The sequence below is a fragment of the Lactuca serriola genome, chromosome 8 (assembly GCF_051521515.1).
Source record: "Lactuca serriola cultivar US96UC23 chromosome 8, Lser_US96UC23_V15, whole genome shotgun sequence".
NCBI classification, from domain to species: domain Eukaryota; kingdom Viridiplantae; phylum Streptophyta; class Magnoliopsida; order Asterales; family Asteraceae; genus Lactuca; species Lactuca serriola.
In genome coordinates, this window is record NC_136415.1 from 237,691,017 (window position 1) to 237,763,105 (window position 72,089).

General features: G+C 39.2%; 3 protein-coding genes and 1 long non-coding RNA gene across 6 annotated transcripts; 1 reads left to right on the forward strand and 3 right to left on the reverse strand.

Moving 5' to 3' along the window:
- The first annotated feature begins 27,344 nt into the window (after positions 1 to 27,344).
- Positions 27,345 to 28,501, forward strand: LOC145065914 (proteophosphoglycan-like protein). The gene is made up of 2 exons (XM_079013023.1): positions 27,345 to 28,202; positions 28,276 to 28,501. Exon 1 carries the CDS (start codon positions 27,608 to 27,610, stop codon positions 28,196 to 28,198), a length of 591 nt encoding a protein of 196 aa, XP_078869149.1. The 5' UTR covers positions 27,345 to 27,607; the 3' UTR covers positions 28,199 to 28,202; positions 28,276 to 28,501.
- Positions 28,502 to 28,837: 336 nt separating this feature from the next.
- On the reverse strand, positions 28,838 to 31,591 carry POR (C-CAP/cofactor C-like domain-containing protein). Its single transcript, XM_079013022.1, has 3 exons — positions 31,469 to 31,591; positions 30,472 to 30,566; positions 28,838 to 30,009 (listed from the first exon to the last, which is right to left on the reverse strand). The coding sequence occupies exon 3, from the start codon at positions 29,954 to 29,956 to the stop codon at positions 28,955 to 28,957; it is 1,002 nt and encodes a 333-aa protein (XP_078869148.1). The 5' UTR covers positions 29,957 to 30,009; positions 30,472 to 30,566; positions 31,469 to 31,591; the 3' UTR covers positions 28,838 to 28,954.
- Positions 31,592 to 32,886: 1,295 nt separating this feature from the next.
- LOC145069780 (uncharacterized) lies at positions 32,887 to 35,433 on the reverse strand. 2 transcript variants are annotated; one of them, XM_079016723.1, is made up of 5 exons: positions 35,242 to 35,433; positions 34,239 to 34,735; positions 34,042 to 34,164; positions 33,793 to 33,936; positions 32,887 to 33,698 (listed from the first exon to the last, which is right to left on the reverse strand). In XM_079016723.1, the coding sequence occupies exons 2-5, from the start codon at positions 34,731 to 34,733 to the stop codon at positions 33,042 to 33,044; spliced, it is 1,419 nt and encodes a 472-aa protein (XP_078872849.1). In that variant the 5' UTR covers positions 34,734 to 34,735; positions 35,242 to 35,433; the 3' UTR covers positions 32,887 to 33,041. The 2 variants fall into 2 exon arrangements, with proteins under 2 accessions (XP_078872849.1, XP_078872850.1); XM_079016724.1 differs by having other exon boundaries at positions 35,173 to 35,433.
- Positions 35,434 to 52,813: 17,380 nt separating this feature from the next.
- On the reverse strand, positions 52,814 to 55,290 carry LOC145068900 (uncharacterized). 2 transcript variants are annotated; one of them, XR_013689173.1, is made up of 5 exons: positions 54,917 to 55,290; positions 54,776 to 54,844; positions 54,595 to 54,680; positions 54,345 to 54,492; positions 52,814 to 53,170 (listed from the first exon to the last, which is right to left on the reverse strand). It is a non-coding gene; the product is annotated as an uncharacterized LOC145068900 (long non-coding RNA). The 2 variants fall into 2 exon arrangements; XR_013689172.1 differs by having other exon boundaries at positions 52,815 to 53,170; positions 54,776 to 55,287.
- Between the last annotated feature and the right edge of the window lie 16,799 nt (positions 55,291 to 72,089).

The window sequence follows — 72,089 nt, forward strand, 5'->3', positions numbered from 1 at the left end:
GAAGGGTTGACTTTTGTTGACTTTTAGGGTGTGGTCAACTTTAGGGTCCGTGAGCCATGAGAGGGGTAAAATGGTCTTTTACCCTTCTTAGAGTGCTAAGAGAGGGAGTAGTCTAGCCTTGAGAGTTGTATTGATTAAGAGTGTTTATTCCATGTGATTAGGCGGACGCTAGACCATATTTTTACCGAGTTCGAGATCACCGAGTTACCCGAGGTGAGTCTTCTCACTATACTTTACCAGAGAGTAGTAATTAGAGTTATGTGACAAAGTATATTGTATGTTTTGTATGGTGTGATTTCTATGTGATTTGTGCTATGTATGATTCAGAGTTTACAAAGTTAGGACCGAAAGGTTCACAGAGTTAGGACCAGAAGGTCCACAGAGATATGGGACTGGAGGGTCCCACTGAGACACACTGACCAGAGGGTCATACAGATTTATAGCCTCGAGTGGCTAATGTGTGTTGCATGTAGTATTTTGAGGAACTTACTAAGCATTTATGCTTACAGTGTTGTGTTATGTGTTTCAGGTACCAGTGAGGATCGCGGATGATCAGTACACACAAGAGGAGTTTTTACACATTATGATCTTGGGTTGTGTTTCTATGAATTGAGATGTGATACAATGACATTTTTATAATATTTATGAATGAAAGTGTGTTTTTAAATTGTGAAAAATTATTTGAAAATTTGGGAGTTACACAAAACCCTGAAATTAGGGTTTCATTCTAGAAGCCCTACTCGTCGAGTCGAGACTCTCAACTTTTCGAGTAGGATTCAAATCCTACATCCCAAATTTCTATTCCTACTCGATGAGTTTGGGGCATCTAACTCATCGAGTTCCTGAACAAAATGAATAAATCTCATTTAAAATACATACTAGGAACCTAGCATTACAAATCTCCCTCACATATGTTAGACTTCGCCCTCGAAGTCTGTTGCATATGGGAATAGCTCTGGGTAGTGCTCCCTCATCTCATCCTCCGGCTCCCAAGTCCATTCCAATCCCTTGTGGTACCGCCATTTCACCTTTACTAACTCTACCCTCTTGTTACTCAGATCCTTCATCTTCCTGTCGAGGATGCTACTGGTCGCTCAATGTAGTTCAGGTTGTCCTCCACCTGACTATCCTCGAGGGGCACCACCCGCGGAGTAATCTACCAAGCACTTCCAAATTTGGGAGACATGAAAGGGGTTGTGGATCTGACTAAGCACGGTTGGCAGATCCATCCTATACACCACCTTGCCTACCCGAGCTATAACCCTGAAACGACCGATATACCTGGGGCCCAACTTGCCCCAAACTTTGAAGCGATGACACCTTTCCAAGGTGACACCTTCAAAAGGACCATATCCCTGACCTGTAATTCCAGGTTCGATCGGTGTCTGTCGACGTAACTCTTTTGTCGACTCTGGGCCATCTGGAGTCTACTCCGGACCTGCTGGATCCTCTCCATCATCTTTAGTACCACTTTGGTACTCCCTATGACCCTCTCCAACCTTACCCCAGCATATCGGGGTTCTGCACTTCCTCCCGTAGAGCATCTCGATGGGAGGTCGGTCGATACTGGCGTAGTAGCTATTATTATAGCAAAACTCTGCCAATGGAAGGTAGGTATCCTAGCTACCACCAAAGTCTAAGACACATGCCCGCAGCATATCCTCCAAAGTCTGGATGGTCTGCTCACTCTACCATCCGTCTGCGGGTGAAAAGTCATGCTAAAGTGCAGACGAGTACCCAACTCATCATGAAATTTCTTCCAGAATCTGGAAGTGAATCGCACATCTCGGTCAGAAAATCACAGAACCTGGCACTCCATGTCAAGCTACTACCTTTCTGATGTAGACGTCGGCCAACTTCTCGGCCGAAATGCTCTCCTAGATCGGAATAAAATAGGCACTCTTCGTCAACCGATCCACGATGACCCAAATAGAATCCATTCCCCATGCGGTCATGGGAAGCTTTGTGATGAAATCCATAGTAATATCCTCCTATTTCCACAAAGGGATATCTAACGGATGCGTCTTTCCATGATGCAACTGGTGCTCAGCCTTAACCTTCCTGTAGGTCAAGCACCGCTCCACGTACCAAGATATGTCCCGCTTTATGCAGGGCCACTGATAATCAGGGTGAAGATCTCTATACATCTTCATTGCCCCGGGATGGATGGAAAATCTGGACTTGTGGGCCTCTTCCATCAGTACCCGGCGTACTCTGGCCCAGTAAGGAACCCAGACCCTCAGATGCAGGGTCAGCAGCCCATGGTCTTCATAGTCAAATGAGGCCACCTGGACTCTCGGATCCACTCCAAAAGTGGATTCACTACTGTCATCGTCAAGAAGATGTCTCTGATCAGGGCTACCTTGTGGCTAAGTGCATCAGCTACAACGTTGGCCTTCCCCGGGTGATAAGGGATCTCACAGTCGTAATCCTTTACCACATCTAACCACTGACGCTACCTCATGTTTAGATTCGGCTGGTCCATGAGGTACCTCAAGCTCTTGTGGTCCGTGTAAATGGTACAACGAACCCCATAGAGGTAATGCCGCCAAATCTTGAAGGCGAAAACAATTGCCCCTAACTCTATATCGTGTGTCGAGTAGTTCGCCTTGTGAGGCTTCATCTGCCTCAAGGCGTAGGCAATGACGTGCCCCCTCTGCAACAACACTGCGGCCAATCCCGAAATGGATGCATCATAGTACACTACAAAGTCCTCAATGCCCTCTAGCAAGGCTAAGATCGACGCCTCGCACAACCTCTGTCTCAAGGTGTCAAATGTTACATTCTGCTTAGGCCCCCAACAAAATACGACAACCTTCTTCGTCATTCGGTTCAGTGGTACCGCTATCTTGGAGAAATCTTGTATGAATATCCGGTAATAGCTTGCTAACCCGAGGAAACTCCGAATCTTGGATGGAGACTTCGGAACCTCCCATCTCATCACGGCCTCCACCTTGGCTGGGTCGACCAAAATATCATTCTGGTTGACAAGGTGTCCCAAGAACTGCACCTCACGCAACTAGAACTCACACTTGGAGAGCTTAGCATACAAGCTCTCCATCCTCAGGGTACCCAACACCTCTCGCAAGTGCTCCTCGTGCTTCTCCTGTATCTTGGAGTAAACAAATATGTCATCAACAAAAACTATCACAGACCGATCCAACATCGGTCTGCAGACGCAGTTCATGAGATCCATTAACACGGCAGGAGCATTGGTGAGCCCAAAGGGCATCACCACGAACTCGTAATGATCATAGCGAGTCTGGAAAGTAGTCTTATGCACATCCTTGTCTCTGACCCTCATCTGATGGTAGACTGAATGCAAATCGATCTTAGAAAACCAAGATGCACCCTGTAGCTGGACGAAGAGGTCATCAATCCTTGGTTGTAGGTAACAGTTCTTCACCGTTACCTTATTCAACTCCTGATAGTCTGTACACATTTGGTGAGATCCGTCCTTCTTCTTCACAAATAAAATCGCGGCTCCCCATGGTGAACTACTCGGTGTAATAACTCCCTTGTCTAAAAGATCCTGCAGTTGTGTAGACAACTCCTGCATCTCGGGAAGAGCCAACCGATATGGGGCTTTGGCTATCGGAGCCGCACCCAGAGTCAGATCAATCCTAAACTCCACCTATCTCTCTGGAGGTGACCCAGGCAAATCCTTCGGGAATACATCTGGATACTCCCGCACCACTGGTACATCATCGACGGTCGCCTTACCCTTCTCCTGGGTAGTCATATCTTAGGCGACATAACTTGCGCTTCCCTTCTAGAGGTAGCGTCTAGCCCTCGCTGCTGAACACATTGTTGGCCCATGTTGCGGCCTCTCGCCCTGAATCACTAACTCTCCCCCACTTGGGGTCCTAACAAGTACCAGTTGTTGTGCACAGTCGATCACCGCTAATAAGGGCTCAACCAATCCATGCCTATGATAACCTTGTTCCCCCTCAAAGGGATGGGAACCAATTCCACGAGATACCGCTCGTCATACATCCTCAAGACACAATCTCTATAAACCTCTGACTCCCAGACGGAACGGTCGTCATCAATCTCGACCTCTAAAGGGAAATTCAACATGCCCAAAGACTCAGCAAACCTTTTCCTGAGTGCAAGAGATACAAATGATCGGGTAGCTCCTAATTCAAATAACACCTGAACTGGGATACCGTTCACATGGACTGATCCTGTCACTACATCCGGTGTGGCACGCGCCTCCTCGTCAATCAACTGGAAGGCTCAGCTCCTCACCACTGGAGCATTTGTCTTGCCCTATCGGCCGTAACACCTGTTCCAGGTATTTCTTGAGTTATTAAGTTTTAGAGTTTTGTTGCAAGGACTCAGCGAGTTGGGGGTTCAACTCGTCGACTAGAGGCTTTATTTATGGAGGGAAGCGGGATCGGGACCTACTTGACGAGTCATAAGGCATGACTCGGCGAATAGGAGCTGTTAAGAGAAAACCTAATTTTTAAGGGTTTGCACCCTATTTAAAGAACATAACCTGCCCTTGTGACCTCCCTTAGCACCTTACTACCCATAGAAATGTGTTTCCGGGCGTAAACCCTCCTTGAGTGAGAAAAAGATCTTGTTTGAGCAAACTTGGCGTGTTGGAGAAGAAAGTTGGAAGAAGGAATTGATGGGTTTTAGCCATAAGAACATCCTATGTGCTCATGCAAACCCTAATGCTTGGATCTAGGTTGCTCTATTGTACATGCAATTCATCCAAGACTTTAAACCCTAGTTCCAGCATACAATTAATCATATTAACATGTGAAAGGGTTTTTAGATCTTACCTTGATTGTTATGTAGCAATAACAGTCTCAAATCCTCCTTGTAATGACTTTAGAAAGCTTAGAGTCACAAGTGTCACTCCTCTAATGGCTCACAAACACCAAAAGCAAGAGGATGAAGAATAAGGAGAGAGGAGGCTGCCCAAAACGTCCAGAAACCCTAGTGGAACTCTTAGCCACGTTTTTGGGGCTTAAGGGTACTATATATACATGTAGGCTATTAGGGTTTTCAACTAGGAAACCCTAATTTTACTGCTTAAGCCCTAAGCAGCCCATGGACCCTTTTAGAATATCCCTTGGATGATTTCTAATGGGTTTCCCCATAGAATTCGTCCAACCTATTATTCCAAGGTAATCCATAGCCCAAATGCAATTATCTTATAATTACAGTTCCAGTCCCTTAAGTTTAATTAATCTCTTTTAGCCACAAAATTAATTATCAATTAATTCTTGACTAATATTAATTAAACAATATGGTTTCTCCTTTAATATATTATTCTCATAATATATTAATAAATCATAATTAATCCTTTCTCTTCATAATTCATCCTATCAAGTTGCTTTGGTGAAGGCAACCCAAAAGGACCATGCACCATCGGGTCAAGTACATACCAAAATAGTTATGGACTTAGACACTAATCCAATAGGAACAAGAAGAGAAGCAGTAGATCTGGTATCTACTCTGCATTGGCCATCATTTCAAGTTAAAAATTCGTCACCTTGAGCTGTAGGTTCTTAGATCTCTTATCTTCCAAGAAGTGACCATCTTTGGGGCAAAATGGAAGAAAACTTGGATCTGGACCTATCACAAGGATATGGTTCTAGATCTAGACCCCTTTAGGTCCCTAATGACATAAATTTGTTTGCTTTATGTAGTCTTGTCACTCCCCATGCACAAAAACCTTGAAAGAAGCCTAGTTTTGAAGATATAGCCTTGGGAGACCTTGCATGCACGTAAAGTTTGCAACTTTATGTGGCATCTGCACTAAGGGAGCTTGGATCTAGAATTTGGGACCTTAGACCCCACGGAGAAGGACTGAAAATGAGAAGACTAAAGGAACTCGTCGATTTCCTTATCTGACTCGGTGAATCAAGGGGGTTTGTCCCGTTTTCGGGATCCAGGGTGTTTTCGGTGGAAAACAGGGTTTTCGGCCATATTGGTTTTCGGCCTGAGGAGGGTTTTCGACTGGATGGGTTTTCAGTTCAGGGTTCATGAGTTTTCGGGGACTCGACGAGTTACATAGGTAACTAGGCGAGTGGAAGAATTACTCAGGGAACTCGATGAGTTGCTGGATGAACTCGACGAGTAGAGATCAACATGGACTGTGGACCTTGACTTTGACCAGGGTTAACATGAGGTTATTTATGGGATTGTGTTAAGTTAATCACTTGATGATTATAAGCAGTTGAGAAGGAGCAGCGTGCGGGATATATCTAACTTCAACTTATCAGTTCATCATTCGATAGGTGAGTTTTCTCACAATACCAATGGGTTTAAGGCACCAAGGCCGGCCAATTATGTGATTATGGTATATGTGTTAGATATACTTTGTACATTTCTAGCTATAATTGTTATGCGCAAGGAAAAGACCATGGGATGGGCCCATGGCACATGGATGTAAGACCATGGGGGTGCCTATGGCCTTCCGGCAGGGAAAAGACCATGGGGTGGGCCCATGACACATGGGTGTAAGACGATCGGGCGCCCATGGCATCCTTATGCAAGATTATGTGGTAGATATAGCTTTTTAGATAATGTATGTGGTAGAGATAACTCTTATAGCTAGCATGATATGTATGTAACACCCAGAATCAGAAAGACCAAGAAAGGAAAGGAAACCCCTTAGTCAAGGGGGGTCAACTCGTCGAGTCCATAGGTGAACTCAACGAGTCCGAGCGGGATCCGGGTCGAAGAGTAAGTGACCGACTCGACGAGTCGGAGAGTGGACTCGGCGAGTCCGGTCTGAAGAGGAAAACCCTAAATCCGGGACTTTGTGCACTAAATAAACATCTCATTCTCTCCCTTAGGGTTCTCTATAGCCTCTCTTATCCAAAACACGAAACCCTAAGCCTCCATTTTAGCACATTCAAGCTTTCTTGCCATTTTGGGTGATTTGAAGGAAGAAGGAGGAAGGGAACCTTTGGTGATTCAAGTATTGTCTTTAGATCCAGAATTGGTGGGGCTTTTCAGAGCATTAGGAGCTCGGGGAGCTAGTGGAGCAGCGGTTCAGAGAATTGTCGATCAGCATTCAGAGGGTTATCAGCAAGTTCAGCAGTGCAGGTGAGTTTCCCTTTGTGTGAATGGGTCTAAGGCCATAATACCGGCCCATGTAGTTATGAGTAGGAAGACCCGGGGGTTAGCCCTAGGCACTGTTTGCTAGTATGATATTCAGGACCAAGGTCCGATGCCGGGCGGGTGCCCAAGGAATGGTTTGCTTGATAGAGTATACTTGTTGTCTGTGTGATGCATATATATGCCTGGTAGGAAGGCGAGTGTGGGCTAGGTCCCGTATCTCACCAATAGCAGAGTATGGACGGTGTTCCATATCTCATTAGTAGCATAGCATGGGCGAGGCCCAAGATAGGTATGGAGTGAGTGTGGGTGGGGGCCCGTATCTCACATATAGTAGGAGCCTGGACGAGGTTCCACGGCTCACTAGTGACAGGAAAGGGGCGAGGCCCAAGGCAGGCGAGGCCTAAGGACAGGATTACAGTAGGGTATGTTCAGTTATGTGTTATATGCTATTTGTATTATGTGGTTAGCAGGCGGGGCCTAAAAGAAAAATATTTGTATCCAAGCGGGGCTCGAAGCCAGGCGGGGCCTGGAGCGGCGGGGCCGTTATAACGGGCGAGGCCCGAAGTAGTGGGCGTGGCCCAGTATGTGCAGTATGTGTTTATGTAGGGTATGTGGTAGGTTGGGGGAACTCACTAAGCTTCATGCTTACAGTTTTCAGTTTTGGTTTCAGGTACTTCCGGTAGCGAAGGGAAGAGCTCGGGGTGATCGCATGGCACACACCGTTGATTAGTCAGACTGGGATGTTTTACTCTGATAATGAAATATGTTTTGGAATTAATACTCTGAATTTATGTTATGACTTATGATATGTTTTTATGAATATGGCTTTAGTAATGATTTAAAGAGAAATTTTTGGTACGGATTTTTGGGATGTTACAATGTATGATGTGGATTGTGTGTGGGGTATGCTCTGGGGGACTCACTAAGCATTGGCTTACATTTTATGGATTTGTTTTAGGTACATCTGATCCCAAGGGCAAAGGCAAGGTTTGATGGCGCAACGTGCACTCTCTCATACAATTGTAATTAGATTTCATGGTTTATGGAAAAGTGTTTTTACTATTTAAAAATGAAAATTTTTACCCTTGAATTTTGGGTTGTTACAAGTTGGTATCAGAGCTTTGGTTTAAGGGATTCAGGCACATTCTCGGGGGTGTCAGGACTCAAACTAAGGAAATGGTAAAATTGCTTTCAAAAATAAAATAAAAAGCTTTTAAAGAAAGGAAAAGACGAGAGTGCAACGCGCGTGATCAGTTGAGCCAAGTAAGTAGTTCCCCAATGTGTTAGCCATGTTATACTGATATTTGAGCTTTGATGATCGTATGGAACTTGCTATGTGTATGCTTTTAAAATTATATACGGTTAGGAGCTTATAGACTTAGAATGATTGATTTGGCCTTATTCCTGTTCCTTGTCTGGTTTTGGTCCTAGGGTAGAATCCTTTATTCGAAAGTCTGTTTGATCCTTTTCTATATATAATTTGCATGCATATGGCAACCTATTATGATTGGTGGTATTGATATGGGTACAGAAAATCTTAGGATCACCTAGGATTTGAGGCACGTGGTAGTTTGTGGTACATGATTGGCTTGGGACGAATTGGAGTTGTCAGCTGGAGCCTTGGAGAAGGTACAGGTGGGTGTGGAAGGTAGTATTGGGCCCCTACTACTGAAAGCATAAGACATGTACCCGAACCAATGTGAGACCTTGGAGCTCTGAGGAGGACTGGAGCGGAGAGATCCCCATATATGGGTATCCTAGTCATTATGATTTATGGCATTGCAGTCCAGTATGGTGGTGACACGATTTGGAGAAGGGGAGCCAGAGTTTTTCGGGCTCAGGGACCCCATTGTTAGTCGATGATGGGTGGCGGATATCGAGAATGGCCAGTGCACGATTTCTTGCCCGAATGCGGCAGAGGTTGGATTTACTTCTTGCATGCTGAGAGACAGGGCCCGAGATTGGTGGGGGGAGGTTACTAGCCAGGTAGGAGCATTCGGTGTGGCTGAGATGACATGGTCTGAGTTTTTCCAGCGATTTGATTTGGAATTTGCACCAGCCATTGAGGTGCAGAGGATGGTGGGGGAGTTCCAGGAACTCCAGCAGACATCCGAGACTATGGCAGAGATCACCGCCAAGTTTCATGAGCGAGCATTATTGATTCCACAGTGTGCTACCGATGAGGATATACAGAGGATGAGGTATCATTCCATGTTGAGGGATGATATCCAGGAGTTTGTGAGCTTTACTAGGTGCAAAACCCTGAATGAGATGGTGGAGAAGGCCCGGGAACGGGAGATGGAGTTAGACTTCTGCACTAAGCAAAAGTCGGAGCAGGCGCAGGCAGCGGCAGCGGTGGGTCAGGTTAAAAAGCCTAAGACCTCGGATTCATCTACTAGGGACCAGCAGGGGCGGGGCCAGTTTTCCAAGTGCGGCAATCCGCACAGTGGAGCTTGTCGAATGATAGGATCAAGATGTTACGCATGTGGCCAGCAGGGCCACTTGAGGAAGGTTTGCCCGAAGAAAGCTTTCATTTGCTTTTATTGCAACTAGATCGGCCATAAACGGGCCGATTGCCTGAGGTTACAGGGAGGGGGAGGAGCAGTGGCAGCTCCTGCGCCTGCCACAATGAGGATTACCGATGGCCGCCCTACTAAGGCAGAAGCTCCAACGGTGAAGAGTCGTGCTTTCTAGTTGACTACAATGGAAGCTCCTGCAGCACCGGATGTTGTGGCTGGTACGTATTTTAATCTCCTGCTCTAGATTTACTGTGTTGTTTATGTATGTTATGTGCTCATGTATAGGGACCTTTTTGGTCAATGGTATGTCTGCTCACGTTTTGTTCGATTCGGGGGGCTACCCGATCATTTGTGTCTCTTACGCTAAGCAAGAAGTTTCAGGATGCATCGAGAACTTTAGATTCCCAGGTTGAGGTAGAGATTACGGATAATCACACCGTGAGTGCGAAAAGGGTGTATCAGGATTGTGTACTGAATGCTCTTGGAGAGAGGTTTCACGCTGATTTAGTCCCGATACCGTTGCAAGGGTTAAAGGTGATTTTCGGAATGGACTGGTTGGGGGCCAATGGGGCCATCATCGATTGCGAGCGCTAGTTGGTAAGGATTCGAACCCCAAGTGGGGGAGAAGTAGTTATTCATGGTGAAAGGGCCTCGTAGGGACCGACCCTTTGTTCAGTTGCGAGAGCTAGGAGATTTTTGCAGTAGGGTTGTACGGGATATCTGGCATATATCTTGGATACAAGGATTAAGACCACGATGGATGTGGGTAGTGTGCCAGTTGTATTGGAATTTCGGGATGACTTTCCCAAAGAGTTACCAGGAGTACCTCCGGAGAGGCAGGTGGAGTATCGTATTGATTTGGCACCGGGTGCCGCTCCGATAGCAAAGGCACCATACCTATGGCACCGCTCGACACGCAGGAGTTATCTATGCAACTTCAGGAGCTGCTAGACCGAGGGTTCATCCATCCGAGCAGTTCCTCATGGGGAGCTCCGATCCTTTTCCTGAAAAAGAAGGATGGACCACACAGGATGTGCATTGATTACTGGGAGATGAACAACTTAACGGTGAAGAACCGTTATCCGTTATCGAGGATCGACGATTTCTTTGATCAGCTACAGGGTGCATCTTGGTTCTCCAAGATTGACCTCCAGGCAGGTTATCATCAGATGAGGATTCGAGAGGAGGACATACCGAAGACAGCTTTCAAGACTCAGTATGGGCATTAAGAATTTGTGGTGATGCTGTTTGGGCTCACCAATGCCCCAGCAACGTTCATGGATCTCATGAACAGGGTGTGTAGACCGATGCTGGATCGGTCAATGATCGTCTTTATTGATGATATCCTGGTCTATTCTAAGACCACGGAGCTGCATGAGCAGCATCTGAGAGAGGTATTGGAGACCCTGCAGACGGAGAGGCTGTATGCCAAATTCTCCAAGTGTGATTTTTGGCTGAGAGAGGTACAATTTTTAGGGCACGTCATCAACCAGGAGGGAAGTTTGGTTGACCCAGCCAAGGTTGAGGCACTGATGCGGTGGGAAGTACCAAAGAATGAGTCTGAGGTTCGTAGCTTTTGGATTTAGCGGGCTATTATCGGAGATTTATCTAGGATTTCTCCAAGATTGTTGTGCCACTGACCCGCTTCACCAAGAAGAATGTGACATTTCGGTGGGGAGCAGATTAATAGTTGTCCTTTGAGACCCTGAGACGGAGATTATGCGAGGCTCCGATCCTAGTACTACTTGAGGGGTTAAACGATTTGGTAGTGTACTGTGACGCATCGATTTCAGGGTTAGGTACAGTACTGATGCAGAGGGGGCATGTGATAGCCTACGTCTCGAGGCAGTTGAAGCCTCATGAGGCGAATTACCCCACTCACGACCTGGAATTGGGGGGGGGGGGGGGGATTTGGTGTTTGCCCTAAAGATTTGGAGGCACTACTTGTACGGAGTGAGGTGCACCATCTATACTGATCACAAGAGCTTGAAATATTTGATGGACCAACAGAGCCTCAACATGCAACAGAGAAGGTGGTTGGATATATTGAAGGATTATGATTGTGAGATCCTATATCATCCATGGAAGGCCAACGTGGTGACCGATGCCTTGAGCCGCAAGGCGGCAGGTTCTCCGGTTGGGAACATTTATATGAGAATGACGGTGATCTGTCCATTGTTGGATATGATCAAGGAATCCCAAGTCGAGGGAGTGAAACGTGCGTGATCAACCTGAGAACAAGATTCTCGGTTCAAGTGCGTTTTCGGTCGGAAACTGTTTTCAGCCGAGAACTGGCTTTCGGCCGAAATTAGGTGTTCAGTTATGCTGGTGTTTTCGGCTCCTTGAGGATATGAAGGCTGTTCTTGGTGTTCTTGGTGTTCTTGAGGAAAAATATGAAGATTTGAAGGTTCCTTCTTGAAGATGAGAGTGTTCTTGGATGATCATTGGGAGAGAAATGGTGGAGTTTTCGGATGAAAATAGTGAAAAATAAAGGTTTTTCGGAGGAAAAACCTTTACACCGGTTGGGTTTTCAACTGGAGAGGGGTTCTTGGCCAAGAGTCGTTTTCGGCCCGAGGGTTTTCAGCTGAAAACGCACACCTAAACGAGTTTTGTAGTTTTTCGAGGGAAAACTGAATTTTTTGAGTGTTTTTGGTTCCGAAACTTATATAAATTTTATTTATATATTTTAAATGGTTTTCTAACCCTTACGAACTTAACGAAAAAATATAAAATTCAAAATTTTATTTAACAGGATTGAATTTTGTTGACTTGGAAAGTATCGGGTTGTCATATCATCCCCCCGATAGAGGGAATTTCGTCCTGAAATTCTTTCTCAATCGGGCCGGGTAATTACCCTGAATGGAGGAGCAGTGGCTTGGAAACGTTTTCAGACCGACAGATATAACTTCCACTCTCAGTTGGGCTGGGTAATTACACTGAGTGCAGAAGCAGTGACTTAGAAGAGTTCCAAGCAGGAGATTGTAGCTGATTCAATGTGCGAATCAGAGTACATAGCAGCGATCAAAGCATCGAAGGAGGCGCTATGGTTGAAGAAGTTCATCGGAGACCTTGGAGTTGTACCATCCATAAAGGAGCCTATGGAGATTTTCTATGATAACGAAGGAGCGGTTGCATTGACCAAGGAATCGAGGGATCATGGGAGATCCAGACATATCAACAGAAAATACCACTTCATCATACATCCGGTAGAAGAGGGACTCCTCGTAGTAAAGAGAGTATCGTCAGAAGAGAACCCAACAGATCCCATCACAAAGGGTCTGAGCAGGGTTAAGCACTTACAGCATGCAAGGAGAATTGGTCTGAAGGACGATATTAGTTTTAGTGATTAGATAGTTATTTAAAAACTTGTAATAGTTATTTAGACTGTCATGAATTGTTTTGTAGATTGTCTAAGATTTAGACATAGCAAAGGTTTGCTGCAATGTTCATGAGTGCTCTTGAAATAAGATTTAAGTATTAGATTAAACCCACGCTCATATGAATCACTTCATGGAATTTATCACGGGTGATTGTGAGACAATTATATCGTATAGTCTTTAAACCGAGATATATGAGTTGTTGTTTACAAATTGGTTGTGCATTGATAGTGCGTAAACGCATCAGTAACTTGATGTTATAAAGTGTATTGTTGTGTACAATTTAATAAGTAAATAGTACGAGCATATAAGTCAAATTTTATCTGTTCCTTTTATCCTAAGAGGATTAAAAGAGTATTAAAAGTGATATCTTGGGCCACTCGACGATTTTGTGTTGACTTATGTGTCGGGCCCGGACAGGGCTGAACTGATGTGTTCAATTAGTTCTATGTCAAACAAATCAGAAATCGGGAAACAAACTGTTGGACAATGAGTGACTTTAGTCCATGTCTTTGTCCACATGATATCTTGAAAATGGAGGACTACATTATCCCTTATCTAAAGGGCACGTTATTGAGTAGGTCAGAGTTCAACTGCGGCTTTTAAGAGCTACGATTGCTAATCGGATTTTGAAGTCGTAGTTGTAATTATAGTTATTAGACTTAATAGTTATTAGACTTATCCAAGTGGGAGACTGTTGGATTAGGTGTCTAAGCCCATAACTATAATTGGTATGTACTTGACGCGATAGTGACATGGTCTTTTTGGGTTCCCTTCACCATAGCAACTTGATTGGAAGAATAATGGAGAAAGAGGTTAATTATGATTTATTAATATATTATAAGAATAATATATTAATTGAGAAATCATATTATTTAATTAGTACTGATCAGAAATTAATTTAGAATTAATCAGGTGATCAAAAGAGATTAATTGAATTAAGGGGACTGGTATTGCAATTATCTAATAGTTGCAAGTTGGGCTTGTGGCTCCTTGTGGAAGGAAGACGAATTCTATGTGTAACCCACATAGATTTCGTCCATATGATAGCTTCTGGAAGGATCTACTGGGCTTCTTAAGGCTTAAGTAGTCATATTAGGGTTTTAACTGAAACCCTAGAAGCTCAGCTATATAAGGAACCCCTAGGACTCAAAAAATCGGCCACTTGCTTCCAAGAGAATACCATAGCCAATTTTTTGAGCCTCCTAACCTCTCTCATATTCTTCCAATTTGCTACTTGGTGTTTGTGATCCATTTGAGGTGCAACATTTGAGGCACTAGGCTCTTGAAGGTCAAGATCTACAAGCTACAAAAAAAGGTATTCTTCTAACTTAGTTTTATGTTACGAATTCCAAAAAATTGTATGCTAGTTAGGTTTCATGCTTTGGATAATTTGATTTTCATGTATAACATGAGAAAAACATAGATCCGAAGCATTAGGGTTGCATGTACACCATAGGAATGTTGTAGTGCTTAAAACCCATCACTAGCATGGTTATATGATATTTTTTGTATGTGTAAAGCGGGCATGGCCCAGTAACAAGCGGGGCCTAATTCTGGATATTGTCCGATGTCAGGTGGGGCCCGATACAGGGGCGGGAGCCTAGTATATGTGATTATGTGTATGGTATGTGGTAGTATTGGGAGCTCACTAAGCTTCGTGCTTACGGTTTTCAGTTTTGGTTTCAGGTACTTCCAGTTGCAAAGAGAAGAGCTCGGGATAACTGCATTGTACACACCATGATGTTTAGTCTGGGATGTTTACTCGAATGTTTTGATATGATACTCTGATTTGATGTATATGTTTATATGATTTCTTGAAATTGCTTGACATGAATTTGTCTTCTTATGAGTTTTTAGAAGATCATAGGAATTATGTGTAACCTCCATGTGTGTTTAATTCATGATCTTAATGGCAATGATGGTGTCCATAACTTGTCCTCAAGTTATGGATAACCAAAAGTCACTTCTTTAAATTGTGATTAAAGAACTAAAGAGGTTTCATAAAATGGAGAGTCTTCATTTTTTATGAACCATAAGAACCCATAAGTTACAAATTTGAAGAGTCTTAAAATGGTTTCAAAACTTTCCCTCAAGTTTTGGAATTTGAAAAGTCTTACACTTTAATACTTTAATTCCAAAATTAAACCTTAGATTTTTAAAAAGTTTAAAAATCAACACTTATAGTATTATTATAATTATATTATATAGATATGTATCAGAATATGTCATTCTTACCGTTAGTAGGCCCCATTCACGAAGCCGGTCTATAAGGGGGTATAAGGTTGTTGCCTATAAAATGGTGACTTAATGGGTGTCCACTCTCACCCACCGCTTCCTTGATCGGTGGAGGGTCGTTAGCCGAACGGGTAGGATACAACTTTAAATACTCATTAAAAGTATAATGAATTATAAAGTAACTATACATTATAAATTCCCAATCTTAGTTACTATAGGAAAATGTGAAATTGGTGCTAGCCCATAAAATTACACTTTGTACCTTACCAAGTCGTTAGTGGAGCGTGTGTGGTTAACCGGCACACTAACATGGACTAGTAAGAGTGGCAAAGGGTAACTTGACTTTATTATAGATCGGCGGAGCGTGTGTGGTTAACCGGCACATCGATTAGGTAATATTGTTGAGGGTACCAAGTCAATTTGTATGGTTATTCACACCTTGTTTGTGATCCTCGGCATCCCAGTCACAAACTTGAGAGGGCAAAATCGAGATTCAAACATGCCATTGAAAGTTCAATGTATCTAAAAATATCTAGGAGTTTCAAATCCAATTAAAACTTAATTATATTTCGTTTTTCATGGTGGAAATTGGTAAATCGTCATTTACCTACCTTCAACTCTTTTATAACTTGGATTACAGCATCCCTCTTCCAGTTATAAATAGGTTGTTAGATCCTAGCCTTAATATTTCATATTGGGTGTTATATTAAGGACTTTAAATCAGCTAACTTGAATTTCTCCCATTATAGATGTCTAGTTTAGACAGCTATGGTCTTCCCAAATCTTTAGGAAGAAGCTTCCTAATGAAAATGATATCCCGAATGGCAATCAAGGTGAAAGATCAATCCCTTTGTTGTGCATTAGTGGGACTGAAAATCACACTTCACTTCCTTCACCTACTCCAATAAATCTCCCTATCCCACAAGTTTCAAGAGATGATAAGTTCTAAGTCACTCAATCCTTATTGACAAACAAAGTCTATATGTTCTTAGGTCTTGGAGATTAAGTCACATATTGACAAGCTAGGAGAGTCGGGTGTCGAAGTCTCAAGGTAGCTGGTTGTTGACTTGGTCACTCCCTAATGACAGATCATAACATGAACCTTAATGATCTTGCCTATTTGCTTGATGATGCTGAATCAGCAATGATTTGGTGCATTGGTAAAGCAAAATTTGATTGGAATATCAACTTCCCAAACTTCCATGGACATTGACAAGGGTAACATTGGAAGTCCAGAAGAACTTTCTCTTCCCAATTGAAAGGGATTGGCCATAGTCAACTCAGTTGACCAAATGGTAGAGAGAAAGGCTAAGTCTGTGATAGTCCCGTGTACCGTTTCCAAAGAGTCCATATGTTTCTGTTGCCAAAGGAAGGGCATTGTTGCAAAGCTGCCTAATTTACCTAAAAGTCCATAAGGATAGTAAAGTCAAAGGTTTGACTCTGCTTTAGGTAAAGCCCATTATCTAACTTTATTAAGTTTCTATTCTGAGATTCTTATTGCATGATGTGACTGGGTCACATATTGATGTTTAAGAATCAAAGAAGAGTGAAGAAACTTAAAGGAAGTATATGCTGATTCTGATCGTGAAGATGGATTTCGATCGCATGGTTCGGTGATTAGAATTTTGAGTTGTTACTTAAGAGTTAGATATATTGCTTAGGAATAGATAACAACAAGTTTTCCATATGGATTGTAAGGATAAGTTTTCCACAAAGTTTTAAAATAAAAGAAAATGGTTTTGATTTTATTTATTTTAAGTATCCTTACAATGACATTTTTGAAAAGGGTTGTTGCTTATATGTTTCCATTGATAAGCAATATGGGTAAATGGATTTGATTCTTTAATTAGTGGTAGTGTCATAATTTACCAAATAAGGAAAGATTCTCATCACCCAAGTTTCAGTTGGATAGAAAATTGGAATCATGCAAGTTGTATTGTGTGATGAATGAGAATTTTTCATCTTTGGTAAATTAAGACTAGTTCCTTGTTCACATTCTCATGTGAGTCAAGCGAAGGACTACAAGATCGGGTACATTAAGTTGTGCACTAGTCAGGTCCACCACAAAGGTAGATAAGAAGAATCAAATAAGGCAGAGAGATAAAAGTTTCTCCAATCTGAAGAGATGGAGAGTACTTGTGTATTTTGTTTTATGATTATCTTAGTGATTATGGAACCATATCACATTTGATTCTCTAAGGACACCTTAGTGTGTATGTTGGCTGAGGAGACGAATCGTGAATTGTTGAAATGGTTAAATCAAAAGATAATTCATACTTCGTTCCAAAAACAAATCCTGGAGTTATACTCCAAGATTGTAACTTGAGTGACATAGTCTTTAGAAAGTTCATAACACTTGTCAAATGTAGAGTAAGATGTTTCCTACTTTTGTACATTTGAGGTTGGTTAGTTGTGATGTTTTGGATAAAACAAAGACCAACTAAGTCCAATTATGGGAAGTGTTTAACTTGATAAGAATCCACACTAGCTCTTGAATATTTGTATTGTCAAGGAATAGTTCTTGACAAAGAGAAGTCTTATATGTCAAGAGGACAGTGGGAGTCTAAATGATTTTGAAATAGTTTCAAGAACTAAATCAAGAATTTTGTTAATCACTATCCTACGACTTGAGGTTTGTAACCTATCATGTTGACATATTATGTGCTCATCCCAGTTAAGGTTGGCTTTGAATTGGAGTTCTGAGAGTTCTCGACTGTTTGCATAACAACTTGGAAGCAATGGTAGGCCCCTGTGCTGCCGGGTGGCAAGAAATTAAGATTGCACAAGTTCAGTCCATATGAATTTGGAAGTGTCACTAACCTAGTCCTGTGATTATGGTTTTGATAAAATTCACATAAAAAAACACATACACCATAAAATCTAAATGTCATAAGGTTTCTATTCGATTCATGAAAATGATGGTAAGGAAACGCTTCCACTAAGAAGATTTTAAGTAGATAGCGGTTGTGATATTTGCATTCTCATATAGTTAGTGGAGCGTGTGTGGTTAACCGGCACACTAACTAGTGAGAATTGCAAAAGGTCTAGACAAACATTTGAGCTATCTAAGGAAAGGTGTATGTTTTTGATAAAGTCTTATCAAAGCAATCTATTATCAGAAATATGAACTTTGGTAAGAAAGTCAATAAAGTATTGATTTCTAGAAGTCCAGTTGATTTCTGAGTACATGTCAAAGCTAGTGGGAGCATAAAGTGTTATGCTGGTAATCATTATGCTAGTGGGAGCATGATGATTATGTTAAGTATTGCAAGTTAGCAATGTTAATTATAGAAAACAAAAGTTTCAATTTGCTTTGAAAAGTTGTTTTTCTATAATTAAGGGAGAGGATTTTATACTTCACTCCAATTCTACAAGCTTAGATTGATATTTTAATCTACTTTAGTCAAGAATATATATGAATATTATGCTGGAATGGTTCAACATAAGGAAATTCTATATATGTTAGCTTAGATTGAGAATTTAATCTACTTTAGTCAAGAATATATATGAATGTTATGTTGGAATGGTTCAACATAAGGAAATTCTATATATGTTGTGTTCTCAAAATTCGATTATGATTACGACATCCCTCTTCATAGTTTGAATTTTGAGAACATGGAAAATAAAAATTTTATAGCATGAATCATGTCCCATATGCTTCAGATATAGGATCGATTGCATGTACTATAATATTCATCCATTCTAAATTTTCCTAATGCTTAGGGCATTAAGAAGGGGAAAAGGAATAGAACTGGAAATGACTAAAATGATTAAGCAAATTGTCGAGGACAATCTGAGGTTTACCAAAGATTGGTTGCTCATGGAAAATTAGAAGTATAGAGTAAGGACCATATTGACATATTTTGAAAAGAGGCAACTCTTGTTCAGAAGTCATTGTCAAAATGGTAATATGGAATTGTCTCCATAGGTGGAAGTTATTCTTTGAATCTGTGTAAGATTAAAGAACTTAATCCTAAGAAGGGTGTTCAAAGGAATGTACTTTGAATTTGAGACTTCATTTCCATGGAATTGTTTTCCATTGGAATGCTTTGTAATGTCTGTTGCCAAGTCTTTGTGACTTCTATGCATAATCATTACAAGGGGATCATTGCATATAAGTTTAGAATCTAACATATTACAATAAATGGCAAGAGTTTAGTATTCTTGCATTTACAAACAAGGATTTGAATTGTGAAATGAGCGTCATTGGAATATTGTCAATTGATCTATTTCACAAAGAGAGGACCATATGTAAACATAATATGCATACTTGGAGTATGGCATAATTGTTGTTTGGAAAACCATAGTGTACATGCTTGGAGCATGGGACAACTAATGTTTTAATTCAAGCATAAAGTTGATTAATCGAAACATAAATAATGAGTAATCAATATGGTGCTTAAATAAATGGTGTTTTATTTACACTCAAAGTGTTGGGGCCATATAAGATTAGTATTATTCTTGTGTTTCACTTTGCATGTTTTGACTTCCAGAATAACTATGTTATGGTATATATCATATTATTCAAACCATCCACAGTCAGTCATATGTTGGAAGTAGATATGAATCTAGACTGTCATGAATTTGGCTTGTATGATTTGTCTAAAGTGCTTTAGACAATGCAATGGTTGCTACAATATTCATGAGTACTCATAAGGGTTGAGTATTGGATACAACCCACGCTCACTTGCATCACTTCATGGAATTTATCTCGAGTGATCGTGAGACGGTAATATCATATAAATCTTCAAACCTAGAGATATGAGTTGTTGACTATGAGTTGATTATTCATTGATTGTACGAAAACGCACTCGTAACTCGATGTTATAAAATGTGCCTTTGTGAATAATTCAACAAGTAGTTAGTACAAGCATATCAATCGAAGTTTATCTGTTCCTTCTAGAAATAGAAGCGATATTTGGGACCCTCGATGATTTGGTTTTGACCTATGTACCGGGCCGGGTCAGAACCTAATTGATGTGTTCAATTTAGTTCTATTTTGAAACAAATCGGAGATCGAGAAACTAATGTTGGACAATAAGTAAGACCATGTTCCATGTGTTTGTCTGGCTAATATCATGAGAACAGAGGATTATATGATCACTTATCTTAAATGGCATATCATCATCATCTCAGTTCCGAGAGACTTTGAAAGAGCTACGATTGCTAGTCAGATTTTGAAGTCATATTTGCAAATATAGTTATTAGACTTATCCAAGTGGGAGACTGTTGGATATAGTGTCTAAGCCCATAACTTTATTTGGTATGTACATGACCCGACCTGGCATGGTCCATTTGGGTTGCATGGCATTGCAATACTTGGATAGACTAAATGAGAGAATAAGGCACTTATGATTATTAATATATTATAAGTTCTAATATATTAATAATAGTATTATTTAATTAGTATTGATCAAGTATTAATCTAGTGTTAATTTGGTGATCAAAGTGAGACTAATTAAATATATAGGGTTGATTATGACAATCATCAATTCTTTTATGGTGGATTAATGATCCATGGTTTATGGGTTATGGATGTAACCATTTGGAGATCCATGGATAGTCCATGGGAGTTACAAACCCATGGGTCATGAGAAATGAAGAGTCATGACAGTTATGGGTCTTCTTAATGAAACCCTAATTGTGACACCACTATAAAAGGGACCCTTTGTCTAGCAAAATCGGGACCTAGTGTTACTAGAGAGGGCATAACCGATTTTGAGTGCTAGAAGTGTTCTCTCAAGTTATTCCAAGTTTTGTGGTGTTGTGTGAAGCATTTGACGCACAACATTTGGGGTGCTAGGTTAACAAAGTCTTGAAGGAATCCAAGCAACAACAAGGTATGTATTTCTACTAGTTTTTATATTTTATTTATTCCCCATGCAATGCTAGTTAGGAAATAACCTTGAAAAAGAAATTTGCATGTATATAGAGAAAACATAGATTCAAGGTTATTAGGGTTGCATGTACACTTAGGAAGTGTTAGAATGCTCAAAACCCATCATAAAGTTGGATTAAATAATCTCAGAGTAATTGGTTTGACCATGTTGCACAGCTCTCTTCTGAGTCTAACCGTTGCAGGGATGAATCTTCTACTCGAAGGATTATCCGAGCCTTCCATCAAGTATAATTATTCTACAGTCGTTGCGGTCAGTGATTTTGTTCCTGATGGTAGCATCAAGATAATCAGGATTGGAAGTGTGCTTTGGTCAGTCATTCTAGAAGGATTAAGCATGGTAAGGCTCAACGTGGGTGGTCTATCAAGAAGTTAGACCAATGCGGATTTCTAGTTTCGGGGAGGTAAAAGTGGTTTCTTTCGGAGACTAAAGGTTGTATGTCTCCAGATTGTGGTTTTTAGTTTGGGTTGTTAGTAAGGAGCGATTTCGATGACGAAATCTAATTTAAGCGGGGGAGAGTTGTAACACCCAGTTTTCGAAGTGCTTTGTTGCTAGGGGTTGCATCCCAATCATCAGTTGTCATAAGGGTTAGGGCCTTGGAAGGGAAGGATTTATCCTATTTCAGATGAGGGTGTTAGGGTATACATGATCAAAGTGTTGATTGTGTCTTCAGAGGTCAAGGGGTATAGTCGTAATTTGACATCTAGATCTTTTATGAGTTTTGGGTCTTATTTGGATGGTTTTAAGGCTTGGGCGTGTTGTTAGGAATGTAGGGCTTCTTGCCACCTTTTCGTGGATATAAGTTTCATTGGAAACGGACCTCGGATGAGGAAGATATGAAACTTTGAAGTTATTGACAATTTTAGTCCCTAATGAAGATTTATGGCAAGGTAATCCCATGCATGCATGGAACGCATGCACGTGTTTGGATGGGTATGCCCAATGTAGGCTGGGTTATGCCCAGCGTACAAGGTCATTTGGTCGCTGGTGGTTTGTGAGTACGCCGGGCATACTCCATTCAGACCAAAACCCTAATTTTAGGGTTTGGCACTATATAAGGAACATTATGCCTCAATGGCCAGCCTCCCTTTCACCCTAAAGCAGCTACTACAAAACCCTAATCCCTTGTTGGTGTGTTTTGAGCTTAAAAGATCATTTTGGAGTGCATTTTGGTGTTTTGAAGGAAGATGGCCATTGTTGAAGCATCATCAAAGGAGCAAAGGATTATAGATCCAGAACTTTATCAACATTTGCGATTCATATAAGGTATAAAGTTCTGAACTTGATTATTTTTCTCTTAGATCTCTTGTATTGGGTTTTTGGACCTTTTAGGTTCCTGGAATGGAGCTTTATGGTTCCAAATTCGTTTCTAGGCTTATGTATGTAACCCTTGGTGCTATTTGAGTCCACAAGACAGAAAGTTGTCATCTTGAAGGTCTTAATGGGTTCATGCAAGAGTTAAGACCATTTTCATGGAAGTAGAATGCTATTTTTGGAGTTTGGGCTTATGTGGGGGATGCAAAGTCACCAAGTCAGTGACTTTATGGGTTTAGACGATAAGTAGAGCTCAGATCTGTGATTTGGTCCCTTGGTTTGAAGCATTAAGTGCTTAATAGAAAAAGAGCTTAACAGGGAGTACGTCGGGCGTACGACCTGATACACGTAGCCAATAGGTCACATACCTTTGTACGCACTGCGTACATCTGAGTACACTTCGCATACTCAGTCAGTGGACTAGCTTTGTGTTGGGCCATTCATTGGAATTTGCTACTTTTATGGAATTGAACCTTTGGACTAGAGAAACGTTATTGGGCCTTAGGTTGAGGCCCATGTGAAGGGATTGGGCCCAATTGAAAATCGGGCCATATATTGGGCCCTGTAGGAATGTTTATCTTTTTATGCCAAGAGTTGAGTAGAGTTCATTTTGGGACAAGGGTATGTGAGGGGTATAATGGTCTTTTACCCCAGTAAGGACTTATGGTTAAGTTATGAGAATCCCTAACTTAACTAGTTTATATGATGATTAGTAGCTCGGGGAGTAGAGAGATCAACAGTTCAAGAATCTACCAACTAGTAGCCAGAGGATTATCCGTGAGATCCAGCTTCGCGAGGTAAGTTTCCTCCTGTTTGAATGGGTTGAAGGCATTAATATCGGCCCATATTTATGTTTATGTGTTTCCGGATTACGATCCGATGGCGGGCGGTATCCGAGGAATGTTGGTATGCTTGATGTCTTTGTGATTCTTGCATGTGTCTGTATTTGTATGTCTCTGAATTACGGCCCAATGTCAGGCGATGCATGAGGAAAATTTGTATGCTTTCCAGATTACGATCCGATGTCGGGCGAGGCCCAAGGAAAGTTTATATGTATGTTTCCGGACGACGGTTCGATGTCGGGAGGTACTCGATGAATATGTGCATGTTTAGTTATACTTGTCTATGTGATATGTAGCACCTGGTTCTTGGTACGTATTCTTTGTAAGTAACTCTTTAACTCGGCGAGTTGAAGGACCAACTCGCCGAGTAGAAGCGGGATAAGACGCGGGGTCTAAGCTGTGGACTTGGCGAGTAGACCCTGTTTGGGCAAAAACCCTAACCCGGGTGTTTGCACCCTATTTAAACGCTCTAACTTGGCCTCCCTTGTCCCTAACACTTCCAGAGAGCTGTAGAGCGAAACCCTAGCCCCCATATTGTTCTTGTGAGTGATCTTGGCTTTATAAAGGAGTTTGGAGGTTAGAAGAAGAAGGAGGAGGTTGAAGAGTGCAAGGAGGGGAAGTAGATCCGAAATCTACACTATGAGAAGCTTCCATTCAGGTAGAAAAGTTCCTACCTTGATCACTAATTCATTATATCCCCTTTTTGTCCCTAATTGATGGTTTTCAAGCCCTAAAACCTCAAACTCCATGTGGTTATGCTCTATGTTCTGAAAGGACTTCAGATCTGGACATTATGGACATCTTAGAAGTGTAAAGTCTCTGTGGTTGAAGTGATTGAGGTCCCTATTGAGTGTATGACCTCATAAAGAGCTTGGAATTGCCTTTTGGAGCTCATAGGGCCATGCATGCACGTAAAGTTTGCAACATTACGTGATAACCATGCCCTAGGAGCCTAGATCTATGGTTTGGAACCGTTGCATGTCTAAGATTTGGTCTGTATGGGAGGAGGGCTGAAGGCACTCGGCGAGTTCCAAAGTGGACTCGGCGAGTTCTATGAAGATGGTCTTAGACTCGACGAGTTGGATGAACAACTCGGCGAGTCCTTTGAAGATTGCCTGGAACTCGACGAGTTGTTCTTCAAACTCGGCGAGTCGTATGAACTGTTACTGAGTTAAGAGGGGTTTAAGTGTAGAAGGTACAACCCTTCGTAGCTGCACGCTGGATTAGCAATTTAACGTGTAGCAATAGTCCCCGAAACCCAAATCCTCAAGAAGGATGCTCTGGTGAGGATTTGGAAGCGAGTAGGAGATCTACTCGTGGGACTCAGCGAGTTGTTCTCGGACTCGGCGAGTCGGATCACGAGTCGATCTAATCGTCCCAAGTAGTGACTTAAGGGTGACTCAGTGAGTGGGAAGAGGGACTTGATGAGTTAGTGCTGGGATAGTAGGAGAGGGACTCGGCCAGTCTGCGCCATGACTCGGCGAGTCCAGTCAACTGGAAGTTGGCTTTGACCAAGGGGTTGACCTTGGACCAAGGGTAGGTCAGTCATTTGACCTAAGGGTATTTAGGAGTGACTAATCTATGTTTATGGATTTATAGCCGGAGGATTGCCGGTGCAGCAGTCAGTCGTCTAGCAAGCAGACTTTCAGCAGCTACTTTTCGAGGTGAGTTACCTTCCAGTAGCGGTGGTTCTACGGCCACAATGCCGGCCCACCAGTAGAAGTTGTATGTTAGATGATTGTTTTTGTGATATTCATCTAGGTTTGCTACTACTAGATATGTTTATGTGCTAGTATGTTATGATGTTATGTGATAGTGGTAGTAGGGGTGAAATAGTCCCCGGTTACCGGTTGATAGGACCGAAGGGGTAGTTTAGTACCCAGCCATGCTAGCCAGATTATGATATGTGTGATATGATATTATGTGGTAGTAGTAGGGGTGAAATAGTCCCCGGGTATCCGGTCGAAAGGACCGAAGGGGAGGCCAGCTCCCAGATATACTAGGCAGTATCCAGTCGAAAGGACCGAAGGGGAGGCCAGCACCCAGATATGCTAGGCAGTATCCGGTCGAAAGGACCGAAGGGGAGGCCAACACCCAGATATACTAGGCAGTATTCGGTCGAAAGGACCGAAAGGGTAGGTCGGGCACCCAGATATGTCTGACAGTATGTGTATGTTATGTGATTGTATGGTATGTGGTACGATGGGGGAACTCACTAAGCTTCGTGTTTATAATTTACAGTTTTGTTTTCAGGTACCTCTTCTTCGAAGGGGTAGGAGCTGGTGCGATAGCGGCACATCATAGACCCACATTGTTTTCCGCACCATGAGTTATTCTGGGATTTTGTACTCTAACATTATGGTTGTTTTTATGTTTTGGTTTTCAGACACGAAATATGTTTATGAAATGATAGGATCAAACGTTGTTTATTCACAAATGTTTTCCAAAGTATTGATTTAAAAATGAAATTTTTGGACGTGAAAATTGGGTCGTTACATGATACTTATATGTGCCTGGTAGGAAGGTGAGTGTGGGCGGGGTCCCGTATCCCATCACTAACTGAGTGTGGACGGGGTTCCATATCTCATCATTAGCAGAGTAGGGGCGTGGCCCATGATAGGCGAGACCTTAGGATTGGAACATGTAGTATTGTCTATGATTCTTTATATGCTAGCATGATTATATGATATTGTTTGTATGTATATAGCAGATAGAGCCCAATAATAGGCAGGGCCTGGAGAAACATATGTGTATACAGAGCGAGGCTCAATGCCAGGCAGGGCCTGATGTCGGACACTGTCCGATGTCGGGTGGGGGCCCAATATGTGTGATTATATGTATGGTAGGTAGTAGTATGGGGAGCTCACTAAGCTTTGTGCTTACGGTTTTCAGTTTTGGTTTAAGGTATTTCCAGTTGCAAAGAGAAGTGCTCAAGATGACTGCATTGCACACACCATAATGTTTAGCCTGGGATGTTTACTCTAATGTTTTTATATGATACTCTGATTTGATGTTTGGAATACTATGACTTATGTTTTTGTTGGAATGATTTTAATAACTATGGTTTATTTAATGGTTTAAAAATGAATTTTCTGGTCATGAATTTTTGGGATGTTACACTAGCTGTCTTTGTGACTCTTGCATGTTTGTATTATTGGGTTGAAATAAACCCCATGGTTGGGCCCATTGTTGTATGTTCGGTTTGAAATAAACCCTAGGATTGGGCCCATGAGTATATGATGGGTTGAAAGAAACCCTATGGTTGGGCCCATAATGGTATGTTGGGTTGGAATATACCCTAGGGCTAGGCCCAATGATATTTATGGTATGTGGTATTTTGGGGAACTCACTAAGCTTTGTGCTTACGGTTTTATGTTTATTGTTTCAGGTACTTCTGATACAAAAGGGAATGACTCGTTATGCCTGTAGCGCATCCCACATAGTTTTCACATTGGCTATTTGTGATTTATACTCTGATGTTTAAATAATATATATTCTCTTTGACCAGTTTTGAACAACTCGTTTGTATGGTTTATTGTTATTTTTTTTTTTTTTGGGGGGGGGGGGGGGGGGGGGTGATTCAGAGGGTGAGAGCGAGTAAGTGATGATGAGATGCAGATGCAGATATGTTTCTAGTAAATATCGTTGTAGTTTGTAAAATAATGAAGTAATGTACGAGATAAAATTATGGGTATTTTGGTCATTTTTCTTATACTTAGCATCCTATTTATGTCAAAGTTAGACAAGATGATCAGCTGGACAATGTTTTGAAAGCATAGGTGCCAATGGCGTAATATTTTCGATAGTTATCCTTAAAGTAAAACCTTTTCAAAACCACATGGATCAATTTTAAAATTTAGTCTAAAACTACATTATAACTATAAGTTATCATCTTTTATGTTAATGCATTGTTAAGTACCCAAAAAGTGATCTCATGATCGGTTTTGGGGACTTGAAAAAACGAATTTCATTCAATTTTGAATCGAAATCGAGCCAAACGAACTAGTATTAAAAGACCTTCATAGTTACATGGGCAAACAACAAATTTCAGAAACTTCCGTGCCCATACTACAACTTTGAGATCATTGTGTCACTAATTGAAATATTTAACAAACTTTAGTGGAAAGGAATCAAATGTGTGGGTCCCACATTAGCAAACGACCTATGTCTATTCCACCACGCGACCACCGCCGGTCCCCACTCCACGTCTCCTGATCTAAAAAAAACCTTCCCGGCGATTAGAACTCCGTCCGGCACGCTTTATCATAAGAAATCGTCTTTCTTCTCTCTCTTCTAATCCACGGTTGTTCTGCGGCGGAGTACGGTGGTTGTGGATGGCAAGAGCCAATAAGTACACCGCTATTAACTTCAACGACATCTATGAAAACAAAACAACCTCCACCGTCAACAACCATCGCCGGTCTTCATCATCGACAACCACCGCCACTCCAGGTAACAAAACCATTCTCTCAAATTCACGCATCCATGGCAACATGCTTGTCCTGAACCTCCCTTCTCCCAAATCCGTCATTCCACATCCGCAACCTTCCCCCGCAGCTGCCGTTCAGCAACCGGATCCGGAGGATTCCATTTCCCTCCGACCCCTCGGCCGAACCGGGACCGGTCCACCACTTTCTCCCTTGGCCTCTCCCGGCGGACAGAATAAGAACTTGCCGGTGTCGCCGAAAACGAATAAATTTGTTCCGCCGCATCTTCGTCCTGGTTTTGTCGGACGGGAGGATAAGCAAAACGGATCTGGTTCCCGGTTGAATCTCCGTCAAGTGTCATTTGAATCTCCGAAGGAAGAAGAAAGACCAAAATCCGGCGGTGGGTATGAGAGATTAAGGAGGGGATCTGAGGTTGATCCGGTGGGAATAAATCGGTCCAGATCTATCGGGTCACCACGACCCAATTCGAGTGGCTAACTTGGTAAACATTCATTCTCTAATTTTTCCCCCAATTCAATGATCTTTTGCATTATAATTTGAAGATTTTGCTGCAGATTTCATATTAAAAGGCGTTGTAATTTTTCACTTGGGCAATTCATGAAATTTGAGAAGTTTATGGTGTTTATGGAGGTTCATTTCACCTACAATACGCACAAGAAATCAAGAATCGTTTTCTGCTTTTTGTTGTTTTTGTTGTTTATATGCTGCAATGTCAATTATTATGGTTTGTATTACAATAGTTTTATGGAGATATATATATATCCTACAAGTTACAATCAATTTTATGTCGTCTTCATAGCAACTGCATGGATTCGGATAGAATTATTAGTGATTCGTCTACTTACAACACCATTTGCTACATAGATCAAGACAGGAAAAAACTAGATGTAGTGCATTTGCTATATATTGGATAGATAAAAATTGCAAAGTTTTGGACAACTTATAAAAGTGTCAAATGTACAAAGGTTGTTTAATCTGTCTTGTTTCATGTGACAAATGCAGTATTAATGTCGTTTTCCATGATTCATAGCTTGAAGATGCTCTGTTTTTCTTGATTGATCAGTGTTTTGAAAGTTTGGTCGCACATACCCCGTAAATTTTTATTTGAAGAATATATTCTTAAACTCAACATTGAACAACCTTATTATAACAAAAGAAAAAAAAACGTTTATCAACAAAACAGAATTCAAATCCAACACAAATAATGAAATAAAAGTATGCAAACAACAAAATTCAAATCTTAACCATATCAATCCGTTGACTTTCGGGCAAAATCGACCAATTTGGAGACTGAAGAGCTCTCAACCACTGAAAATCATCCACATTTGCCCAATTCCCTGTATCCTCATACAAATTCGACTCCTTGAGATCAGTTTCAATCCCATCATAACATAACCTGTAAGGTCCAAATCGGACCCCACAACTCCGTTCGATTATCGGACGACTTCTACACTGAAGATAAAAATCAGTCAATTTAGCCTCATGAACCCTAATTTGATGTGATGCCAACACAAACAAACACCCCTCCGCCTCCTCAATCAATATTGAACCCGACACCGGGCCCACGTAAATTTTACAATTCCGGACCCGGTTTATAAACAATGTCCGGAAACGACCCTTTAACTTCACCTCACAATTGGTCAAATCCGAAAGCACAAATTCCCGGATCTCGGAACCGGTAAATTCCTTTGTTAGAATCGCGTTTTCCGTGCCACGAAACCCCGGTGAATCGTTGATCGTGTAGCTTGTCTTCTGTTCTGGTTCTGATTCCGATTCCGGTTTTGGTTTCGGTTCCGGTTCCGATTCCGGTTTCTTGGTGGGTTTGTTTTTGAAGGAGAATTTTTTTCTTGGTTTCACTTTGGAGGTGACGGAATCGAGGGTTTGTTTGAGGTCGGAGATGGTTTTGAGAGATGAGCGGACTTCGTATGGGGGTAAAAAGTAGGAGTTTTCCGCGACTAGTTTTTCGAGGTCGGAAATGGAATTGGAGATTCTTTCGAGGTCGGAATTGGGATCTTGGTTTGGGGTTTGTTGGATTTGAGTGAGGGAGGATTGGATTGATTGTTTGGAGTTTGTGAAGGTGGTGAGAAATGATTGGGTGGATTCAAAAGTCGGGTCTTTTGAGTTGGTTTTGGTGGAAATACGGGCCTGGTGGAGGTTCGATAGGCGGTCGATCATGGCGGCATGTTTCCGTTGGGTGGTTTCATCGGTTGAGATGTCATCGGTGTGTTCATTCATTGCTTTTTGATAGGTAAAAACCGCGTGGCGTTTCTTCAAATGTCACCAAAAAACTGCAACAAGTTTATCGAAGCTTCATCTTAGATTCAGTGGAAAATAAAGAAGAAACCAATGACACTGTTTATCAATTAACTATTGGGTTATGTAAGGAGCAACTACTGAAAGACGCTAAATATCTAGATTTGAAGATGTTACACATAAAACAAGGTAAATAGGTAATATATTTTGGTTCAAGCATTTTATCAAACAGTTGATATGCACAAATCAGAAGACATACATACAATCCGGTTAAACATTGAAACCCATGGGTCTAATATGATAAATAAAATAATAGTCCAAGAAAATTCACGGTTTCATAACATCAATAGCAAAATAATCAAATCAAACTAAATAAAACAAAACAAAACCCAACCGCTTCATACAGTAGACACCTAGGGTTTCACATTACCTTTCAAAAAACTTGCTATGAATGAAGGATCGAGCATTGCTTAAGAATTTTGAGGAGAATAAGTTACCTGATTGAGGATCGACGATTTTCTTTTCCGAATTAAGACGAAGATGACTTCTTCTCCCAATTTCTCCCGTTCCACATGTCCTCGATTTGCTAACACTGCAGTGGAAATTAATTTTATACAAAGATACGTTTGATGGAAATTTTACAAAGGTCATTATGCAAAAATAATTTAGAAAAATGGTCCCTGTGACAGAATATTACACTAGAAATTGTCGCTATGTAATATAATTTTGCGTAAAATGTCCATAAACAGAAAACAATTACAGAACAGGTCCTTAAATAATTGTGGCATAAAAATGGTCCCTGAACAATTGTGGAAATGGTTCCTAAGGTAGAAAATTGCAACAAAAATGGTCCCTATCTAATAAAATTTTGTAGAAAAAGTCCTTGTCCAAAAAACAATTACATAAATGGTCCAAGGCAAATGTAAAAATGATCCATATGGCAGAAAATTGCAACAAAAGTGCATCTTATGTAACAGAATTTTACAGAAAAAGGTCATATGCAGAGAAAATTAGAGAAATTATCCTCGTGGCAGAAAATTGCAACATAAATGGTCCATGTATAATAGAATTTTACAGAAGATTGCAACAGAAAATTATAATTGAACCTTTGATTTACGGCTAAGTATTTACAACCAAATTTGAACTTGTATTAACCCAAACAAATTTAATCTCACACCAATGAATTAGTTGCAGGAATTGAAGGAATCAAACATCAAGCATTTATCATAATCTAGGGTCCAATTTTTGAATCAGCGGAGAAAAACATCAACGAACACCCAAAAATTAAAAATAGAATCGAACTATAGAACATTAGCATAAGCAACACTGACTTTAAATATCGATCAAGTGATATAGATCCCACAAAAGATAATCAACACCGATTAACATTACACCCACTATACAGTTTCAACAATCAGTACTACACGTTAGAATATTGTATGCTTTCTTATCGTTTTCAACTTCGAAGAACCCAAGAGGAACTGGGGAACATACCAGCGGGCAGCGGTGGTGAGAGGTGGAGCGCTGATTCCAGCGGTGGTGAGATTGCCGTGAGCGAACGAAGATGGGGAGGAAGGTTTAGAAGTTAGGGGCGATCCAGAATTTCACATTATTAGGCCTATGTTATAAAATTAGAGGTATTTTGCTTAGTTTTTCTTTATTGGGCCAAAGTCTTTTTTGTAAAAATTATTTTTTAAAATGTGTTTGGATTAGCTTTTAAAAGGAAACAGTCAAAAGTTAAAGTGTTTGGTTTAACTTTTACATGTAAAATGACTAAAAAATACTAAAAAGGACATGGTTTAACTTTTAGATGGGTTATAAATGTAATTTAACGTGTTAGTTGGGGAAAAGTTAGGAAAAGCCATTATTTTGTGACTTTTCAAAAAGCTTGAATTTACTCTATACAAAAGTTGATTAAAAAATCATTTTCATTTTATCCAAACATCTTTTTGACTTTTTCTAAAAGATAAAGTAAAAATCAGTTTAAAAGCCAATACAAATTTTTAATAAAATTTTATAGAAAAGATCTCAATTCTAGGCCCTGAAAAAATAGTCTTTTTGTAATAAAATTTTATAGAAAAGATCTCTGTGAATGAAAAAAGTCCTAAACAATTCCAGAAATGGTTCCTATACCAGAAAATTGCAACAATAATGGTCCATCTAAAATAGAAATTTAAAACGATACAGAAATGTGTCCATGTAAAATAGCAAAATTACATAAATAGAGCCAAATTACAGAAACTTGCCGCAATGCACGAGCCTCATTATGATTTTGTAAAATAATTCATAGAATAGGACAAATCTCTATTTTAATAATAGAATAGTTTTAATCTCCTTGTGATATGTGTCATCATATTAGGCCTCCTAATTAATACATATTTTATTCTTTTTTTGTCATGTGTCACCCTATTAAACCTATTAATTAATGCATGTCACTTGTCAACCTATTAATTCTCTATTTTAAATTTTAAAATTTTCACTTTAATTACAATTAATAACAATTGAATAAAAATTAAAATAAAATTAATACAAATTATAAGGTGATATAATTTCACATATTTATTTAAATTAACGATTATAATTGATTAATAGTTTTGTGTTCTAATTATTAAAGTTTAATTAATTTTGTAGTCGTGGTTTCACGGGTTATAAACTAGTTTTTGAATAAAGAAAAATATAAGGGAACAAATTGTTTTTTTGTAGAGAATCAATTATAAAACAATTTTCGCAAGCGATTTTATAGTGTTGAGTTATTTTCAAATATGCAAGTTAAAGACTTTGTGATTCAAATATTAAACGGTTTTTTATTTTTAACTCTTAGGTGATGATTACTAGATCACTTTGATCATGGGTTTATAAGATCCAACTTAGGATTATTTTGTACCAGATAATAATATGAAAACAAATGAACATGTGTTAAAAGTGACTTCGATTGATTCAATATCAATGAATCAAAAGAGGTATTCTTGATATAATTAACACTAGACATGCTCTCAACAACCTAACAACAAACTAAACAAGCAATAACTCTAGAATAACAAACAAATAACCAATTCAAACTTTAAATTCATTTAAACAAGAAATTTTCCCGAATTCGTTCCCATTTGGTATTAAGATCTTTAATGTTATCAACCGCAACATCACTCCGCACCTTCACAGAAACCATCTCTTGAAGAATCTTCTTCGCCTCACCAATCGAAATCTTAGTTTTATTAAACAAATCAAATTTCCGTTTGACCAAACTCTCTCGGGTCAACTCCTTTTCCCGCAACTCCGCTTTCAACCTCTCGATATCCGCATCCACTTTCAATATCTTCGATTCAACTTCCAAATCTTTCTCTTGCCATTCTTCCAAAACCACAAGATTACCACCTTCCTTCATCTCAAACGCGATACTTTCTTCGATAACTTTATTCCACGTGGACCAATTTTCGCACGCGGATTCGAATTGTGAGTTGAGAGTTTCGATGACTCGCGCTTGGAACTTTGGAAGCTTGTGGAGGCTTTTGATTAAGATTTTGATGCAAGATTTTAGGGTTTGTTCATCGGGAGATCCGACTAGGGTTCTTAAGTCTTTTTCGAGGAGTTGGATGAGGGATTGTTTGGCTTGTTCGGTTTTTTCATCGAGGGGGTTGTTTTGAGGAATGTAGGAACTATTTGGTGAAGTTAGTAAAGAGAGCACAGATGAAACTTTTCTTAATTCCGTGTGTTGTTGTTCGGATGCCTGTGAAAAAAAATAGAGAAAAGAAAAGAAAAAATAACAATGGAACGAAAGTTCACAATCATAAACTAGTCTAATATAAATAAACTCAAAATACCTGATTCTCATCTCCATTTATAGCTACAATTTGAAGCTTTTCTTCAGTTGTGTTCCCATCAAAAATCCCATTTTCAGGAACAGATTGATCATCAGCTACAACTTTTGAAGGTATTTTTCCATTTTCCAAATGTGGACTTGTTCTCTGATGGAGGAAAGTCAAAATTATGATGCGGATAAGGAGAGGGTATTAACGTCTTTTGCGCAGACGAGATGTCTGATAGAAACATTTGAATTCAAAAAAAGATACCTGATTCACATCTGCATGTGTCTCTGTAGTCATGTTTTCACCAGAATTCTCATATTGAGCAACAAGATGATCATCCACTTCAATTTTAACTGTGACTGTATTGGTGACACCTGGACTATTCTCCTGGAAAAGTGAAGTGAAAACTTTAAGAAGCAAGAAAGAGAAAAGAATTGTTATCAAGTGAATAGAAAAAGAACCTTAGGAGACTGAGGTTTTGCCCTGCGATTAACTTCATCTTCATAGCACTTAATAGCTTGCTTTATAGCTATAGCTTTATCAGGCACCTTTTGCTCAAGGAGTCCAATATTTCGCTTATTCATCCAAATAAACTCCATTAACTCCCTATCTGTTTTCAAATGAATGTCCTCAATAACATACTTCAGTTTCTTCTTTGCACTACCCTCATTCGCTAGCTCAGCATTATCTCCATTGGTGTTGGACAATTGGATGGCTTCAGGGCTTAATTGGGTTAAGGGTTGTGGAGAACACTTGCGTAAGTGTCTTCTCATTGTTGATGTTCCTGATTTTGGAGCACAATTGTAGACTTTGTTACAGTTTGTGCACCTTGTTTTTTGTAACCCATCGTCCCCTTTAATCTTCTCAAAGAATTCCCACACAATAGCTTTTGAGCGTACCTTACTACTTGGATTTTTTTCATTTCCTTGGTCAAGATGATTATCACCAGTTGACATGTCTGAATGAAATAAGAACAGAAAGTTAAGCACTCATTGATGCTCATTCGGATGCATGTATTGATCACATGTTCAGAATAAGAAAATAAAAGGAAAATAGATGTTCTTCTTTCAGAAGTTAATAGGTTTTTCCCCAATCTCACTTTAATTTCAAATGATTGATAGTGTTTCATAGCAATCTTCAAGCTTTGAAGCATGAATTAGGTTAAGTAATGATACAATTCAATGCAAGGGAAACCAAATCGAATTACAAACTTTTCAATCGTAAGTGAACACAAAGCATTTCGAAACCAATTCATTGTATAATCAGCTAGGGTTTACCTCAAATTCACCAAGCCATACGTATATTTGGGGAAAAAAAATTCTTACTATTTCGAGGTTGTGAAGTTCACTCGATGACAACAGAAATATACAGATAAGAAAAACAAAATTTTCCTACCTCTTGCAGAAACAAGCGGTAAACAATGGTGGCAAAACACACAATTGGGGATTAGAGATGAAAGAGCACCTCAATTATTGACAAGCCGAGCGGAAAATCCTATACGATGGTAGAAATGAAGAAACTCTTCGGTTAGTAAAGCGGCGACGTTGATCGGGTTATACGGGAGGAGGTCGCCTAGTGAGGAGTCTGTTGGTGGTCATGCGAGGAGGGAACCAAGAAAAACGTGTTTGGGTTAGGAATACAGTGAACTGGGGGCGAGGGGAAGTGCGTGAGGCGCGTGTGCTCTTTCACCATATTGCAACTATTTTTTTTTAATTAGAGTAAATTACACGAATCGTCCCTGAGACAAGTGCTAAATTACACGTTCAGTCCCTATTTCTGAAAATTAACTCGGATCGTCCCTCATGCATTTGAATACTACCCGCCCAGTCCCTATTGTCGTTAAACGTTAGATTTCTCTGTTTGGGTGCCTCACATGCCCTGCACGCAGGGGTATTTTTGTCATTTCATGTTGCGTGTATATCATTAACTGCGTATGGCGCCATATCCAGTTCACCCAAACGTTGCATACCCAGTCCCCGACCAAAACCTTTCTCGTCTCACAAAAACCCTAGTTTTCCGTCAAGAGTGAAGATGAGTGGGATACGACCACAGATGGATGAAATTGATTTGGAAGCAAGTTACGGTAAGGAAAGCCAACCATTTTATGCTCTGTTCTTGATCACTTTGTCTCTGATTTTGAAAATCTTGTTGTTTTTTTTCTTGTGAAGGTGGGAATCCAATTGTTTTTAGTATACGGTTGCACTATGGAGGAGAGTTTACCAAATTTCCTGGGAGAAAATATATCAAGGGACAACAAAAATGTGTAGACTTGATCGACAGTGATTTGTTCTTTGTTCACGACATTGATGATATGATGGAAGAGTTGGGTTGCGTTGAAGAAGGTAAGGTTATGTATTATCACTTTAAACGACTGTTATGGGATTTAGATTTTGGGTTGTTTGCGTTGGGTAGTGATCAAGTCATATTGATGTCGCACATATTTCACCCCCCCCCCCCTCGAATGGAATCCCTTATTGAAGTTGAATCTGTGAGAGAATGAAACATGGAACCCCCTATTATGGAACCTTTAGTGAAGCCCTAGGTGGATCTAGTGATAGTGAGGGTAGTGGAGATTCAACTGAAAGTGAGGATAGTGATTTCATTGTGGATGAGGATAACTTGTTAGATGATCCTGAGGTGGACATGCATGATTTCTACCTCAACATTGATGATACTTTGGAGTGGGTTGGTGATGCCCCTATTACAACAGAGAATGTAGTAATGTCTGATGAGGAGATGGAGGTGATCAACACTGATGTTCTACAATCTGAGTCATCATCTGATGAAGGGCAAATGAGTACAAGAAGAAATAAAATTCGGGCTGCAGAAAGGGCACGGATAAACGATGCAGCTCAAGTAAGTGACCCTTTCTATATACTTCAAATATTCTCAAGTTCTCAAGAAGCAAAAGACAGAATTTACTTACATGCGATAGAGACAATAAGAGAATTGGATATTGTCAAGAATGATAAAAATAGGGTCAGGGTAGTATGTAAAGGAACAATACCATATATGGGGATACTTGAGACTTCTGGGAAAGGTGGGCCAAGTCAAAGGAACATAAATGGTGGACCCAGTCAAACGGGTAAAAAAGGAGGACCAAGTAAAAAAGAAAAGTGCAGTGGAAGTAGGTGAAAGCAGTAAGTGCCCTTGGAAACTTTTAATAAGTAAATGGAAAAAGGATGATGACTGGACTATGAAAACATATGAAAAGGAGCATAAATGTGTTGGGTTTTGAGCATTCTAACACTCCTAAGTGTACATGCAACCCTAAATACCTTGGATCTATGTTTTCTCTATTATACATGCAAATATGAACTTTCCAAGGTATTCATCCTAACTAGCATAATAACATTGATTCATATGAATATCTCAAGTTAGAATTACATACCTCTTTGATGTAGAATGTTTTCATGAAGCTTGAGGGCCTAGTGCCCCAAGTGTGACACCTCAAATGGTTCACACAACACCAAATACACTTGGAATAACTCACTACTAGAAAAATAGCCTTTTACGACGCGCGAACCATGACACGCAGTGAATCATGATACGCAAAGGTGAGTGTCTAAAAAATAATGTCATATCTTCCAAAATTTAAAGGATTTCAGACGCGCATTTTTGCGTGCCCTAAAATTAGTGTCTAAAAAAAAAAAAACACGGAGGGCACCTGCGTGTCGTCTACGACCGTCGCTTTATAAATTTTAATAGAACGCTCGCGTTCCATCCGGGGAAAATGAAATACCAAAAACTTAAAATCCCCGCCTTCCTTTTTTTTCTCCCTCCGCTTTAATGTCCTTAGTAGCTAGGGCTTTTTTTCAAGAACTTGCCCCGATTGCCCTCCTGTACTGCTCGTTCTCTCTTCAACTTCCCTTTTTCTCCTTCTCACTTCGACAAACCCTTTCTCTTCTTATCAGTTCTCGACGTCGACAGCTTCTCCCACCTCCGACGTTTCTCTTGGTGTTGGCGCCTCCCACCTCTGACCTCCGTCTAGCCCTGCCCCACCGTCCAACGCTTTCCAGCATCACCCAGCCGATGGAGCCCCTCATCTTCGGCAATCTCACCTCGCCTACCCTTGCCAGCAACATTAGGTTCGGTGACCTTAGGGTCACTGCTTCTATTTCTCAAATTTACAAGCCCTATGTCTTATTAAGGTATGTTTTTCTTGATTCTAACTTCTCAATGTTTTCGTTCTTCTATAAGATTCTCATGGCTCCTTTACTTTCCATCTTCGTGCTGTTAGTGTTTGTACTCCACGTTGCCTTTGAATCCACGAGAGAATTAGTAGAACAAATCGATGGAGAAGAATTCACTGAGAAGTTGCTTTTCAGGCCACTTCCTGATCAGAAAGCTCTTTCTGATTTTCACTTCGAGAGTAGGGTTCCTCCGACAAATTCTTATGGACATCACCATCGGCTTTTTCCCAAAGCTATCTATTAGCTGGTATGATTACAATAGTTCGTTAGTTACTTTACTTGATCAGATTCATTTTTCTATCTAGGCATTATTTGAATCCTTAGGTTTAACAGTACCAAAGGCTTTCTAATTGTTGCTCTGGTCCATCCTAATTGAGTATAAGGTTTAATGATTCATTGATTAGGATGATTTGTGAAGTTACATTATATTATTGTATTACTTTTTTATACAGATTTCAACCAATCGTATTTGTGGTCTAAATTAGTATTTGTGGTCTCATGATTCAAACAATCAATGTGCCACTCTAAAGCTTGAATGATGAGAGCACTAGTGGGTGCACCATTTCTAACAACTTTTAAGGTTCTGAAAGCAACCATGGCTGAATTTCCAGGTCTTAATGGTCAAAGCATTTCTTATGCTGTACTCTAGTTCCCTAATGGAACAGTTAACCCACCACACACCCATCCACAAGCTTTGGAGCCGTTGTTTGTTCTCATGGGTTCTTTAGAAGTTAGGTTTGTCGACACTACTAAGAATCCAGCTTTAGCACTCTCTACATTTGGTACTGCAAGCGTAGGGACTGTATTTGTTCCAAATTTAGTTTTCAATTCGACCATCAATGATCAGATGTTGGCCATGTCATTCAAGACTGACGTTGCTACCATTCAAAAGATAAAATTCGGGTTTTCAGGCTAATTAAGTGATAAGTACTCGCTTAACAATACCTCATGTTGTCCTTTGCAGGCAACATTTTTTTTAAATAAATAAAAAATAAGGAGCTTGGTGGGGGTTGATGTTTGTATTGTATGCTGTTGCAGTGAAATGGGTGCTCATTTTTCAGCTTGTGGGAGATATCTAGCTGCTTGTGTTGCATGTGTGCTTCCTCAGTTTGAGAGCGCTTCAATTACTGATTATATATATATATATATATATATATATATATATATATATATTCTAATGATGATGATGATGATGATGATGTTTATCAGGTGCATTATTATGTGGATGAGGGTGCCAACCTATGAGCTGCCAACTGCTACAAGGCAGACCACTTAAAGAAACCAGAGAATTGGGTGTTGGGTAAATCTTTTAACAATTTTAGTCTTTTTTTTAATATATTATACTAAATTACTAATATTAATTATCATCATCATGGACAATTGAAAAGGCCAAGTACATCTATATTGCTAGCTTTTTCCTTACAGTGTCTCCTGAATCAATCCAACTTGTAGCTGAGCATGCAGCTGTAGCCAACAAGGTAATAATGAATGAGTAATACACCGATTCATATGAACTGAAAATTTCTTATCTTTATGACATTATTACCCCCCTGTGTAGGTTTTCACAATAAACCTGTCAACACCATTCATCTGTGAATTCTCGAAGGATGCTTAAGAGAAAGCATTACCTTATGTGGATTATGTTTTTGGAAACGAAACTGAAGCAAGAACATTCTCAAAGGTTCATGGGTGGGAGGTAAGAAAAAAAAGATTGGTTAAAAGATGATATGAGTATGACATTGACAAACTTTTGTATATAAAAATTGGTTATGATGTTTTACAGACTGATAATGTGGAGGAGATTGCAATTGGTTAAAGAAAAGCCGATTGAGGAATGTGTGAGAGCTGGATGTTATGCCTCAAATGTGATCATTCAAAGATCAGGCTGCACCTACCCTGAGAAGCCTGACTTTAGCTAGATTTCTTCATGAATGTGGTAGAGGTGGACCCAAATTTTCTTTTAGGGTTGTTCTATTATCTCTCATTATTATTATTTACCTTGCATTATTATTATTATTAAACCTCTTAAACCAAATCTTGCATTAGAGTGAGAGTATACACGACTACTTGTTTGATTTGTTTTGGAGGCCTGAAATTATGTGGTGTTTGTTGGTCTCAAAGTATACATTTTATAGTGATTAATAAGTTTTGTTGTAACTTTTTTTTTTGGTTAATGTAAAAGATAATTCAAGGATTAGTTGCTATTGTGGTTTATATCTTTGCTGTATTGTACGTTTTGTGCTTGAATGTTGATATATTGTGACTTTTGTAGAATGTTACTTTTGAATAGAATCTCCAGCTACATGGGGGAGGTTGAAAAGAATACTTATTATTGAGCTAAACAAAAAAGATACTCGCCATTCCAATATAAGGAAATCTCGGGTAAATTCATATTCCTAAAACAAACTTTGGCCTTATTTATGAAAACCGTTGAGTTCGATTGAAAATGACAAAAAAAGTTAATTGTTTACATATCTGTGGGTATGGATGAGTAATTTTATTTAATAAGTAAATTTTAGAGAATTCTTTATATTTTGGATTGTTAATGCAGCACCTTTAAAAGCTCCAAAATGGTACCAATGCAAAGCTGGAGTGTCTTTTGGTTTTGGTGGGAAACTAGCTTGTTTCTTTTCACACAACTGGATCTTCATCTGGAGCTTCAGAGGCAATTCTAATGGTTTTCCACTGCATTCTCTTTTGCAAATTGTGGGAAATAGCAACATACTTTGCCTCTTTACCAATATGGATAATGCATATTGATTCTAACCATATTGGTAAAAACTGAAGTCTGCATACTCACATTGGTAAGAAAGGAAAACTGTGTTTCTATTATTCATAAATTCCCTGTTATTTTTAGCTTAACAGATTTTTTTCAATACTGTTTTCAGGTTGATGTGCATGAGTGGGTTACTGAACATAGTTTAGTTAGCACCTCATCTGAATTCGAAGCTGCATGAGTGGGTTCCATAAAGATGGCATGAAGTAATTGGATTAAAGAACCTTTTACCCCTGCTACTTAGGACCTCTCATGAATTCTTTGCTTTAAAGACTCTTTTTCCCTTGGCTTTTCATCAGGTGCAATTAGACTCATTATAGATATTTTATATATAAGAGGAAAGAGATTCAAACTAATTAAGTCTCAGTAATTACAAACATGTCCTTCATCTTTCAATGTGTACAATTACAACTTCTATTATTAAATGCCTCAAGTGATAAGGGGATCTTTCGGGGGTTCTTTCTGGATTGACCAAGGAGTTCAACGTCGACAAGTTTCTAGGTATATGCCCTCGTATAACTTGTTATAATTTGCTCATTTTACTGAAATTCATCATATTTCTATAATGTCACAGGTTAGGGTTCAACGTGCTACTGTTGTGAGTTTGGATGCGGACCCCTGTTTCAAGAGAATTGCATTCGTATAAATTATAATGCTGGTTAACATTTCTGTGTAAGTAACTATTTTATTCATATCTTGTTTCTCTCTCTCTCTCTCTCTCTCTCTCTCTCTTATCCAAATCACATTTCCTTTCTATAGTATCTCAAGTAGCAGCATAATTTCAAGGAAAAAGCACATCTGATGTGCTGCAAAAGAGATTCACAAACTTCATTTTTTAAACCTGATGTTTAAAACTACACTGAGTGTGAGATAGAAGTTTATGCAGAGAAGGAAAAAGATAGAAGTTTTTGAGGATGCTGCTGATGAAAAAGATAGAAGTTTTTTAGGATGCTGCTGATGAAGTTTATGCAGAGAAGGAAAAAGATAAAAGTTGTTGGCACATAGTAAGCTAGATAATGCAATTGTATATAAATGAGTTCATTTTTTTTATAACATTTACTCACTATTGGAATAATTATTTGTATTTGACATATTAGTTAAATGAATTATCTTTGTTATTTATGGTATTTTATTTTGTATTATGAGATTTTTAATGTATTATTTAATATGAAAAATTAGTAAATCTATAAATAATATTTTTTTAAACATTTAAAATTATGATACGCAAAAATGTGTGTCATCTTTATTTATGACATGGCCTTTCTTGACAGGGGCTTTCTTGATGCGCATTGTGTGTCATTAACACGCGCGTCGTAAGATTACGATACGCAAATGCGTGTCGTCTTCCTTTATGACAGGGCCATCCTTGATACGCATTGCGTGTCGTAAACGCGCGTCGTAATTGTGCGTCGTAAATGAGCGTCATACATGCGCGTCGTCTCTCTTTATGACAGGGCCTTCCTTGACGCGCATTTACGCGTCGTCTGAGCCTTTTACGACGCGCAATGAGCGCCGTAAAAGGCTGTTTTTCTAGTAGTGACTTGAGAGAATATACACACTTCATGAAAATTGGCTAGCCCTTTCACACATACTCTAGTGGCCGATTTTTCCCAAGAATATGATCTTTATGTAGTGTCACAATTAGGGTAAACCCTAATTGTCATGGTTTTCCATTTCCTTGGATCCATGGGTTCAAATACACCATGGAGCATCCATGGATCATCCTATGGGTTTTAGCCCAACTTGACAATCCATGGAGCATTAGCCCACTATACAAGTATTGATGATTTACACAATCAACCCATATATTTAATTAGTCTTCTTTTGATCACTTAATTAATTCTAGATTAATTCTTGATCAATACTAATTAAATAATCTTATTAATATATTAGAAGTTATAATATATTAACAAACCTTAAGTGTTATTTCTCTCATTTTAGTATATCCAAATGCATGATGCCATGCAACCCAAATGGACCATGTCGGGTAGGGTCAAGTTTTACCAATTATAGTTACGGACTTAGACATTAATCCAACAGTCCCCCACTTGGATAAGTCTAAAACTATTATTGCAAGTATAACTTCAAGAACTGAATGGCAATCGTAGCTCTCAAAAGCTTCTGTCGAACTCTGACCTTGCCGATGATCTCTGACCTTTGTCAATGACTTGTCCATTAGATAAGGGATCATATATTCCTCCATTCTAGATATCATATGGACTGAGACTTGGATTATAAATCATTCTCTCTGTCCATTTGTTGTTTCCCGATTTCCGATTCATGATGACTGACTTATTGAACAAATCAAATCAGTCATGGCTTGGCCAAGCACTCACATGTATCATCATTATATCATCGAGGGGCCCACAGATATTGCTTTTATCCCGAAGGTAAAAGGAATGGATAAACTTCGACTCATATGGCTTGTTCTACTACTTGTTGAATCATACACAAAGGCATGTTTTATAACATTGAGTTACCAATGCGTTTTTTGTGCAATCAATGTACAACAAATTCATAGTAACAACTCATATCTCTAGGTTTGAAGAATATAAGATATTATCATCTCATGATCACTCGTGATAAAATCCATGAAGTGATTCCAATGAGCATGGGTTGAATCCAATACTCAGAACTTATGAGCACTCATGAGTGTTGTAGCATCACTGTGTCCAACATCTTAGACCTCTACAAGCCCAACCCATGACAGTCTTGATTCATATCTACTTCCAACATATGACCTACTGTGGATAGTTTGAATAACTTAGTCATTCAGGAAGAACGACCTAGTTATTCTGGAAGTCAAAAGATGCAAAATGAAACACAAGAATAATTGAATCCAATATGGCCTCAGAATTATGAATATAAATAAAAACACATTTTATTTATCACCATATGATTACACATTATTCATTGCATACTGTTTCAGCTATCAACTCTATTCTTGAATTAAAACAATAGTTTTCCCATGCTCCGAGCATGTACACTATGTTTTTCTAAACAATAGATTTACCATACGCCAAGTATGCACTCTATGTTTGTCTATGATCCTTACTTTGTGAAATAAACCAATTGAACCATGATTCTAATTTCACACTCCCAAATCCTTATTGTACATGTAAGAATTCCAAATCCTTATCATTTATCGAAATCTATTAGATTTTAAACTTATATGCATTGGTCCTCTTGTAACGATTATGCATAAAGTCACACAGACTTGTTAACCAACGTTACAGAGTATTCCAATGGAGATCAACTCCATGGAACCAAAGTCTCATATTCAAAGTCCATTGTCTTTGAACATTCTTCTTGCATTAAGTTTCCTAATCTTACATAGATAACTTCTACCTTCCCATATTTCCATTTTGACTATCACTTCTGAACAAGAGTTGCCTCTTTTCAAAATATGTCAATATGGTCCTTCCAAAAATTAACAATATACTTCCAACTGTCCCTGAGCAACCAATCTTTGGTAAACCTTAGATTGTCCTCAAGAATTGATTAATCATTTTAGTCATATCCAATTCTAGACCTTTTCCCTCTTAATGCCCCAGGCATTTAGAAAATTTAGAAAGGACAAATATTATAGCACATGTAATCGATCTTGTATCCGAAGCATATGGGACACGATTCATGATGTCTCACATAAAGACTAAACCAGTCTTTTGCTATAATATTTCCATTTCAACTTGCCAAGTTCTCATAATTCAAATTATGAAAAGGGATGCCGTAATCATAATCGAATTTAAGAACACAAATAATGGACCCATATATAGAATTTTCTTATGTTGATCCATTCCAACATAACATTCATATATATATACTTGACTAAATTTGATTAAAATCTCACGATCTAAGCTTATAGATTTGAGATGAAGTATAATTTCCTCTCCCTTAATTATAGCAAAACAACTTTTTCCCAATTGAAACCTTTGTTTTTTATAATTAACATTGCTAACTTGCAATACTTATCATAATTATCGTGCTCCCACTAACATGATGATTAACACTTATGCTCCCACTAGCTTTGACATGTACTCAGAAATCAGATGGACTTCTAGAAATCAATACTTTATTGACTTTCTTACCAAAGTTCAGATTTCTGATACTAGATTTCCTTGATAAGACTTTATCAAAATCACACACCTTTTTCTTAGATAGCTCACAGGTGTGTCTAAACAATTTCAGAACTATGAAAAGGGATGTCGTGATCATAGTCTCGATTGTTTAGACCTTTTCCACTTCTCACAAGTCCATGTTGGTGTGCCGGTTAACCACACACGCTCCACTAACGACTTTGAGAATGCAAATATCACAATTTCTATCTAGCTAAAATCTACTTAGTGAAAGTGTTTCCTCACCATCATTTTCATGAATCGGAGAGAATCCTTATGACACTTAGATTTAATGGTGTATGTGTTCTTATCCTTGTGAATTGTCAAAACCATAGTCACAAGACAAGGATAATGACAAATCCAAACTCATATGGACTGAACTCAATCTTAATTTCTTGCCATCTAGGAGCTCAAGGGCCTGCCATTGCTTCCAAGTTGTTGTGCAACCAATTGAGAACTCTAAGAACTAATATGCAAAGCCAAATTTAATTGGAATGGGCACTCAAAACGATAGGTTATAAACCTCAAGTCGTGTGCTAGTGAAGAACTTCATGTTTTATTCTTGATTAATTCTTGAGACTTTCAAGACCTTTAAGACTCCCACTGTCCTCTTGACATATAATACTTTCTTGTCAGATATTCAAGAGATAGTGTGGATTCTAATCAAGACAAACACTTCACACAATTGGCCTTAGTTGGTCTTTGTTTTATCCAAAAACATCACAACTTACCAATTTCAAATGTACAAGAGTAGAAAACTTTTGCTCTTGCATTTGACAAGTGTTTTAAACCTTCTTTAAGACATGTCACTCAAGTTACAATCTTAGAGTATAACTCTAAGAAATGTTTTTGGAACGAAGTATGAATCATCTTCTTGATTTAACCACTTCAACAATTCATAGCTCCTCTTCTTAGCTATCAGAATGCACTTAGAGGATGAATTGTGATAAGGTCTCTTAATCATTAAGATGATCATATAACGTGATACTAAAGTACTCTCCCATCTTTTCAGATTTGAGAAACTTTTATCCTTCTGCCTAATTTGATTCTTCTCATTCGTTCTGCCATACACTGAAATCTTTTCAATGCTTTAGAATTATACTTAGGCCTGTAAGTATAACCATATTTACCAGACTTAGTAAATCATGATGAATAGTCTTATCCATCTTTTGTGGTGGACTTTGGACAGTGCACAAGAATGTATACTCGATCCCTTAGTCCTTCACTTGACTCACATATACATGTGAACAAGGAACTAGTCTTAATTTTCCAAAGATGATTAATTCTCATTCATCATGCTATACAACTTGCATGATTCCAAGTTTCGGTCCAATTGAAACTTGGGTGATGAGGATCTTTCCTTATTTGGTAAATTTAGAGATTACCACAAATGAAAGAATCAATTTCATATTTCCACTCTTGCTATTAATGGACTCATATAAGCAACAATTTTTTTTCCTCAAATGCCATTGTAAGGATATTTTAAAATAAATAAAATCAAAAATTTTCCTTTTATTTTAAAAACTTTGCAGAAAAACTTTCCTTACAATGCAAAAGCGCATGAAAACTTTGGTGTTATCTATTCCTAAGCAATATATCATAACTCCTAAGAAGTAGCTCAAGAATCCGATCTTCAAACTATGCGATAGAAATCCATCTACGCGATCAGATTCAACATATTCTTTCTTTAAGTTTCTTCACTTTTCTTTGATTCTTAAAAACATCAACATGTGACCCAGTCACATCATGTATCAAGAATCTTAGAATAGAAACTTAGCAGAGTTAGATAGTGGACTTTACCTGAAGTAGGGTCAAACTTATTCACTTTAACATCCTTAGGTAAAATTGGCAACTTCGCAACCAATGCCCTTTCCTTTTGGCAATAGAACCATATGGACCCTTTGGTAATGGTACACGGGACTATCACAGACTTAGCTTTTCTCTTTACCATTTGGTCAACCGAGTTGACTATGGCTGATCCATTTCCATTGGGAAGAGAATGCTTTTTCTGGATTTTTAGTGTCATCATTGTCAATGTTCATAAAGTTTTTGGAAGTTGATCTTAGCAAATTTGCTTTACTAGCCCACCAAATCATTGCTGATTCAGTAGCACCAAGCAACTAGATAAGATCATTAAGGGTCTTGTCATAGTCTGTTTCATAGGAGTCCCAACGAAACTCACTATGTGACTTAGAAAGTGATTGGACATCCAACTTTCTCAAGACTTTGACACCCAACTCTCCCGACTTGTCAATATGTGACTTCATCTCCAAGATGTGATCACACCTAGACCTTGCCTTGCCAATAGGGCTTGAGTGACCTTGAACTTGTGGGATACGGAGAATAATTGGAGGAGGTGGAGGAAGTGAAGTTCCAAGAGATTTGGGAGGATCATAAATGTCTGAACTAGACATCTTTTGGGAGATATTCAAGATAGTTGATCTAAAGTCCTTAATATAACACCCAATATGAAATATTAAGGCTAGGACCCTACAAACTATTTTATAACTTGGAAGAGGGATGCCGTAATCCAAGCTATAGAATATTTGAAGGTAGGCGAATGACGATTCACCAATTTCCACCATGAAAAACAAAATAATTTAATTAGGTTTTACTTAGATTTGAAACTCATAGATCTTTTGAGATTCATTGAACTTTTCAATGGCATGTTTCAGTCTCGAGTGTGCCCTTCAGGTTTTGTGACTGGGATGCCGAGGATCACAAACCAAGGTGTGAAGTAACCATGCAAATATACTTGGTACCCTTAATATTTACCCCTTAATCGATGTGCCGGTCTACCTTGTTATGTCCCGGTTAGTGTGCCGGTTAACCACACACGCTCCACTAATGAATTAAACAAAGTTCAAAGTGTCATTTCATGGATTAGCACCTTATTCACATTTTTCCTGAGTAACTAAGATTGGGAATTTATAAATGTTTAGTTACTTAGTATTTATCATTAATACTTTTAATGAAGGGAGAATTCTATTCCTTGTCCTACCCGTTCGGCTAACGACCCTCCACCAGTCAAGGAAGCGGTGGGTGAGAGTGGACACCCATTAAACTTCCGTTTTATAGGCAGTAACCTTATACCCCCTTATAGATCGGCTTCGTGAATGAGGCCTACTAACGGTAAGACTGACTTTACTCTTATACATACATACACACACACACACACATATATATATATATATATTATTAACTTATAATATTATAAAGTATAAGGTTTGAATTTTAACTTTTAAAATTCTAAGGGCTTAACTTGGAATTAAAGTATTCATGAAAGAAAACTTTTCAAATTCCAAAACTTGAGGGCAAGTTTTGAAACTATTCAAAACTAATTAATTCCATAACTTATGAGTATAAAGTAATTTTGGTTCAAAAACTCTTCAAGTTCCATAACTTGAGGACAAGTTATGGAAGACTTTAAACTATTAAAGAATGTAACTTTTTTTGTTTTGGAACTTATGGAACTAATTAAGGTTACACATTTTAATGATTTAATGAAGTGACTCTTGAACCTCTATAACTTGAGGACAAGTTATGGAGTCATAAAACCATTTAATAAGGACAAGACTCTTCATTTTGTAACCATTGCCAACTTTTATGAGTTTTAAGAAATTTTAATGTGACTTTTCATGTAACTTGAGGACAAGTTACACAAACACATTTTAGAATCACTTCTTAGATTAAAATGGATCAAAGACACTTAATCAATCAACATTTTCTATTAATCTAAGCAACTCATATGAACAAGATAATTGGAATCAAACTTTTTCATGTAATTAGCATAACACTTAAACTAATACAGAACATGAATCTATTGACAATTATCTTTGAAATTGGATTAGTATGAACATTACCACATCAAAAATAAGTTTATAAGTCCAAAAACAGCTTAGGGTAATGCTCCTAGTCCAATTCCAGCCAAAACAGTTGAATATATGCTGTCAGGGGGTCCAACTTGTCGAGTGCATGAACAAACTCGGTGAGTTGGATGCTTTTTTCCTTGTACTCGGCGAGTCTGTTGTGCAGACAGCCCCCAAATTCGATTTTTAAGCAGTTTAAGCAAGTATAACAAGAATACAAGCCTAAGCTATGATACCACTGTTGGGTTTTGAGCATTCTAACACTCCTAAGTGTACATGCAACCCTAAATACCTTGGATCTATGTTTTTTCTATTATACATGCAAATATGAACTTTCCAAGGTATTCATCCTAACTAGCATAATAACATTGATTCATATGAATATATCAAGTTAGAATTACATACCTCTTTGATGTAGAATGTCTTCATGAAGCTTGAGTGCTTAGTGCCCTAAGTGTGACACCTCAAATGGTTCACACAACACCAAATGCACTTGGAATAACTTGAGAGAATATACATACTTCATGAAAATTGGCTAGCCCTTTCACACATACTCTAGTGGCCGATTTTTCCCAAGAATATGATCTTTATATAGTGTCACAATTAGGGTAAAACCTAATTGCCATGGCTTTCCATTTCCTTGGATCCATGGGTTCAAATACACCATGGAGCATCCATGGATCATCCTATGGGTTTTAGCCCAACTTGACAATCCATGGAGCATTAGCCCACTATACAAGTATGGATGATTTACACAATCAACCCATATATTCAATTAGTCTTCTTTTGATCACTTAATTAATTCTAGATTAATTCTTGATCAATACTAATTAAATAATATTATTAATATATTAGAGCTTATAATATATTAACAAACCTTAAGTGTTATTTCTCTCATTTTAGTATATCCAAATGCATGATGCCATGCAACCCAAATGGACCATGTCGGGTCGGGTCAAGTCTTACCAATTATAGTTCTGGACTTAGACATTAATCCAACAGTCTCCCACTTGGATAAGTCTAAAACTATTATTGCAAGTATAACTTCAAGAACCGAATGTCAATCGTAGCTCTCAAAAGCTTCTGTCGAACTCTGACCTTGCCGATGATCTCTGACCTTTGTCAATGACTTGTCCATTAGATAAGGGATCATATATTCCTCCATTCTAGATATCATATGGACTGAGACTTGGATTATAAATCATTCTCTCTGTCCATTTGTTGTTTCCCGATTTCCGATTCATGATGACTGACTTATTGAACAAATCAAATCAGCCATGGCTTGGCCAAGCACTCACATGTATCATCATTAAATCATCGAGGGGCCCACGGATATCGCTTTTATCCCGAAGGTAAAAGGAATGGATAAACTTCGACTCATATGGCTTGTTCTACTACTTGTTGAATCATACACAAATGCACGTTTTATAACATCGAGTTACCAATGCTTTTTTTGTGCAATCAATGTACAACAAATTCATAGTAACAACTCATATCTCTAGGTTTGAAGAATATAAGATATTATCGTCTCATGATCACTCGTGATAAAATCCATGAAGTGATTCCAATGAGCGTGGGTTGAATCTAATACTCAGAACTTATGAGCACTCATGAGTGTTGTAGCATCACCGTGTCGAAGGTGAAGCTGCAGAGTATAGGTCTGTGTTTTGTGGAAATGGGAAGTATCAGGTCACAGATGGTGAAGGTGTGGACCAATGTGTAGTTGACATAACACAATGTACATGCTCATGTAACAAATGGGAGGTCACTGGCATACCATGCAAGCACACAATTGCAGCTATACGGGATACGAGGAGAAATAATAAGAATGTTGAGATACCTGAAACATGGGTTCACCCAACATACTGGTTGAAGACATGGAAAGAGATGTATGCCTTTAAAATTGAACCAATTAATGGGAGGATGATGTGGGCAAAAAGTACTTGTCCAACAAAGTTACTACCACCAAAACATCATGTGCCTATTGGTAGGCCAAAAAAGAAAAGAAGAAGATCTGCTACTGAAGATGATAGTGCTACAGGGACCAGAACATTTAGATGTTCAAAGTGTGGAAATGTTGGGCATAATGGAAGGAGCTACAAGGGGCAGACAGTGGGAGGATTACAGGCCAGTGGTAGTGATGTGGGACAGAATGCTGGTGGTAGTGATGTGGGAGAGAATACTGGTGTGCGACAAAACTCAGGTGCTGTGAACAAGGGGAAAAGTCTGATGGTTTAGTGTTTGTGTATTACTTTCTTGTCTTTTGAATGCTAATGCATTTGATGTACTTGAAACAATGTTATTTCATGTATTTTGGGTCTGTTATTTCAGTTTGAACTAATATTGTGCTACTTCTTTAACTATGATAGTTGTAATGGTTTGATGACTTAATGTTTGTAATGGTTTGAATGACTTAATGATTAATTAGGTTGTTAATGTATGGATGCATGTTTGTAATGGTTTGATGACTTAATGATATGACATAAATTGTTGTTTTGGTAAGAATACTTTGGTCTGAATACATGTTTGGCAGTTACCAACTTTGGTCTGAATACATGCAAACTGATACATCCAACTTTGGATTGAATACATGTTTGGCAATTACCAAAAAAACAGCCAATTTTCATTAACATTTAAACTGATACATCCAAAAAAACACCCAATTTTCCTTAACATCTAAACTGATACATCCAACTTTGGTCTAAGAACTTATCCTATACTTTGTACACTAGAATTGACACAAACAGAAACCAACTAATAGCTAAATACAACTCCAGTTTTAGATTTTATTGTTCAAGCTTCATCCTTATGTTCATACAAGCACATTTCTGATCCTCCACCACCCAACCAATGAACTTGCAACCACGAGCCTGCAAAATACCGTGTAGAAAAATTTAACAATGCTAAAATTTACAGAAAATAGGAGAAATTAGGAGATTAGGTTAGATTTATCAAGAAATCTAAATTAACCGGGTTAAAACAAGCATAGTAACGTTTTCCATGGTTGTTCTTGCTCCATGAGGTACGAATCATAGCTTCAGCTCCACAATTGCATCTAATTTCCATTATTGTTGGTTGGAGAAGGGAAATCGAAGAACGAAAGGGGGAAGAAGTAATTGGGAAGAAGGGCGACGAAGATAAATGAAAGCAGGGGAGGGGCAATGGCTCTAACAGGGACACGAGACATGAAATGACAAAAATAACCCTGCGTGCAGGCCACGTGGGGCACCCAAACGGAGAAATCTAACGTTTAACAACAATAGGGACTGGACAGGTAGTATTCAAATGCATGAGGGACAGTGCTAGTTAGTTTTCAAAAATAGGGACTGAACGTGCAATTTGGCACTTGTCCCAGGGACGATTCGTGTAATTTACTCTTTTAATTAACCCAATATTAGAATAGTTGTATTTGTTGGTTAGGAATATAGTGAACTGGGGGCGAGGGGAAGTGCGTTAGGCGCGTGTGCTCTTTTAGCATATTGCAACTATTTTTTTTAATTAACTCAGTATTAGAATAGTTGTATTTGTTGGTTAGGAATACAGTGAACTGGAGGCGACGGGAAGTGCGTGAGGCACATGTGCTCTTTCAGCATATTGCAACTATTTTTTTTTAATTAACTCAGTATTAGAATAGTTGTATTTGTTGGTGCATAAGTATACACGTCGGTCTGACTGTATCACTTACTAACTCTAGTATATAGTGTCGAATGAAATTTATTATAAGTTAGGGAAGAGTTCCGCTGTGCAGGATTGAATATGTCACAAGAATGGCCAATGGATGTAGATACTATTATCATATCTCTCTCATGGATTTTTTATGATATTTTTGTTTTTGTTGGCTTGTGCTTGTGAACGACTATATGCAAAGATTGTGAATATTTGTAAATTGTATTTTTAGCTCTTGAAAAAAAAGTAGATACATTGGAATTAAAACACAATTTATTTGGTAAACAATTTAATCGTAGAGTCTAGTCATTTGAATGATGCATTGAAGTCCTTAATTGAGATTCTTGCAATATTTTTGGTCCAAAAAATATAACCAGTTTCTTGGAAGACGGAAAAAACCTGAAACAGTTGATTTAGAGTTTTTGTGTCCCCAAATGCTACAATATTAAGTTAAAATCAAGCAAATCCGAAGTAATCCTACATTAAAAAAATTCCTCCAACGTACAATGAATCATATCCTATAACAATTGGAACCATATGCTTCATTTCTTATGCATAGTCCAATAGGCTTACAATGAAGAAACATAGTGCGGATTACCACACTTCAACCAATATTGATATTAAAAATTAAGAAATTAAAATAAAAAATGGTGAACATATTTGTGAAGTTCTTTATCACATTTTCTTTTTGTTATTTGCCATGATAATCCATTATTGGGTTCAATTCCAATCTGAGAAATCTACAAACCATAGTTTTTAACTAGCTCCATATACCTGCAACAACATATGCATATATCAAGAAAGTTAATTGCTATAATACATTATTTTTTAGCTTACATGATTGAAATGACAAAAGAAAAAAAGAACCTCAAAATGATCAAATTGACGAAAATGGGCAAATTGATCAAAATGGTGAAAATGAATACTTTGATCAAAATGGTGAAAATGATTATTTTAAGAGTTTCATATCAGATACTTTTTTTTGTTTTCTATTTAAATGGATCAAATTCCGGAAAAAACAAAAGAAAACTCCAATAAAATGACCAAATCAGATAGAAAGGTCAAAATGGTCATTTTGACTAACAAATTTTTAAAAAAAAATCAAACTTTATGTTTTAAAAGTTTCATTTCAATATTTTATTTTTCAACTTAAGTATGGCAAATTATGAAACATTTTTTTTCTTAAGATTGAGAAAGTTGACAAAAAAAGGTAAACTCATTCACTTAGTTACTAATATTAAGCTTAAAAAAAATGAGATGTTTGCAAAGAAAAAAAAATTTAACTTGAACCAAAGAAAAAAAAATAGAATTCAACGATAGCTGCAGTGGTTGTCAATTGACCCAATTCTTTTGAATATATTCATAAATACATGTAATGTTACTCTAGAACAATGTCACAACAACTTTTTACCCCAAATGTTTCATACCACAAACAAACGTTACAAGTTCAAAAAAGAAACAAATAGACATAATTGATGATACCATTTGTATCTTAACAAAGTATAAATAATGTGTTAACATAATACCATTTGACTACTTTTAGAAGTCTTAGAGAAAACAAACTCATGTCAAATATCTTTTCACACTTCCCAAATTAATAGGCTCTACATGAATGTTTGATTTCTGCAGTGTATTTATTTTTTAAGAACTTGGGGTTTTTGAGTCGTGTAATGCCATTTGAGCATTTCAACAAACACTTGGTGGTTGTGAATGTTTTTGTTTATGTTGAGATTTTAACCTTTTTGAGATTTCGCCAATTTATAAACCTCACAGAAGTTCATTTTCAGTTTCTAAATAGAAGAAAATCAAAATTGAACATGATTCTTGGTGCAGGGGAATCAACGACATAACGTTTGTATCAAAGGTAAAATTGGTAACATTCAAGCAATTAATAATGAAGTAATCAGACGATTTGATGATTGTTAAACACACACACACATTGATTTACCTGAGAAGAAGGGCGACAAAGAAGACCAATTTGGAGATTTCGCAAGCACACTTGGAAGGCTTGTCGAACTTCAACAACACCTTGCAATTCGATGATTACCACTCGTTAATCGATGCCATCTGGGCATCGTTGATACAAACGGAGTTCACTGCCACAATATTTGAGTAGTTAGAAGAAACTCTAAAGAAATCAAACATAAGATACAACTGTGAAAAAAGTAATAATAATAATAATAATAATAATAACGAACCTGCAATTTTAGAGTTTCCGCAAAAGACTTCAATGTTGCAAATTGCTTTTGATAATACTCTTTTTCACCCAAAACAAAAGTGTAAACTATGATATGTCAAAAATAACACAGAAAATACATAAATCAGAATTGATTTTCTTAAGAAAAAAAGTATTGGTTCAACAGGGGCCTAGAATCGGACCTTGTTTCCGGCCAATGGATGAGAGAATACTTCATTTAGTTGGTCGATTTTGAAGAGAATATGAAAAACCTGACACAAAAGACTGTAAGCACATCTTCCCTCAACCTATTTAGGTCGTCGAAAATCACAGGCAAGAATAACCTAAGGGCATGGGAATTTTTGCTTTGAAAATCTTATTGGTGAACGGTAGTGTGTAGAAGTATGAGAACGGATTAAACTAACCATGGACCATCAGAACAAAAGAAGGGAGATTAGCATCTTTTCGCAAAGAAATAGAGGCGGTGGGAATCTAGTTCAAACCCAGCGAGAGAAATAGAAAGAATGTTGAGAAGAGAAAGGTGGATTGATGCTTTTCTGGGTGAAGAAGATTTAAGAAGAAGATTAAAGTTGTGGATTTGAGGCGGTGGAATAAACCATCTTGAGATAATCAATAGGCGGTGAGTTGCACCAAGCAAAGAAAAAAATAAAAAATACAAAGCCCAGCAAAAAGGAAAAAAAATCAGCCAATCACAGCCAAGTACTGTTGCCTAAGAAGTTCAAAATTAGTATATTATATAATTACGATATGGAAAAACATACATAAAAATAAACATTAAAACATGAGAAAAAAAAAAACTGTAATTTATACTGACACAAACATAAAAACAAACATAAAAACAAGTAAATAAAATTTTCTTTTTCAAAGTTAACAAACAAAACTTTAAATAATAAAAAAACGTAATATATATATATATATATATATATATATATATATATATATATATATATATATATATATATATATATATATATATATATATATAGAGGTTCAAGTATTCTAACTAATTATTTTATAGATGTAGGAATCAATGTGAGCCAATCATTTCAAAATCTAAATAAGATAAATTTTTAATGTTATCTATTAATTAATTGTGGTAATTAAATAAATATTGAATTAATCCCTTTAATTTAGGCAAGATAGTTTAAGAATTAATTAAATAAGGAAATTTTTTAATGTTATCTATTAATTAATTTTATTAATCAAATCTATTTGCTCAATAATTCTATATTTAAGGATGTTATTTAGATTATTATTCTGTAACAATATATATTATTCTTTATTTGCATTACAATGTTTGAATATATAAGGATCATTTTATATTTTAACTGAAGGTTTAAGAATGTTGTTTTCCTACAAGAAGTTATTTCAATCAAAATATGTACTCTATCAGAATATATTCTGTCATTTTCATAGAATATCGTTCTAACAAAATTGTATTCTAAAAGAATAAAATTAAAAATTATGTTAGAATTAAAAATGAATTAATTAAAAAAAATCAGAAATCAAAATTAAAGGAATCAATATCACTTAAAATCCGAAATTTTCATTAGTTAAAAATGTGTTTCCTAATTTAAACATGTGTCTTCTAATTTAAAGATAGGTAAATCATTACTAAAAATAACTAAAACCATTGGTTTACATTCATCCCTACATCCACAAAATAATTAATTAGAATACAATAACCTAAGCTTATATATAGTTAGGTTATTGTGCTCTAACTATCTATTGTGTGCATGTATGATTGATAGTAGACCAATCATTTTAATTATTTTAAGAAATTAATTAATACATATTAAATGTTAAAGATACAATGAGTATTAATTACATCTTCAACATTTAATATGTATTAATTATTTTCTTTAAATAACTAAAATTATTTGTTAACAATCAATCTTACATGCACATAATAGATAGTAGAAATATTTGAACCTCTCTCTCTCTCTCTCTCTCTCTCTATATATATATATATATATATATATATATATATATATATATATATATATATATATATATATATTTCAGAACATTTTTTAGCTTAGGGGCTGTAAAATGCGCGTGTTCCTCTTTTAGGGGTATTTCTGAAACTTTTCTCTTATGAATGAGATTTCATTTGATTTTATTTTTGTCTTTCGACGTATCTATGGTCGACAATAGGGATGATATTTAGAACCGGAAAACCGGACTGGAACCGTTAGAACCGAAATATGTAAAACTGGTCTGGGTCCTGGGTTTAAAGAATGGCTCTATCCGGGTAATCCAGGTTTTGGGTCCTTCGGGTCCGGGTAAACCGGGTTTAAGAACCGGAACCGTGTTAGGAACCGGAACCAGTTTTAAGGGTCGGAACTGGTTTCTATGAAAAGTTTAAAACATGCATAACTCATTCGTTTGAAGTCAGATTGGCATGAGGTTTCTTCCAGAGTGTAGTTTACAGTTTGTACATGATTTTAGACTATAATTTTGTCATTTTTGGGTTTATATTCATTAACTTATAATCTCTCAAAGTCGGGATATCAAAGTTGGAAATTTAATGTTTTTTAGCTTTCTTTGTATTCTGTGATAGTTTTAAAACATGCATATCTAATTCGTTTGAAGTCGGAATAGCATGCGTTTTTTTTCCAAAGTGTAGTACAGAGTTTGTACATGATTTTAGACTATAATTTTGTAATTTTTGGTTTCATATTCTATGATTTATGCCTCCCAAAGTCGGGATATCTAAGCTACGATTTTTTTTTCAGCTTTATTTTTGTATTCTGTGAAATTCTAAAACATACTTATCTAATTCGTTTGAAGTCGAATTATCATGAGATTTTTTGCAACATGTAGTTTAGAGTTTTTACATGATTTTAGACTATAATTTTGTCATTTTTGGTTTAATATTCAATGACTTACAGTCCCCCGAAGTTGGAATATCAAAGTTGAAAATTTTCAAAGTTCAACTACTAAGTAATTACCAAAAAATTCTGGTTTTTCCAGGTTTCCCGGTTCTAGACCCACTTTACTCGGTTCCATCTGACCCATTTTGATATTTCTGGATTTTCTGGTTCTAGACCCACTTTACCCGGTACCGAACTGGAACCGGTTCCTATATACCGGTCCGATTTTCGGTCCTGCAAAATCTTGTTAACTGGTTCCTGGGTTTTTCGGGTCCGGGTCTACCGGTCCGGGTTTGGACCCAATCTCATCCCTAGTCGACAATACACATTGAGAACATATTGATTTCTTATGATCTTTACGTAAATTGCTTCTAAATCTCAGTTATTTCTCCGATTTTTGTTCCTAAATCCTCAATGTTTTGTTCGTGGATTCTTATAGTAGAAGGAATTGCATCTATTCTACGAAGAAGTTAGGTCTAATAGTTCCTTCTATCAAAAGGTAAAAATATTCAATTTGTATATCTTTTTTTGATGATACTGTTGGATAAGGTGTCTAAGTCCATAACTATAATTGATATGTACATGACCCGAGAGTAGCATGATCCATTTGGTTTGCACTTCACCGAGACAATTTGAAGGATGGACTTTTGAGAAAAGGATAATTTTGATTTATTAACATATTATAAGTTCTAATATATTAATATTAAATCATATTATTTAATTAGTATTGATCAAGAATTAATTTGGAATTAATTTTGTGATCAAAAGAGACTAATTAAATATATAGGGATTGATTGTGTAAATCATTCATTCTTATAAAGTGGGGTAATGATCCATGATTCTGTAACGCCTCATTTCTAGTATGTGATTTAAATAAAGTATTTTCATTTCTTAAGGGGTGCTCGATGAGTCTGTAGTCTGACTCGTCGAGTAGAGACAGGATAATCACGCAAATTGAGTTGGCTACTCGACGAGTCCATATGCTGGGACTTGGCGAGTCTGCATGTCTGGATGAAGCCCTAATTTTAAGGGTTTGCATTCTATTTAAATGCATTAATGCACCCCAACCTCACCTCCATCACCCTCAGAGCATCCTTTACCGAACCCTAGCCCCCTTAAAGAGTGTGTGAGTGATTGTTACTTTGTGAAGGAACTTTGGAGCAAGTAAAAGAAGGAGAAGGCTGAAGAGTTCAAGGAAGAGGAAGTAGATCCAGAACACACTCATTTGTGGTCATCTATTATGGTAATAAAGTCTCCATCTTGATTATTGATCTAGTAGATCTTGTTTGTCCCCAAATTGTTGTTTTTAAGCCCAAAAACCCCAAATCCTTTGTGATAAAGCCTTATGATCGGGTTATACTTCAGATCTGGACCCTCATAACATTCTAGAAGTGTAAAGTTTCAGTTGTGGTCGTGATTGAGGTCCCTCTTGAGCTTGGGACCCCATTAAGAGCCTAGATTTGGCATTTTAAGCCTTTAAAGCCATGCATGCACGTAAAGTTTGCAACTTTACATGATAAGCATGCCCTAGAAGCTTGGTTCTGTGATTTGGAGCCGCTGCATGGCTCAAATCAAGTCTGTATGGAAAAAGGATTGAATGGGCTCAGCGAGTCGCAAGGTTGACTCGAAGAGTCTTATGAAGATAGCCGTGGACTCGACGAGTTGGATGAGCAACTCGGCGAGTCCGATGAAGACTGCCTGAGACTCGACGAGCTATTCATACAACTCGGCGAGTCGGATGATTTTTCCTGATTAAAGTAGAGTTTGAGTGAAATAGCTTCATTCCTTCTTAGTTACACGTAAAGTTAGCAACTTCACGTGTTCAGATGGTCCCAGGAGATTAGATCTACGAGTTAGATGCTTTGGAATGGATTAGAATCGATTGTATGAAATCTACACGTTAGGGCTCGGCGAGTTGTTCTTCGGACTCGACGTGTCGAGTCCCGAGTCCCCCGTCTTTCTTCGATTTATGAGTTTAGGGTGAATCAGTGAGTGGGGAAAGGACTCGGTGAGTTAAAGTTAGAATTAGTATTGGAGGGACTCGACGAGTCTGCACTCTGACTCGGCGAGTCCGGTCAATTAGGAGTTGACTTTGACCAGGGAGTTGACTTTGACCAGGGGTAAAACAGTGATTTTACCCTGAGGGCATTTATTAGTACCTGATCTAGTGTTTTTGGGATTTGTAGCCGGACAGTTCCAGAGCAACAGTCAACCACTTTTAGAGTTAGCATCTCAGCAACCAACATTACGAGGTGAGTTTTCCTTCTAGTAGGAACCGATCTACGGCCACAATGCCGGCCCGTTTAGTTAGCAGTAGTTCCGGACTTTGGCCTGATGCAGTAGTTCAGGGTGCTTGATGTCTTTGTGATTCAAGCATGTCTTTGTGTTATGTGTTTCGGACTTCGGCCCGATGCAGTATGCAGTATATGTGCTTATGCTAGTTGATATGTCTATGCTATGCCATGTTATGCTCAGTCGGTTCTGGACTTCGGTCCGATGCAGTTAGTTCTGGACTTCAGTCCGATGCAGGGGACCAGGTCCCAGTTAGTTCTGGACTTCGGTCCAATGCAGAGGGCAAGGCCTTGGTCAGTTCCGGACCTCGGTCTGATGCAGTTTCCGGACTTCGGTCCGATGCTGTTTCCGGACTCCGGTCCGATGCAGTGGGCTAGGCCCAATAGTTGTTTATGTGTTATTGTATGGTATGTGGTAGTTTGGGGGAGCTCACTAAGCTTCGTGCTTACAGTTTTAGTTTTGGTTTCAGGTACTTCCACAAGCAAAGGGAAGAGCTCGGGTTGATGGCATCGCACACACCACAACTTCAATTTATCTTGGGAGTTTATTTTGGATGTTACTATGATTGATACAGATTTGTTTGACATAGTACTATGACATTTGATTTGTTTATTCCGTGGTTTTATTATACATGATATGATTTTTAGTAATATTAAAACAAAAATTTTTTGGGTCGTATTTTGGGGTCGTTTCAAGTTGGTATCAGAGACGTGGTTTGAGGGATTCAGGCACACTTACGGGTGTGACTGAACTCAAACTAAGGAAATAGTAAAATATTTTCAAAAGATAAAGATATTCGAAAAGAATTTTGAAAAGAACTTAGAAAGAAAAAGAGTTTTCTTAAAAGAGGGTGTGGTGCATGTGATCAGCCAAGCTCAAGTAAGTACTCCCAAATTACCCATACAAGTTTATTTTATGATTATCTGTTTCAGTTTCAGTAGAACAGCATGCTAGAATATGACTAAGGATCTAGGAGGATGCATTATGTGCCTGCTATATGTGTTTTAGGTTTATGAGAATTGCATGCTAGTATCAAGTAGACAACAGTAGGATAGCCTGTTTAGGTTATGCCTGATATTATGAGCTTAGCATTGTATGCTAGTATAGTTTCTTGTTATGAGAATAGAGTTACTTGATTAGTTTCCTGTGTCCGAATGTTGCTTGCTTTGTGCTTTGTGGGACTCCGAGTGAAGGGAGTTAGCCATTAGGTGAATACGTTACATCACATGTGATTAGGGTTGGATAATCTCAGGGTGCTGGATTTGGCCCTACTACACAGCTCTTGTTTGAGTCCAACCATTGTAAGAACGAGTCTTTTACTTGAAGGATTATCTGAGTCTTGTCACATGTGATAGTATTCAGATGATGACTAATTGACATTACAAACAGACCTTCAGCAACTGAGGACTGGGTTTTGTTGAGTCAGAGATTTCCCTAGGGCAAGCCTAGGATGAGAGTAGCTAAGATCAGTAGCAGTAGTAGCGACTTGGTGGAGTCGAGGCAGTTCTTGAGGAAAGTATGGATAGATGCAGAAGGTAGTATGGGCCCGTACTACTGAAAGTAGAGGATCCGTACTCGAATCAAGGAAGGCCGAGGCAAGACCAGGAAACCTGTAGTAGTAGCGATCCCTCGAGATATATTAGTGTTTCTGATGTTTATCATGATGGGTTTTTAGAATGGTGGTTCTACGTCCTAGACCAGCAGGTGGCAGTTCAGGTGCCGGGGAGGGATCCGGATTAGGCTCGGGGGCCGAGCATTTGGATGAGCAGACTAGGGAGGTTTTCACTTTAGAGGTTACCCGTATCATACTTGAGCAGACTCCTGTGATCTTTGGTTCGATCATGGAGGGTATTTTGGAGTTTATGGAGGAGAAGTTGAGCACGTTTCGTGCTGAGGTGGCGACTATGATGGGGTCGCGCATACTCACCTTCAGGGAGTTCAGAGCTTGTGGAGCTCCAGACTACCATGGGGCGTGAGACCCCATTGCGAGTACTAGGTGGTTGGCAGATGTCGCCAACGCTTTCCGCACCAGCAGATGTCCCGATGAGGAAAAGGTCAGATTTGCATCCTGTCTTCTGAAGGACAGGGCACGAGATTGGTGGGAGGAGGTTGGGCATGTCATCGGGGATGACGCAACACTTGATGCTATGACTTGGGCTGATTTTACTACCAGGTTCAGAACCGAGTTTGCACCGGTTATCGAGGTGCAACAGTTAGCCAGGGAGTTTCAGGATCTTACTCAGACTATAGAGACAGTGGCGGAGATTACAGCCAAGTTCAGGGAGAGGGCTCTTCTCGTTCCTTAGTATGTAGCGGATGAGGAAATGAAGAAGGCCCGAAATCATGAGATGTTGCGGAGTGATATCCGCCAGTTTGTGAGCCGATCCAACTGTAAAACGCTGGATGACATGATTTCTAGGGCTCGTGAGAGAGAGATTGATTTAGAGATGGAGAGGAAGAGGAAGCCAAAGGCGGCATCGGGTACAGGGAGTTCTGGAAAGAAGCCCAAGGTTTCAGATCACAGATCTAGAGGACAACAGAGCCACAGTCGGTGTGGCAAGTGTGGGAGATTGCACGATGGGGCGTGCAAGGCAGGGAGTCATGGTTGCTACAAGTGCGGTCGGACTGGGCATATAAGCAAAGATTGTATAGCTACTCCCACTGTTACCGCAGCATCTGAACTGATTTGCTTCCATTGCAATTAGAGGGGACATAAAAAGTCCTAGTGTCCGAGCTTTTGACAGCAGCAGAAGGGAAGGTGGTAGCACCTGCCCCTGCAACATTGAGGATTACAGACGACCGTCAGGGCCGAAGTGAGGCGCCAATGGCGAAGAGTAGAGCTTTTCAGATGACAGCAGAGGAGGCGCGAGCGACCCCTGATGTGGTGACGGGTATGTATTTCCTTTCATCTCTTTATTATTGTTGATTGTTTCTTATAGTTAGTGTTTCTATATATAGGGTCGTTCTTAGTGAACGACATTTCGGCTACAATATTGTTTGACTCGGGGGCTACCCGATCGTTTGTTTTGCTTGCGCTTAGCAAGATTTTTAGCAGAGCTCCGAGGGAGCTGGATTGTCCACTTGAGGTTGAGATAGCTAATGACAGGACCGTCAGGGTTGCGAGAGTACATAGAGCTTGTTCGCTGCATTTATTTGATGAGCAGTTTTCAGTGGATTTGGTTCCAATTCCCCTGCGAGGGAATAAGGTTATAGTGGGTATGGATTGGCTAAGCCCCAATGGGGATGTGATTGATTGTGAGCTAAAGCTTGTTCGCTGCATTTATTTGATGAGCAGTTTTCAGTGGATTTGGTTCCCATTCCCCTGCGAGGGAATAAGGTTATAGTGGGTATCAATCATTTTCTGATTTCAGTTCTAAGTCGATTAAACCCATTTCGATCTTGAGCCTTGATTTGTTCGACCTTTAAAGCAGTTACTCACTTGAAATCAAACTTGCAATCATCGACTTTTAATCTCATCATTCAAAATCAAATCAACCCAAACTAACCATGCCGACACCCAATTTATCTAATTATCACAACATACAAACTTCAAATCAACGATTTCTAGTCAAGTCGAAACCAAATCAATAAACTCATATCTACATTAGCAAGCTTATTTCGTCTTCAATTACTTCATTGGTATTGACAATCGTTCTTGAGTGTTCATCAAAATCAAAGAATTAATTTGTTGGGCTGAAGATTATTTTGAAGTGTTGCGTCGTTGGGCTCGATAGTTTATTTATTTTGTATTCCAGTTTGGGCCTGTCCAACCGTAGCCCATTATGTTTAATATAAAAGTATATGCTTGCATGCATATTAGGTTAACGATTTTAGTGATTCATCTAGAGCATAACGATAGCATTTACAGGTTTCTTTAATCGTTCTTGTAACCTACCAATCCTCTACAGTTGATGTTCTTAATCGAGCTCTTCTGAGGATTTTGTTTAATCATTCGACACGTTTGATTCACTCTTGTCTCGTTCTTATTTTCGTGTTCTTACAGTTTTATATTTACTTACTTGTTCAAGATCTAATCGATCTTCATAGTTTAAAGGTTTTTAAATCTTAACAATTGGTATCAGAGCGGGAGGCTGTGTAATCAATACACATCTTTTCTGTGAAAAGGTTTCAATTAGGGTTTTTCCGCAACTACCGATATTTATTGAGCCGTCATCTCATTATTGACGTATCTTGATATTTATTGTTTTGCCCTAATCTGCTTTATTACAAGTCTGATCTTTGAACAGGTTTTTACGATTATAATGGACGAGTCGCAATCAAATCCAATCAATATTTCTAACAGCATCGGGTCAACCACGAAGATTCCAATTCTATACACCCATGACTATGAAGTATGGGCGCATCACTTCGAAGACTACGTGATTGGATCTGATGATAATGGGTACCTCATATGGGAAGCCATCATTAATGGACCGTTTTCTCATTCTGCAACGTCCATGACTATTAAGACACAAAAGGAGTACAATGATCTGCTAAAGGATGTGAAGGATATTGCACAAGATGAAAAGGACAAATTCTAGTGCAATATCAAGGCGTTAAGGTTGATCAGATTCGCCCTTCAGTCCGACACCTTCAGGTTGGTCAGCTCATGCACGACGGCAAAGGAAGTTTGGGATAGACTTCGCGAACTGTATTCTACAGACGAGGATCTTGAACATTCTATCCAAACTTTGCTCTTATCTGAGTTTGGAGAATTCAGGCAAGGAGCCGAAGAAACAGTGACCCAGACGTTCGATCGCTTCAATCATCTTCTCAGTAAGATGATCAAACATGACATCGAAAGGAAGCTTATCGAGCAGAAGGTTACTTTCTTAAATGGTCTGAGGTCTGAATGGAGAGCAGTGGTGTCTACAGTCAAAGCCCATGAGCAGTTTAAATCATACTCTTTGGCGAAACTGGTGGGTATTCTCAAATCCCAAGAGAAGATTGTGGTGCAGGAGAAGAACGTAGTCTCAAGCCTTGGTTCGTTGGCTCTCCTATCAAAAAGTAAAGCTGTGATGGAGGATGAAGACCTCAACTTGGAGGAGTATGACCTCACGTCTGAGGATTATGCTATGATGGTGTCCAATCCCAAGAGGTTCATAAAGAAGAGATTCCCCAGCAATAAAAACCGAAACTGGCAGGGGAGTTATAGTTCAGAAAAGGTGAACAATGAACCGAAGGTTGAGGAGCCCAAGAAGGAACCGAAGGTGGATGGCGATTCCGGAGTAAGCTGTTACTATTGTGGTGGGAAAAATCACTATGCTAAGGATTGTGTCCTTAAGAAGATGGCTGAAAAGGATGATGGAAAGGATGAGGAAGCTGTATTGTAGAAAAGGCTGGATGAGTTGAGAAAGAAGAAGTCTACCGCTAACCCTTCTATTAATGCTCTTATTGTGCAGGGTTTGGTTAATGATGACGAGTTCGGTAGCACGGAAGTTTGGTCTACCGACTCAGAAGACGATGAAGTGAGGAAGCCTACTCATGGAAAGGCTTATGTGGCAAAGGAGGAGAGCAGTGAAGGAAGATGCTTCATGGTGTCTGATGTATCTCAGATGAGGGGATACAACACCGATGGTGGAAGCGATGGACCGAAGGGGCAGGAGGACATGTGCTTTACGGCCAAACCACTCAGCCAGCAGTTTAATGAGCTTGATGAACTGATAAAGAAGGTACAATCTGTTTTCATTTCATCTAAAGTACCAGAATCCTCATATGAGAAAGAACTAAAAAACGTTAATACAAGAATTTCTCATCTAGATAGTAGCTTAACTCAAACTCGAGTCACCAATTCTAACCTAACTGATCAATTAAGCAGGGTGTCTTCGAAGAGTGAGGAGCGGCGGATGTGGATCGAGTTGAAGGAGTCTGAATTAGTTAAAATAAAAGACGAAAACATATATTTACAAAGAGACAATTTGAAGTTGTTAAAACAGCGAAATGTTTTTTGTTTAATTGCAAAACGTCTATATTCTAATATTACTCAGCTTCACTTGGACTGTGAAATAGGCCAAAAGATCCATCGCATGATTTTGCCCTTCCTTGAGTTTAAGGAGGATGAAATCGATGATGAAGCCTATAATTGTGAGAGTGTGATATCGTCTGATGATGTCAATCCGACCTACATGTATGGACTGGACAAAATTGAATCCTTCATTAAATCCAAGGACCACAAAGACATGCTTAAAAATCTTTTGGATGAAAATGATAAACTTAAACTGAGAACCGAAACCATACAAAAATTTGACTCTTTAAACGCCAACGTAAGCTCAGAAAACAAAATTGATGTTGAAAATGCATCTGAGCTTAACGAAGACGACAACATGAGTGAAATTTCTGTAGAGGACACGGTTGACTGCTCAGAATTTGTTAAAAACGAACCTGAAAACCACAAGAATCTTATTTCTGAAAATTCAGTGGAGTTCGCCCGATTGTCCCAACAAAAGTCCCCGATCTTAGCAGAGAAAGCAGTTGTGTATCAAAAGGTCAGAACCACTCCTAATCAAGTATACAAGGTCACTGGAGTTACCGAACATCAGACGGCTGAACTCACAGCTATTGTAAACGAAGACAATGCTGATGGCTGTGATGAGTACTTCTGGTCAGCTCCTATAGATAATGCAAACGAAACAGTGGGCTTATCTGAAAGGACCTCCTGGATGAGTAAAGGCAGATACATACCTGAACCCTTGAATAAGCCGGATAATTTCGATGAGCCAAGCACCAGTGGTACGAAAGACATTCCTCAGGAGGATGAAAGTTCGGCAAAAGAAGACGTTCCCTCTACTCCCTCAGCTCAAAGTGAAACTCCTTCAGACATTCCCTCTACCCCCTCAGCTCAAAGTAAAACTCCTTCAGTTCAAAAGGAACCAGCCAAGGAAAAACCGAAAATGAAGGCAAATATTCATCATCAACCGAAGCAGATGAGGAACAAGAAGCGTGAGAGGAACCAAAGATACAGGAAGAATCTCTCTGAAAGGAGACAATTCTGGCAATCCCAGAATGCATACTTCTCACATCAAGACAAGAATCTGAAGTATGAAAATAATCCTGTCGGAAAGCCTGAGAGCCACAATAACCGAAAGCCAAGGTTCGGTTCACAAGAGAATACCAACCGAAACCAAAGGTTCGGTTCTGAAAATGACTTCAACCGAAAGCAAAGGTTCGGTTCTAAGAACGATTCCAACCGAATGCAAAGGTTCGGTTCTGAAGTCAAAAGAGAACAAAATTCTAAGGTCAGTCCCTCCAATGATCAAAAGCAAAAGGGTCACCTAGAGTCTCCAGCCAAGAAGTCCTCTCAATCCAAACCCACTCCTTCTAGTTCTTCTAATTCTTCCACTTCCACTAATTCATCTCCATCTTGCTCTAAAGCTAATTCTGTTCGTTCTCAAACATCTCATTCGTCAGCTGAACAAAAGGGCAAACAGAAGGTCAATGAATCCAAACCAGAGTCCAAACCGAACGCACCTAATCCTAATAAGATAAAAGTCTTTACCATTAAAAAGAAAGATGAAACAACACTCATAAAACGAACATATCTTGTTGACATCTCTCTTACTGTTCCTGTTCCCATGAAAAGCTCACGTGGACCCAAGAAACTTTGGGTTCCTAAATCTGCTTAATTTTTGCAGGTTATAAGTGACGAGCAGTTCGACGAAGAATGGTACATCGATAGTGGCTGCTCACGTCACATGACAGGGAGGAAAGAAGAGCTCAGGGAATATAGATCTCTTGCAAATGGTGGCAATGTCAAGTTTGGAAATAACTCTTTCGGCACCATAAAGGGATACGGGATGATTACAAATGGTGACTTTACTATAAGGAAGGTGGCTTATGTGGAAGGACTCCAACACAACCTCATTAGTGTATCTCAGCTTGTTGGAGGTACAAGGCTCAAAGTCTCATTTGATGATGAAGGTTCTAAAATCATTGAGAAAAAGACAAAGAGAGTAATTCTCAAGTTGGAGAGAAAGGGTGAAATGTTTCCTCTAAACATGAAACCCATCAAAGGAAACCCAACAATATGCCTGTTATCAAAAGCTCAATCTGACGAAAGCTGGTTGTGGCACCGAAGACTCTCTCATCTCAATTTTAAAGATATCAACCGACTTGTCACTGGAGGTCATGTTAGGGGTCTTCCATTGCTCAAGTTTGATAGAGATCATTTATGTGCTGCATGCGAAATGGGGAAGCAGAGTCGTCAAAGTCATCCATCTGTAGTCAACACAAAAGTTGTTGAACCACTCGAATTACTTCATATCGATTTGTGTGGTCCTTCATCTATCGAAAGCATCGGTGGTAGCAAGTATATTCTTGTTATTGTTGATGACTTTTCACGATTTACATGGGTGTTCTTTTTAAAGCTCAAATCTGAAGCGACTCATAAGCTGAAAATGTTCATCAAGCAGATTGAAGTACAGCTCAAGAAGGTCGTTCGCAACATTAGGAGCGACAATGGTCTGGAATTCAAGAACAAGGAGTTTGAAGAGTTTCTAGCAGAAAAGGGAATAAGTCACAATTTCTCAGCTCCCTACACACCTCAATAGAACGGAATAGTCGAAAGACGAAACCGATCTTTGTGTGAAGCTGCCCGAACTATGCTAAGTTTCGCTTCCTTACCTCTTTATTTTTGGGCTGATGCTATTTCTGCTGCTTGTTTTACACAGAACAGGTCTTATCTCAACAAGCGATTCACGCTCACACCTTATGAGATACTAAACAACCGAAAGCCCAATGTGAAATTTTTCCACGTGTTCGGCTCACGGTGTTTCATCTTTAACTCTAAAGAACACCGCAACAAGTTCGATGTCAAAGCCGACGAGGGAATCTTTCTGGGCTACTCTCTCACATCCAAGGCATACAGGGTCCTAAACAAACGTTCAAGAAGAATTGAAGAGACATACTATGTGACCTTTGACGATAGCTATGTCAAAAAGCTACAAGCCAAAGAAGACACCGCTGGGGAAATTTTTCCTCAGACTGGGCAAGTCACTATCTCGATCGCTAACTTATACGATAAATTTCTGGAGCTCTTTGACGAACCAGAGAAAGCTTCTCTCTCAGAAGCAGGTGCAGCAGACAACACAGTTGACCACATGAAGCAGATTGTCGAAGAAGCTGCAAGGAGAATGCATGAAGGAGGATCGACTACTGATGACCCTCCATCCAACAATACTTCAGTCGAGGGGGAGCCAAGCTCAAACGTCGAGGGGGAGCCAAGTTCTACCACTGCAACCGAAAGTGCTTCTCCAATCGAAGGTGCTTCTCCAACCGAAAGTGCCTTTCCTACTGAAGGCGCTTCAACGCCTGAAAGCTCAGCACCACAAGAAACCCCTGAACCTCAAGTTTCTCAAAGCTCATCAATCGAGGGGGAGCATAATGATATGACGCTTGATTACGATAGCCAATCTGAGCCAGAAGAAATGATCAATGCTGAACTAGACCCAACCTTTGATCCAAATTACCCTCCTCTTACCAAATGGACCAGAGATCATCCTATCTCTCAAGTAGTTGGTGATGTATCTGAAAAGGTTCTGACCCGATCACAACTGAAGGCAAAACAGACATCCTTATTTTCAAAGGTTGAGTTTTGTATGTTTAACTCATTCGTATCAAAAGTTGAACCGAAGATAGTTAATACTGCCCTCGATCACTCTGATTGGGTTCAAGCAATGCAAGACGAACTGAACGAATTTGAAGGAACAAAGTCTGGCGCCTTATTCCAACTCCTCCAGATGCTTGGGTTGGCTGTTGACCCATCAAGAATAAATCCGGAGACGATTCCGGTTGGGCATCTGTATAACATGTTTTACAACATGGGCTACACGGAGGTCCTCACCTCCGTCGCAAAGTTTAAAAAGTCCTGCCTGCCGCCACAGTGGAATGGCATGTTCACAGTCCTCTTCAAGGGCTTGTCGGAACGGAGCTCAGGATCCGACGGTGCCAGTCGACTTTTCCTGTCGATCATGTACGCTGTCTACAATGGGATTAACTTGGACTTTGGGTTGGTCCTATGGCAACAGCTCATCCAGAGCCTCTCTTCATCATCACGACACTCTGAGGTGTCGCTTGCCCGGTTCTGGATCTTGATCACAAAGTGGGCAATGGACAAGTTCGACATTCCCACTGCTGCAGGTGCATCGATGTCTTCTATCAGTACGTTTCATACCAAGAAGATCATCGTCTCAGATGCATCTAAATTCTCATTCATTGGATCCATTCCGGAGACAATGTATGGCGACGTGCCCTCTGACAGCAGGCTGATACGGACGATCAAGGAATTCAGGCCATCTGGTCCTAGGGAACTTACACCGGATATGCTCAGGTCCATCCACGATGCTGACAAACCGGTGAACAGGGGCAAAAAGGCGGACAAGGGGAAGCAAGCGGCCAAATCTACTAAGGGTCCTTCTCCCAAGAAGAGGAAACAGCCTAAAGTTGCACAGTCCCCCCAACCAAAGAGGAGGAAAACTCAACCGAAGCGCAAGCTCGTTATTCCCTCTTCTTCAAGTGATTCTGAGGGCGAGAGTTCGGGTTCTGACGACTCTCAAGCAGACGAAACCCCTCAACGAGGCAACACACCACCTCGGTCACCTACCCCGGAAATGGAACTTCATAATTCACCAGTTCCTTCACCTCCTCCAACCATTCCTACTTCCATTCCGACCATAAACCCCACTATTCCCCCAACCTCTTTCCCTATACCACCACCCATTTTCACAACTGCAACCGAAACACCACCAGTAACCGAAACCACACCCGTATCCGAACCACCACAAACCGAAACCCATACAACCGAACCTACCCACACTCAACCACCACCCAAAACTAACCCCACACCCACTCAACCTGAACCTACCAAAACAACAACACCCCCAGCTTCACCACCCCCTCCATCTCCAGAAAATGCCTCTGATGGAGACAACCCTTACCTTGGCGGTGAACACATGAACTTTGATTCGGTCTACTATAGTCCGTTTCAGGTTCAGAGTGATGAAGAGGATGATGCTCCAGTGACAAAGAAGCATCTAAAGGAGCTCAACGAGAAGGTTGACCTACTTCTCGCCTCATCTTCCAACCAGCAGTTTTCTCTCTCTGAAGCTGCACTTCAGAAGATTGTTGATGCCTTCTCCAGGGCTCAACATGATTCGGTAGCCTTAGCAACTGCCGCCATCGAAGCCTCTACAAAAGCAACTGAGGCAGCGACCGAAAAAGTCGATAAACTATTCTCCGACACTTCCATCCTGCTGCAATCCTTACAGGAAAGCGCCGACGCCACAAAGACATCTTTGGAACCAATTGTTCAGCAATTGGCCAAATTCGTCTCAACGGAGTTGACTTCGTTCGCTGCCCTTCGCCAAACCATAAGCGACGACAACTCGGCCCTTCGTGCCTCCATCGATGCGCGCCTCGCTAAGCTTCAGGAGGATCTCGCAGCCGAAAATTCATTGATGGACGTTCTGGCGAGCAAAACCACCGCCCTCAAGGTCAAGAGCACGCAGCTTTCCAACTCACAACAACAACTTGAAGCTCTTCGATCCGAAAGGGAGGTTATCAAGACTTGTGTTTCGGATGTACACGCTGCCTTATCAAACATCCTTGAAGCACACGATCCTATTCTCAACCATTCAGTGAGGCGAACCCTTGCTGAAAAGCTCTCTCCGGCCATGGACCTTCTCAGCAAAATAGAAGGTCTTCCTAGTTTCGTGTCCATTCCGAAACAAGGGGGAGATGAGAAGAAGACCGGATCGAAACCACCTCCTTACTCCAAAGCTACTCACACAACCGAACCACCTCCGACTGGTCAAGCTTCGGGTTCGGGTGTGAAGAACAAAGGGAAAAATATAGCTGAGGAAGAAGATGAAGATGAAGACAAGGAGACCATTGCTGACATGTTAAAACGAAAGAACAGTCGCAATGAGAATGAAGACGTTAATCGTGTGGCGCGAGAGGCTGAAGAAGCCGAACGCAAGCAGAAGGAAGCCCACGATCTTCTCGAGAGCAGGAAGACTCTCTTCCTTGCCTGGACTCGGGAGCGCTTGATTAAAGAGGCCATAGATACTCCCAGCATCTTATGGCTCGAGCCGGTTATCTCGTTTGACTGCAATAATACTGTCGACTCGCAGTTCGACATGCCGCTGACTCGAAAGGCGTTTATCTTCCACGCCTTCTCAAATATCTTTGAAGTCCCTCATCCGAACGCTGAGCTTGACAGGGAGCTCATCGACTTCTATCTGACGGCTGCTCGTCCTCAATATCTTACTTGGAGCACCCAGAAGATAGTGAACGTTCAGGTACTGAAGCCTTACACCGAAGGTCGATTCATAAA

What these genes read in the sequence shown, in the direction of transcription:
- LOC145065914 (XM_079013023.1), top strand. Translation starts at nt 27,608, where the DNA reads ATGGCAAGAGCCAATAAGTACACCGCTATTAACTTCAACGACATCTAT.
- POR (XM_079013022.1), bottom strand. Translation starts at nt 29,956, where the DNA reads ATGAATGAACACACCGATGACATCTCAACCGATGAAACCACCCAACGG.
- LOC145069780 (XM_079016723.1), bottom strand. Translation starts at nt 34,733, where the DNA reads ATGTCAACTGGTGATAATCATCTTGACCAAGGAAATGAAAAAAATCCA. An exon ending in CAAAACCTCAGTCTCCTAAG is followed by an intron (nt 34,165 to 34,238) that starts GTTCTTTTTCTA and finishes TCACTTTTCCAG; the next exon opens with GAGAATAGTCCAGGTGTCAC. An exon ending in CACATGCAGATGTGAATCAG is followed by an intron (nt 33,937 to 34,041) that starts GTATCTTTTTTT and finishes TTCCTCCATCAG; the next exon opens with AGAACAAGTCCACATTTGGA.